At 31.8% G+C, this 72,089-nt stretch overlaps 2 protein-coding genes and 2 long non-coding RNA genes across 5 annotated transcripts in view; 2 read left to right on the plus strand and 2 right to left on the minus strand.

The window, feature by feature from the left end:
• Positions 1-4,254: 4,254 nt before the first annotated feature.
• LOC134248726 (uncharacterized) lies at positions 4,255-9,391 on the minus strand. Its single transcript, XR_009988113.1, has 3 exons — positions 9,280-9,391; positions 7,107-7,166; positions 4,255-4,812 (listed from the first exon to the last, which is right to left on the minus strand). It is a non-coding gene; the product is annotated as an uncharacterized LOC134248726 (long non-coding RNA).
• An 18,147-nt stretch (positions 9,392-27,538) lies between these two features.
• On the plus strand, positions 27,539-32,390 carry LOC134248729 (uncharacterized). The gene is made up of 7 exons (XM_062731127.1): positions 27,539-27,611; positions 30,466-30,671; positions 31,073-31,322; positions 31,556-31,621; positions 31,860-32,027; positions 32,127-32,288; positions 32,374-32,390. Exons 1-7 carry the CDS (start codon positions 27,605-27,607, stop codon positions 32,388-32,390), a joined length of 876 nt encoding a protein of 291 aa, XP_062587111.1. The 5' UTR covers positions 27,539-27,604.
• Positions 32,391-65,820: 33,430 nt separating this feature from the next.
• LOC134248727 (uncharacterized) overlaps positions 65,821-72,089 on the plus strand; it is a 10,229-nt gene continuing 3,960 nt past the window's right edge. Inside the window, exons 1-6 of the mRNA XM_062731126.1 lie at positions 65,821-66,118; positions 66,444-66,539; positions 67,153-67,358; positions 68,805-69,054; positions 69,247-69,312; positions 69,549-69,716. Of these exons, the coding sequence (XP_062587110.1) occupies positions 65,989-66,118; positions 66,444-66,539; positions 67,153-67,358; positions 68,805-69,054; positions 69,247-69,312; positions 69,549-69,716 (916 nt within the window). The 5' untranslated portion in view covers positions 65,821-65,988. The remainder of the gene's footprint in view (positions 66,119-66,443; positions 66,540-67,152; positions 67,359-68,804; positions 69,055-69,246; positions 69,313-69,548; positions 69,717-72,089) is intronic.
• Positions 70,009-72,089, minus strand: part of LOC134248728 (uncharacterized) — a 2,175-nt gene continuing 94 nt past the window's right edge. The window contains exons 1-4 of one of the 2 annotated variants that reach the window (XR_009988115.1): positions 71,933-72,089; positions 71,581-71,831; positions 71,056-71,485; positions 70,009-70,364 (exon numbers count right to left, since the gene is read on the minus strand). The exon at positions 71,933-72,089 is cut by the window's right edge and continues 94 nt beyond it. This is a non-coding gene — a long non-coding RNA (uncharacterized LOC134248728). Of the gene's footprint in view, positions 70,365-70,787; positions 71,486-71,580; positions 71,832-71,932 lie in introns of those variants that run through there. The other variant, XR_009988114.1, reaches the window with a different exon arrangement.

The raw sequence follows: 72,089 nt of genomic DNA on the forward strand, positions 1-72,089 counted from the left end.
TTCGTGACCTAAGAAACATTCTCTACAAATACAAAGCAAAATACTTGGTTCGCAGCGATAAATATTCTCGAGTTTAAGTACGTCGCGAAACTCGCGGATATGTTTCTCACGCGAGTAAAACTTGGTTTACAGTATCTTTGTAAGGGAATTTAGAGGTTGATAAATCAGCTCATGATCAGTAAATGGTATCCCGCCTTCCATATTTTATAATGACAAATTTCATTTTCCTCGGAGAGACCCAAAATAAGTGTCAGATCAAAAAGTAAATATAGAAAGTGCAGAATGGCAATATGTTATAAAGAATCTGTAAAAATATTTAAAGATTTTATTGGAGGAGTGGCAGATAAGAGATGGAATTCTTTCCTATTATAGAATGTATGGCAGTATTCATGTTTTGCCTTTGGAAACCCAAAATGTATGTCCGATCGCAATGTAAAATAGGATGTGCATAATGGCACTATAAAACAAAAATTTTGAGAAAGTCAAAATTAAGATTTCACTCATTTGTATAAAAGTAGTTGCGGATAAGAGATGGGTATCCCAAATAAAGCATAACGGACAGATGGTTATTGCTTTTTGGAATCGTGTATCATGATTACTTTAGGAAACCTGATAGATACTAAACTTGAATTTCCTCTCGTATCGACATTACACAAAAAAGAATAATAATACCTTTTATTATATACCCATCAATTTCGTTGTTTTTGTTACTGTTAATTTTACAGAGTTTGATCCGATTTTCCGGATCACCGCACTGTGGTTTTTTGAATCCATATCACCACTCTCTGAAACTGATGACGTAGTACGCAAAAACATGACGTTATTTTTTTGGGCGTTAAAGATTCCCTTGTTATTATGCTTTGTTTTATGGATAAATATTATACAATTGATCTCCAAAGTTTTATTCTGCTATATTTAGCTAGTTATAAGGGGGTATATAATAAATTTATCATTATAACAGTAACTTGATCCGAAGAGCCCTATCACGTCTCGTTGTCTGGCGCGGATCATCAGATCAAACTCGATGCTTCGCGTCTCGTTAGATCTGATGATCCGCGCCTGTCAACTCGACGTGATACGACCCTTCGGATCAAGTTACTGTTATAATAATATATATAGATCAAATGGTATTTCAACTCATTTATAAATAAAAAAATGTTACATCTGCCTCAAGTACATTAATCAATATTTAACAACTGTCAATGTCTATATGCATTTTATGATAGTTAATCAATACCCAAGAAAAAATAAAAATTTAATCCAGATCACATGACTTAGAATCTTTTTTCCCGCCTCCGATCGTCACGTTTTGTATTCTCGGATATCAGTGGGTTGTTCTTTGAAAAAGAAACAATGTAAAATAAAATAAACATAATGAAAGGATTATTCTTCTTTCTAGCGAGTAAGTTAATTTTTGATTATTTCATCATGTTCTTATGGTTAAAATTTTCAAACTATTAAATGCATATAAAATTAAAACTGTCCAAAATATACTAATTGGTAGGTGACATTAGCTATTCACAGCGATTTTCAGTAGAAGAATGTAAAATTGCATCTCTATATATAAACGGCCAACACTTTACGAGTAACGAAAACGTTTGCTGTAAGACATGTTACCAGCATGTTTATCCAATTTTATATAAAAATATAAAAAAATGTATTTAAAATCTATAACCGAGTTAAACCAAATAGTTACAGTTTATTCAAATAAGAGAAAGCAACTTCTCATTACTTATTTTAATTAAAAAAAAAAACCAATGAAGTGTAAGAAAGCTAGATATCTTTTTTTTTTATTAAATGCCGTTTCATTAACAAAGATAAATGGAAAGAGATTGTGGATTTTGACTGAATACTAATATTTGATATTTGTGAGCATACATTTATCAATGAAATATTTCTGAAACTATGTATATGACAGGTAAGATGTGGAGATGTACATTGAAAATATCAATCTTTCTATGGGGGAAAGATCGAAATTTGATTAGAACATTAGAGGTACTTTTGATGATGAAATGTTTGCGGTTTTTTTTTCGCGAGATGGCTATTTTGTGTTTGCAAATGACAGAAATAATTAAATGTTCAATATATTTCTGATATGAAGTTTATATGTAAAGAATCAAATGCCAAAAAATATCTTATTAGTAGAGACGATTAACACTCTATAGTATTATATACATTTGTTCACTTTCTTTTTACAGTGAATGCGATATTAGAACGCATGCCTACTGTACATTCAATTTGTGGAAAAAAATACGCAAAAGATAAAAAAATAAAATTACGGGCTCAATAATCAATTTGCTAAATATTAAGATGTTTTGTAAGTGTAAACTGAATACAATACTGCATTTTTTCTTTCTGCGATATTTTGGAACTGTACAAGTCATACTTCTTTTAACGTTAAAGAAACTAAATAACGTTGTTTTTTGATATTCTGCATTAATAAAAAATATAACATTTTACTTAATTCTCACTTTTTGTTTGTTGATTATTTGTGTTTCACTTCTTTTTTTTAGCATTAGAATGTTGCGTATATTCTGTATACATCAACGACTGGATTCAAGTTGAGTCACAAAAATCTAGTCCAGTTCACATTCAACATCCATTAGAACAAATGCCTGCAAAAGTTGAGGTGCAGGTAAAAATTCAAGAAAACGGATATGACGTCATTTTCCCTGCATACGGATCAGCACAAAGAGACGATGACAGTGACAACATCTACGGTGGTGTTGTTTATATTTACAATGAAAATCATGTAAAAATATTTGTACCTGTGAGGAATAACCATTCGAACAAGGGAGTACTTATATTCACAGGTAAAAGTTTAATCAAGGATATTTTACTGCTTTGTTTTAAAAACGATAATTTTTTAATTGTTAATTCAAATAATATAAGATATAATGGGGCAAAAATAAAGCCTGAAATTTTAAACCTTAATGACAGCATGGGCTAGATATTTTAACACAAGGAAGATTTTGTAAATGAAAAAAGGAATGATATCCAATTCTATTTTAACAAGATGAATCTATTTTCGTGAATGCATGATTGTAAATTGTTTTTTATGAAGGATATTGACAGTATAAACTTCTAAAATCATAAGCTGTTTATGGGAGCTAGACGTAGAGTTCATTTGAACAAAACAACGATACAGCGAACATATGAATTTAAATTATTATTTCAAAAGAAGTTCAAATTAAAAAGATTTAGTCAAACTTTAAACTCCGTTGTAGGAAATAGAAGTAAATAAGCTGCAAATTCTTATGCTGAAGGTAAAAATAGAAAATTGGGGGTACATACATTAAAACAGAAGAAAATAGACAAAATTGACAAACATTTAGAAATATTTAATCTTTTTACCCATATCAGAAATACATGTATGTAGAATATATATAATTATATACTAGTAATGTTTATAGCATCAATGATGGGTTCTTTTTTTATTTATTACGTTTTAGGTGGATCTGTGTTCGCTGGACCATTTGAAGGAAATTATTCGGTAGCTTTTATTAGGATTAAGGTATGGGGATTGTGTGATCTACCACCTGCGAAATTCACAAGCTATGGTAGTGAAAGTATTTCAAAAGGTAAGATTCGATTCTTTTAATTATAAATTTGGCATCAAGACATTAATAAACGGTGTCTCGTATCTATTCAGGAATTTTAACCAACATTATTTCACTGGATGAAAAATACAGTTTCCGCATGGCTGAAACTCTACTGAAACTCTGCGGAAACTTAAGGTTACTAATAGTTTCTGCAAAGTTTCAGTGCGGAAACTTCAAGTTTCATCAAGTTTCCGCAGTGCGGAAACCAAAGGTGTCCACGAATCCAAATAGTTTCCGCAACTGAAACTTGCTGAAACTTGAGGTATACGCAAGGTTTCAGCATGCGTATACTGTTGAAATACATATGGTGTACCATAGGTTTCCGCAACTGAAACTTGATGTATACGCAAGGTTTCAGTATGCGTATACGGTTGAAATACATATGGTTTACCAATGGTTTCCGCAAAAGAAACTTGCTGAAACTTGAGGTATACGCAAGGTTTCAGTATGCGTTTACAATATTGATATACATAGGGTATACTATAGGTTTCCGCAACGGAAACTGTAGTATTGACTACACAATTTAGCCCTGGTTTTCAAACAAAAGTCATTTTCCCTCTGAATTCTCATATTGGAAAAAACAACAACACACTAACACTAGTTATCAAAGAATATTTTTATGTTATTATCAACATTTACATACATCGGGTTGAACATTTATTTTCTCTTGCATCATAAACATTTTTACAGCTAAGTCCGAGCCCTCAAGTCACGACAGGGGGACAGAGAAAATCTGCAATTAATGATGTCTCATACATCAGAGATATAATCTTGCGAGAGGAACTTAGAACTGCATTACTTCAATAAATCAACTAAACCTGAATTCGGTTTATGCAAGTCTAGTATAATCAAGGAAATGTAAAATTACTTGGTATAATAAATGCACAAGTTCACATCAAAAGTAGCCAATAAGCACCAAGGTGGATTCCTTTGTTTAAAATTCAGTTTGTAGTCCATCATCAACCAACAGAAAAGTCCTTGAGTAGTTCTCATTTTTTGATGACCCACTTACACTTATCATGCTTATGCTAGTGGTGGCTGCATGTTTTCGGAACTGTGCAACACATCACTGTAGTCTGCATGTATGACCTGTTCCAGTTTCAGTCGACTTTAAAAATATCAATGCTTGAGTACAGAGAGACTTGTTTTCATCCTTGGAGAAATGATATCATGTTCAAGTTGGATTGATCTGCTCATCAGTTACTTCAACCTATTGATAATATATATAAATATAGTTTAACAAAATCCCAGTCTAAATAAAACAACATGTTAGATCCTCTCGCATACTCGCTACAGAACATCTAACAACATCCCATAGAAGGTCACGTCAGATGTCAAATACGGAACAACTCTAGACTTATTCATTCCAATATATGAAAAACAATAATTTTGCAGTTGACTATAAGATTGGTTAATAGAATTTGACCTCTGACGTGACTCTACAGGATGTTGTTAGATTTAGGCAGTATCTAACATTTAATATTAATTGTATTGACAAAGTCCCTATTGCTGTTCTAGTACAAGCCTTTGCTTGATTAATTTCACATTTTAAGCATCTTTAGCCGGGCTTATTGCTCAAAGAGCAATTGCCGGCTTATGTGATCCTGTTCAAGGCAGGATGTTAACCCAATAGTCGCTATTTTAAAGTTATGTGCAAAAATTTAGTTCTGACGCTCAACCGCTTTTGAGATACATGTAATACAAACGCTAAATAAAGTAACAAAAATAAAACGAAGTTTTATCTATATAAAATAAACATTAGTAGTAATGACTTTGAAAACTTCATAAGTCAAAGAACATAGTTTATTGGCATAAGGATTTTTGATAATCATTGTTACCATAGTTCTCTACACAAACGAGGTAAAGCAGGAGAGGGAACCAGACTGGCCTGTTTGTTTACATTCAGCTGCGGTATCAGATCAAGATTGAAAAACTCACTGTCAGAGTCTTATCATTTTTATTGATAGTTTTGAAATAATTTTTCATCAGAACATAAACGTGATTCATGTAAAAAATCCATTATACTCTGTAAATGAGCCCGGCTCTCTGTACTTTTGAGTACTTTGATTTTTATCAGAATGATTTAAAATGAAATCTTAAAATTTATCATGTGTAAAATATCATTAAGACGTTCCTCAAAATCTGTTTTGTACATCTTCATAATGTATGAAAAATATTCAAAATTCTAATAACATTCTTATTTCTAAACCAGTTTCTAAACGTTTTTAAAAAATCCAAACCCTTAAACATTTGAAACTGGAAAATTATTTTTCTTCCCCAAAGGATTATATAAGAAAAACTACCCGTGGTATCTTGCAGAAATGCTTGGTAAGGTACCTCAATTTTTTGTGAGTAAACATGTTTAAGTAACAATACTTCAATGACAAACTCCTAGAAAAATTGATCTATTATTAAGGAACGTCTCGTCTGTCCTTAAAGTTGCCTCTTTTAAACACTTGACTAGGGATAATGAAATAAACAAACTTGAATTTATTTAAATGTACCTGAATATGTATGTATAGATTTGTTCCTGATTTTCAGAATAAATTAAGGGATTTTCTTTCATTCTACTTGTTCATCAAAATATTTTTTATTTGAATAACAACTAGAGGTTCATAGACCTAATAGGTATCATGTAACAACTTTCACTCCATTGAATTTGGTTCGTGTTTTAAACAAAAGGCCATGAAATTCCAAATTTTGAAAGATGCACCATTGTTTATCATAATTATACACTTAGCATGCTTACTTTGGTTACTCAATAACTAAAGGTGGATCAGAGTAATAAAGATAAAATGCAATTCCATTTTAAAACCACCAGTTGTGTACCCCACCCCACAGGAACCACTAACCCTTGGGCCACACATTTCAAAATTTTCTAAATGTTATCTTAAGTTTTATTTCATCATAAATAGTTGAATAATTCCAAAGAGCTATATGGATCAACCCTAGTATTAGAACCCCTGACCTTGGGGCCATGAATTTCATAATTATGGTAGATGACTCAGTGCTCATTACAATCATGCCAACAGTTTGACTGCTTGATGTCCAGGAGTAAAAAAAGCCATTTTGAAATTCCAAAATTTTGAAATTGGTTGAGCGGTTGCAAGGAAGAAGCTGAAAATGTTCATATGTTTAGGTCACCTGAATAAGGTGACCTAAAAATAGGCCTATTTATAAATACTTATTTTAAATAAATCACAGAATTTTAGAAGGTAGCTCACAAAATGAGACTTTCTAAGAAAATGTTAACATCCGTTAATTTGATGGAAATGCTGAACATATAAAGATATTATATAAAGCTTAAAAAGTAGAGGAAAGCAGCTTACACCCCCCTCCCCCACAACACACACACACAGTGACAACCACTGACTATGATAAATAGAGAGCTTTAAATTATACAGTGGGATTAAGAAAACAATAGAAAATAAAAACATAAGCTTTGTGCTTTAGTCCTTAATTTCCTAAAATAGAGATACATAAGTTCTTACTACTAAAACATACTTTTTAACAGAAGTATTTTTCATCCTCTCTTATTTTTCAGATGATTTGTTCCATGGATATCTGAAATTAAAATAGATCGAGTTAGTACAATACCGTACAGTAATAACTTTTTTGTTTTTAGCATGAGCTCAGAAAAGTCCCAAAAAACACTTGCATGTCCATTTCCTTGCACCTGACATGCAGTGAAAATTCTAATGGAGTCAAAGGACACATGACAAAGAAAAAAAAATGACTGGAAATTGTCACAGTCACACTTTGGTCTAATTCTAAGTGGCAGTCCTATCAGGCTATCACAACCTCAAATTACAAGATCTTGAAATGCAATTATATCTGATAGTGAGAAAAATGAAATAAGTTATAATTTTCCATAAAAGCAAGACTACATCTAAATTATGTTTGTTTAAGATATGTAGGCCTTCTCCATGTTCTCCGATTCAAAATTATAATTCATTTGATAATTTATTTTATTTAATATTCTATTTTACATCAAGGGAAAATCATTTGTATAATAAGACAAAACTAGGACTCTTCAGTGGCCATTGTTGAAAACTGATTTAATTAGTGATAGAAATATGGCAAATGGTAAACAGCTATAAACAGAGAGATTACAAAAGTCTTATTTGTGTATCAGTAATTTTATCAAGTCAATAAAATTTAGAGATCATAAAAGTATTATGTCAAATTTTCATAATGGGTCACATTGACAGTTGTTAGAGCGACACGCCTAGAGTTGGGGAGTAAGAGCTGATTCCTACATCATGGGTCTGAATCCGTGTAGTACATAGAGACTGGTCCCTCGGATGAGACTGTGTTGGTGACGTGTCCAAATTAATTAATAAAAAGTTCTCTAAAGGGTAACAAATAAATACAAGTATATGACCTTATAATGAATCAATACATATAATACATTCTAGATCATAATACATACTTCAGGTAAGGCCTAAAGAAAAAATATGTTTGTTTCCTGTAACCCGACCGTCCCATTCAAATTATCCCCGGGTGGATTTTTTTTTTCTGACAAATGGCAAAACTCGTTTGATCAACCAGCTTATTCCATTTATTAAATTAAAAAAAAATAGCTTGTAGCTTAATTTGAGACATAAAATATGTCAACTTAGCGTACATTTACCTTGAATATAAAGAGTAATCATTATTGTAACAACAGTTTCCCCCTACAACTTTCTGAAGTTCGTTTTCTGCCGCTTGGCAGCCATTTTGGATGCCATGTTGGGTGTCCACTGTAAATATAACACCTGGTATTTTCGGTCCGGGGATGTTTGACCATTCATAAGCAAAAAAAAAAAAAAAAAAAAAAAAGAATTTCCGACCTACCGACCCTTGATTTTTTGGGAATGTTACAGGAAACAAACTTATTTTTTTTTTAAGCCTAAATACTGTTCTGTTCATATCTGATCAAGAGAATCATTTTTATGGTTGTGATTTCTGATGTATTTAGAAACTGCACCACATTTAATACACAAGGTACGTACAATAAAAACATGGTATTTCTAATGAACAATTACACCATGCACACTACCGGTAAATCAAATTTTAGGTTGCTAAAATAGTGTTAATTGTTTCATATAGATCAAAACATGCACATGTGTAAGCATGAAATTACAATTGATCTCTTAATTTAAAATAAGTATCATTTTAACATTTTACTTTTAATTAATCATAATTATGCCTTGTAAGAAAAGATGTTTATGTATCTTTGTGTATAACTATTTTGTTCACGTACGACAATGTTTCAAAATCATAATGTATGGTATGAAACTTAATAAAATACTTCAACTTGAATAATGTGAGGCATTCTAAAAATTATCAAGTCACTTTCCCATGTTTCCCAAAATCTATCTCACTATCCCAAAATCTGCAAGTTCTCGGGAATTTTACTTTCATGACTATACAACATGTACAAATTGGCATTTCACAGTGAAACAATACTACACAATGGCATTCTCCCAACATGATGCCCTCGAACATGTCTAATATTTACGATTCTAGACTGCATGTATGTTAAAAATATATTCAACCCCTTCCTCGGCTGTGCAGCACAGTCTTCCATCAATAATAAATACAATTCAGCAAAAAATAAATGTAGGATTCAAGAAACTACTCCTGCGAATAACAATGAACACATCCAGCAGTTATAATGAACAACAAAGCTCACCTTTTCTGAAAGAACATAAGCGTGGGGGCAAATCTTTCGATTTTCCGAAAAAGTAAACACCGGATACAAGTTCATAACGATATTATCCTCTAAAACCAACCTACATTTAAAATTCCGGATTACTACAACACGTATTTCTTTTTTAAAACATGATCGGGACGATACAGAAAAACATTTCTAATAATCATACGAAAACAAGCAAGATAAATACAATGGTACAAAATGCATGCGGCCGTTTTAACAGCAATTAATTAATTATACGTATCACAACCTAAGCTGAGAATGATTTACAAGGCGCTTTTTCAAAATAATTATAACTGTACAATGGTCAATTTGAATTTTTGGAACGCGCCGTTTTGACCAAACTTTATTCTTACGATTGCAGTCAATAAAAACAAAAATAAAGGTGCTCTGAAGTGTAAAAAATAACTACCTGTATCTAATATGTCGTTTGAGGTGCCTTTCTTCTGTGTAGAGTCAAAAGATCTTCTCATCTCTGTTGTTTTTCTTGAGCAAGTTCTTGGTGTTTTCTTCGCCATTTTGTCCCTCTTTCTTCTACTAAAAATCTAACCAATGAGAGAGAAGCATTCTATCGCGATACGCCACCTAGTGATTGAATGTCAGTCTCTACCGAAAATTCACCTTAGTTTTTGCATTTCTCTTTTGGCAATATTTTATTTACGTTTTAATTTCAGACGTCCTTGCATTTATGACAACAGAATGAACAGTTTTAAATGCTTAAATAAAATTGATCATGGAATCGATGTGGGGTATAAAACCGTATTTAAAGTCCCTTATTATCATGATTATCATGTAATTGTTGAAACGGACTGTCCAGATTTTTACAAATAGATTGAAAATCATATACCTACATAGATTATTATGTAAAAAAAACGTATACAAGTCAACATAGTTATGTTGATGGCATATTATCCACAAACAAGAGCGATTTTACATGTAACCCCCCCCCCCCTTCTAGTAAGCGATACGAACTAGCTGGTTAAAACTTTATCACAAGTCTGCAAATTCATGTTTATATATTTTTTAAAAGTCTTAATCTATGGGATACATTTTTATTTGTGTCCTAAAATAGAATAGATAAATTAACAAAGTACATGTAAGTTTATAATCATTGTCATATAGTGAATTATATAATGATTAATTCTTGACCTTCGTAACTTAAATAAAACGAAGAAAAAAATTACAAACTACTCGTATATTAGAATGTGTTGTATGAGTCTCTCTCTCTCTCTCTCTTTCTCTCTCTCTCTCTCTCTGGTATTGCTTTTTATACCTTTGTGAAACTCAAAAGCAAAATTGGGGTTATAAGAATTATTAATCAATTGTTAAAGATTTCCATCTCAGAAAATATCTACATGTACAATTAAGTCTATATGTTAACTAAGAATTTCCTGTCACAGGTTAGAAATTGAAGTGGCCAGATTTACCAATATTTCTCGAGAAGATCGATTATGTAGATGTAATTCCAACAGTATAAATGATAATCAAAATTCATTTTTTATAACACGGTCATGTAAAAAAGATGATCATCAAAGAAAAAAAATTCATTCCATTTATAGTAAATAGCGCTACTTCTCAGCATAAGATGATGAACAAAAAATTATTGGTTATTACTCAATACAAAAGAGCAAATTTATAAATGATATATGTAATAGTAGTCATAGTCCTTTACACATGTCATGTATATTGTTGTTTACTAAATGTATTTATCTTTTCTTTTTTTTTTATCTTTTCCTTATTATTGTAATAACCTCACACTTTTCTGTTTTGGACTCTAAATTAGAAATAAAACGTTGTTTTATTGTGTACTTACAAATAACCTACAGAAAAAAGTTATGAAATAAAATTCATAGACTTTGTTTTCATTAGGTTGCGTGTCATCGATCTCTAAATATTTTCAATATTTGAAGTTTACAATGGTGGCAAACAAGGAATACCATTAATTGTCGATTTCTTTGTGATTGCCGATTTCTTTGTGGAGAAATTGTAAAATAATACTGAATTTTTTAAAATAGTCTAATGAACTAGCAAATATTCTCCTTACCTGTAAATTAGTTTTATTATTTATTAGATTGATCTATAGATAAATATCTTAGAGGTTTTCCCTTTTTTTTCTTCTTTTAATCACCAACACATAATAAACATAATAGCTTATATGAAACATTTTATATAAAATATTTTATAAAACAATCTTATTTGTTTGATTTTAGGTGAAGTTTTATTTATATAGAGTGTGTGGTTTTGTTTTGTTTTTTTTTTTTTTTGAATTTTTAAAATTTGAATTCAGACACCTTGGGGTAATTACTAGTGACTATACTGTGTATACCATGTACTGCATGTATATATTACGTCTGGTCACAGCCCATTGTTCCTCTAAGGTAGAAAAACCTCTCAATCCACATAGAATATACAAAAAATACACCAACACGGTAGCAGGTGTCTTCGCGACACGTGTCTCCCCACCTGTGGCACGTGAGGACAGGTGCCCGCGAGTGGGGTTCAAAGAAAAGGATTGAAAATTTGATCAACTTACATACTACTTTTATTAAAAAAAAAGTGTTTTCTAAATCACAAATTTAGCACATTATACATCTCAATACGAATATAATTGAACATATTACTATAAAGTAAAGGTACCGCGTTTTCAGTAATATTGCATTAATTAACATCACGAAAGCAAGATATTTGAAAAAATAAATAAATAAAAAAGCCTACACATAATATGCAATGTAATTAAGTGAGATTTTCCATTCGCTCCCAGGGTATTGTTTCACAAAAACAGACTTTTTACATTAATAAGTCTTCTTCGTGCGAATAAGCATTTGGGTAACAAATGAGACGATTTAATTTTAATTAGATTGACATAATATGCTGCAGATCTTAAGAACCATGGCATCAAATGTTCAGGACATGTTTTCTTGCAATATTTACCCACGGCTTTCGAATAAGGTTAACGCCTGTTAAACGAATAAAATGTATTCATGAGAACGGAGATAAAAATACATATATGTAGATATTAAATAAACATGATCAATGTAATTATAAATAAAACAAGTAACTATTGCACTATGTATCTTATGTCGAACACTGAATAGTAAAAAAAAGGCTTCCTAGTCAGTATTTGTTGGTAACAAATTGAATTATTGAAATGATATCCATTCAGGAATATAGATACATGTAAAGGGAAAAAATGCAAAACTTGCTATCAGATAATGTAAACGTTCGCTCTCGTAATTATCTGTATTTCATGCACCATGAAGACACACTAATTTTCTTTTTTAAACAAATTAACATTGAATGTAATTGTAGACAGAGGAACCTCCATATATAACCTTTTGATTTGTTCTCATACGGAAGTAATATTTTGTGAAAATAATGTATGTTATGAAAAGAATTAATTCCCGAGGGGAAGTCTCGAGTTGGGTAATGTAGAAAATCCTGTTTAGAAATGATATTTTTTTATTCCGGCACAATATGAAATAAATTAATATGAAGCAAGGATCTTGTATAAAGTGCTTATCATTGATATCAATATCGGTATGCGTAAGTTTACACAGAGCACATCTCAAAATCTGAATATGAACTAGTAGATATTTAAAAATGAAACCATTTTTTAAAATGTATAAGTAAATAAAAATAAGATATGAGTTGATTTTTCTACCCTTTTGAAAAAAAAATATATATAATAAAAAGCAGTTTCAGTTCGGTTTCAGCATGCAAAAACCATACAGAATACCAGAACCATACCACATACCAGAATCAAAATCAATAGTAAAGATAATATGAGTTGATTTTTCTACCCTTTTGAAAAAAAAAATAATAGAAAAAGTTTCAGTTCGGTTTCAGCATGCGGAAACCATATGGAATCGAAATCAATAGTAAAAAAATCATTTGAGTTGATTTTTTACCCATTTGAAAAAAAAAGAAAAGAAAAAGTTTCAGTTCGGTTTCAGCATGCGGAAACCATATGGAATCGAAATCAATAGTTTCCGGAAACTGAAACCTACTGAAACTAAAAAGTATCGTTAAATTGACATTCCATTAAACTTTACATTGGTTTCCGTTTTGCGGAAACTATTTGGAAACAAACCTAATAGTTTCAGCATACGGAAACCCTACAGAAACTTGCTGAAACTATTATATAGTTTCCGCATTGCGGAAACCATACAGGAAATTTCAACGCCAAGTTTCAGCAAGGTTTCCATATAGTTTCAGTTTTGTGGAAACTGGACTTTTCACCCAGTGTTTAATATTTAAAATTCATTAAGTTTGGATTGATGAAAAAAAGATTCATTGTGGAGTTTTGTTTTTAAATCATAACATGTCTCTAATTGTACAATGGTTATTTTTGTCTTTCGCGCATGATAATCAATAACCATCTTTTAAATATGGTTTGGGTAAAATCAATAATTTCAATAAGTGGTATCATGAAAACTTCAAACAATACAAATATGTGACGCGCCAAGCAAAAACCTCCCTTATCTCTATTATGACGTAACGTTAAAAGACGCGTCTAAAGTCAATAAGGTAAAAGCGACGTAAAAACGCCTCCTCAAGAAAAAAAAACAAAACAAAAACTCTCCTGTGCAAAACCCGTAAGGCCGTTTTTAAAACGGAGTTTGTTTGCCGTCTTTCTATTCACTTTACGAAATATTGCGCCGGTAGGTAGGTCGAATTTTTTTGTCGGAAATGTTCAATATTGAATAAAGGCGTTTCTTAAAAAAAAAGTTGTTGATTGGATGAGAAAATTCCGGAATGAATAACTTGGAGGTTTTAAAAAGTCATCTTAAAATGTCAAACAAAGAAGATTTAAAGAATTTTAAATTCAAGCTGCTAATTTCCAGCTGTTTTATCGTGATGCACATGCAAGAAAAATTATACAGGAGCATTAAACTAGGTAAAGTATCTTTTTTGAAATAGCGAGGCAATGAAAATTGACCTGAATTACCTCTCGCATCTACCCAATTTATAACGCGGTGGTTTATGTATTAAAAAAAATCGCACAAAAATTGTACAATATTGAAATGTTACGTCAGGCGAATCAATGTGTTTTTTATGCAAGTGATTGTGAAATAGCTAACCCAATTTTTTATGCAATAAAAAGTAATTTCTTAATCCAATGAAATACCATGTTATAAGAAAAATACAGCGTCTTTGTTGCATTTTTCTGTGCAATTAATAAGAACTGTACATAATCTTTGATAGCTTGTCAAGGATATTGATAAATACATGAAGTGAATATTAGTTTAAAAATGTCATTCTCCATAGATACGACGCAGAGTACTGTAGAAGTACTTTTTTTCCGCGTTGTATTAATTTACGCTATGTACGCGGCCACAAATTTTCTGCGGAAATCTGTCCAAGCGTACTCAATATAAATGTAAGGCATATAGTGACAGTATAGAAAATCCGCGTAATTTTCTGCCCGCGGATTAAACGGAAATTGAGATTCCGCGGAATTATGACCCCGTGGAAAAAAGTACGTCTACAGTATTTGACTTGGCCACTTCTTATGGAATTTGTTTTTAGCTGTTGATTTAAAATGAATATTTTGAAGAAAGAGCTTTTGAGGTTCTCAATTTATCATGTTTTTTTTTAACACTTTCTCATGTATTATACGCAAATTTAGGAAAAATTCTCCCCCGTTCTGCTGTGTCTTCTCTATCTCTTTGGAGACTTGTAAATTTTGTCGTGAATATATACAGTACAGATGCTCGCATACATTGTACAGTGATTGTCCCACTTTCTGCGATATTTTATGATTGAGAATAAAACAGATTGACATATGTTTATCGACATTTCTGGGGAAAAATTTAAACATTCCGTTATTTTGCTTCACTGTTATGTATTCATAACCCGTTTGTTGAGGTTACATGATACATCGCTAAAATTTTTATAAGTATAATACAAATAAATACAAAATGTTTGAACACTTTGAAAGCATTCCAACCTATTATTATTTTACATAGGCGTCGGAACTGGGGGGGGGGGGGGGGGGGGGAGCTGGAGGGGGCTTACTCCCTTTTTTTCTAAATATATACTTAGTATAGACATTGAACATCGCTGCGTAGATTTAGCCCCCCCACCCCAACTTTCCACAGACAAGTTGCAGTATAGGTTATACATAGCCCTTTTTTTGCTTGTCAGTTTTTTTTTTGAAGGTTTAATAATTTTTTTTTACACTTAGCCCCCCCTCTTTTCAATTTGCTTCCGACGCCAATGCTTTAAGCATGATTTTTCTACCAAAGAAGAAAAAATAAGGTGAAGAGGTGACTTTTACGTTTTGGATTCCTGAAAACAACATAATGTTACGCAGTCACCGGTGCTTATTAAGCCCTTTGAACTGAGAACAGAATAACAGTTTACATTAAACATTTAAGAATTATAAATTTTCATTTTAATGATTTTATTAAAACCTTCACTATTAAGGATTTATTTAACCTGTTATAATTATTTTCCCGACAAAGATTTTACTACTAACATTTTATAATTTCACATCTACCTTGGAAAATAATAATCTTGTTTCCTTCTGTTGAATTGTTAATGCAGTTCGATGTTTCAAAGTTTGCTACCAGTTACACGTGATTTAATATATACATGTAACAAATTAAAACAATTTCAATAGTTTTCCTAACCCATGGGTTATCTCGTCTTGTGATAAGTAAAGACAAGATCACCCGTGGGTTTCCGACGATGCATACATGCCTACATGTACATACGTATATGTGGCAAACACGTATGGCAAAATTATCAAAACGCTTTACGTTTTAAGAAAATAAATTCATTGTTACAATTTAAGATTGCACATGTATGCCTTGTTCTTGTCAAAGTCAATAAAGAACTTGTCTAATATTAGTTCAAGTAATTTTTCAAGCGTGAATGTCCATAGCCAAGATAGATGAGTGCCCCCCCCCCTTACGATAATGGTAGAATATGAAGAATATTATACCCATTCTCTTACTTTCTGTTGCAATTTTTAACATGCATGTTTTAAACAATACTAAAAAGCAACAAATATTTGATATGATTAAAATAAATCATAATGTGTGCATGTTCTTTCTCAAGAAGGTAACGGTAAAGTTTAGGTCAGACCTTATAGCCCATGTCTAGAAATGAATGTAAATGAAGTTGTCGAGTTTGTTACTTGTGGGATTAATGTATATTCTGGTATTGTGGTTTGTTATTCGGTTAGTATACAATAATCGGTCAGATACAATAATCTATCAGAATTAATTCATTATCATCCTCATTAATGCATATAAATTGCAGAGTTTCTTTTTCAAACCATATTTTTAAAAATATACACATATTTTTTATTGGATGGGGGTGGTGTTACATTCTGATTTACTGAAAAGTATGCAAACTCATTTAGTTACGAAATGATTCTAAGCATATTTCTTTTCAATAATTTAAGCATAAATATAAAATAAGAAACGGAGGGCCATGAAAAATTAATCAAATGTTTAAAGATTTACAAGTACATGTAATAATGGTTTAAACTTTAATTTAACACTTTAAAATTTGATGACCAAATCTTAATTGTTTTTGATTTGAACACGCATTTATTGAGATATGCAAAAGGATTACAAGTTCCTCATGTGAATTATAGACCGATTTCATAACGACATCCAAAGAAGAAAATGATCGAACTCTACTACAAGAGACAAATACAATTTATTCCTGGAAGCGGAATATCTTATCAATTAGCCAAAAAGTCTTCAGATATGATGCATATTTTTTTCCCGTAGTGAAACATTCGAAACTAAAACATGTAAATACATATAGTGAACGTGGTAAAAAAAAAATGTGGTATCCTTTAGATGAAAAAAAAAAAACCTGTCGCACTCTATAAAATTCAGGTATTTAAAACGTAAACTATGACAAAGATAACTACTTTGATAGTGTAAAAGAGACAATTAAGTGCCTCTGCTTAATTGGGGTTGAACCCGAGGCCTCTGGCTTACCAGTCCAGTGCTCTACAAATGAGATGAAATCTAAATTTTGCTTATTTTTTTTTACTGTTGTCTGCCATTTTCTTGCATTAAAAAAGACTTAAATTGTAATAGCTTTTAGAAGAAGAGAAGATTTTTGATTCGAGTAAAGTTTTGTTCGTTTACCCTTATCAATCATATCGGTACCCCCCCCCCCCCCCCCCCCACCCCACTCTTTTCATTTTTCAAAGGTATAGTTTACAATGTTTATATTTATCATTACGATTAAAAATCTTAATTATTGATATTTTTAAGGGAATCAAATCAAATTTTGAAAATATATATCATCAAATTATTATTTAGCTTCACGTTATTTTACGATTTTACGTTATGAAAATTCATGAAGTTACGCACGCGTACAATGTACGTCAAAGTAAATATTCCAAGTTTGTCGTGCGATATTTTATACATTTATACACAGAAATATATATCATGTTATACATCAAATGAAAGAGAAAGAAAAACTCTACAAGAATCAATAAAAAACTGAAAATGTCAAAATTCATCGTTAAGGGAGGTTTTTGCTTGGCGCGTCACATATGTGAACAAGACAGTGACACAGACCCCTGTAAATTCCAGAGATGGGATCGGGCGTCTGATAGGAGGAAGCATCCCCTTTTTATAGGTCGCACCCGCCAGCAGCCCTATGCAGTGATCAAGCACACGGAGCATTAAAAGAAACCCAATAAAAATAAACTTAGCTATTCAGAATTCCAAAGTTTTGTCACACTTAAGCAGGTAGTAACGTTACTTTAATATTATTTAGGTCATATAATTATATGCATCAAAGCCAATTTAGATTTTAAAAAGATATATATATATATATCTATTAAGTCTACAATCAAAACAACTGTGTTGTGATCATCTTTCCATTTCATATTGACGCGCCCTTCACGAGAATGTATAATAATATGAATGCGGTTGAATTGTCCAAGTGTCCAATTTTATTATAATGTTTTAGAGTTATCTCTAATCATTTTCTGTTTTATTTTGCTTATTACACAGGAACTTAATAAATGACATAAAATTTTGATATTATAGTCGCATTGTCTCCAATAGTAAACGGCAGTCAACAAATCAGCAAAGACGTATTAAAATCATTCATAATTCATTTTCCGATCATGACAAGGCGCTAACAGCGGTTGTGACCGGTCAACAGGGGATGCTCAGTCCTCCATGACACCTGATCCCACCTCTGATGTTTTGGAGGTCCACGTTTGCTCTGCTCCTATTTTGTATTGTTTTATGGACTTTTGAGCTTGAATACTGTTCGTTATCTCCATATGTTTCATTGTTAAAGAAATAGTTTCATTATACATGATGTATTAGTTAATTGAAATTGTCAATCGCTACCAGAGTAAACAGCATTTACATTTATGTCCTATATCTATCAACAGGTATTCAAAATATTCATTCAATAATGAAATAATTTACAATGTACCAGTACAATCCAATTTCATTTATTTTTAATCATCTATTTATATCCTCAACCCAACTTAGAAAAAGAAAATCGCTCGCGCGTTTTTAAGCAATATTTTTTCTAGAAAGAGGATACTAATGTAAAGTTGTAGAGAGATGGAATTTCAGCAGGAGCGTGTCAGTATCGTATAAATCCAAACATTCAATACATGCGAAGATTTATCTCTTCTATATTGAACTCTATAGTACGTAAAATGAATAAAGTACCATTATGATAGTGAAATTTAATATCTAAATCATGTATCAAACCTTTTAGATTGTGAAGTATTAATACAAAACAAGGTCTATCTTCAGAACAACAAAAATCTTCATTTATCATGCTCCATGTCATTTCTGATAAAAATCAGAAAATCGACAAATATGAATAGTAACGGTTAAATTAATAGACATATTGCAATGCTGTTTCAAAATTATCTAGCTGATACAGTTGTTTCTTGCCTATCTCTCTTTATCTCACTCCCTTTCTATCTCTCTCTAGTGAAAAATAAAATTATACGGCGACGCCGTTCAACCGAACTGTTTCTCACTATCACCTTTCTAATATGACAGTTCTTTATATTCTAGGAACTTTAATCTCAAACTACCTAAAAGGTATACAAACACTCTGTGTGTTCGTTTATCAAAACTTAAAAGCATTGGAACCGTTGTGAAGCAGAGTTCCATGATTTTGGCTGTGAATGATCTAAACTAAATAGTTATGAAATATTCCTACATGTACGTTTTTCATGATTACATTGATGTAAACAAATAATTTTTTTTATTTGTAAAAGCTTAGAGAAAACAAATAGAAAGTCAAAAAATAAATTTCATGAAACTAAATAAGACTTTAAAATGCTCCAAATAAACTTGTATGATAAAGAATATTTTCTTAAGAACCTACGTCGTATGACATCATGTGGTAAGTCTGTGCTAGATCCATTATGATGTCATAATTAATATAATATGACTTTTCTCGTACTTTACAGCTTCAATAAATATTGTAGACATAAAGCAATTAGAAATTCATGGAATACAATTTAAAATCACGCCAAAATATTCTTAATATGTACCTATATTCAATTTATATATTTTTGTTTCTAAAGCTAAATGACTTAATACAATTCTTAAATTGGAGAAACTTGAAGGCGCCTTTTATTTACTAGACATTGACTTAAATTGAACAAATCCAAAACTATTTCATGTGTCATGTATTGAAATTATACAACTTATAGTGATAATGTGAATAGAATGCAACTATTTTGAGGGAATTCAAAAAACCTAAGAAATCTTTAGTTGACAACTAAATAGAATATTTTCTTGATGAAATGTATTTTAGTCAAAAATGTGTCGAAGAATGTCTGTAAATGTTGTGATGTCTATCATGAAATGATGTGCATTCTTTTTCATAAGTAGATAGGAATTATTCATGTATATTTTTAATGATTGGTGTTTGTTTACAAATTGTCTATCTTTATGATCTTTTAAACAGAAAAACACTATTTTGTGACAATTTTTCGCATCGTAAATCTGAAAGTTTCCCCCAAACAGTCATTTAATGATTAAATCCTGTGTAAGTGCAAAAATGTCAAGAAAAGTAGAATTGGTAAATAACCTATGTCTCGTTAGTTTGTGTTGAAAGGTAAATATTTTAATCACTTTTTATAATCATTTGGATATGTTCATCATCATATTAAAGATTGGAAACTTTCTGACAAATACTTCTGAAAAAAATTACAAATTTAGTGTAGGAAATTGATTAATAAAAATAGACTTCATTTGCCTTTATTTTATTCAACGTGGATTTATCTTTTATGTCAATTGAATAAAAAAGAATTTATTATTGAGAAATATTGCTTAATACTGCTCAGTCAATAAAGTCCGTAAACGACAATGTTTAAAGAAGTTTTTTTTTATTTTTTCGTATTCTGTTTATGACAAGTACCCCTAAAAATGACTGACAATATGCAGTCGCAGTATGTAATTTCCATTCCAAGTTTCACAGGCTGCACTACATTTAATAATAAGGAAACATGTCATGTGTTTTTAAGTGATTGATAAGCAAGTGTTAATTTATCATTTTTGAGAAGTTTAAAATCTTGTGACCAAGACTTTTCCGACATAGGTTCAACCTTAAAGGATAATTATATGATATATAAATCTTGATAATGAGACTCGATTCATTGATTATTCAAACAAAAACAAAACCAAAAAGATCGATCTCATAAAAGAAAAGAATAAACGGAAAGAATAACGATGAATTTATCAAATAACCGTTAAATGCTCCAGAGAAATGCATTAAACCCATCCGCATGACTGTCATTTAAAACATGAAAGATGCAGAAAATACTTTTCATATGCATAATATATGAACAAATCGCGATCAGAAGTACATGCGACAAAACTCACCTAAAGTTTAATGTTCATCCATACTTTCTTTTGAGCATATTGAATGTGTTTTTATCATTCGAAAGGGTGCATTTGCAGACCCATATTGATCTTTGTATTTCGAAGCTAGATAAGATGACATAACAAAACAGAACATTGTGTAAAAATCATGAAAACTATAAATTGTAACAACAATTTCATCGCAATACGGAGTATTTCAACATAAAGAATCTTTTTTTAGTTTTTGTATAAGAAAAGACGAAGGATTGACAATATTTTTTTTATTTTATTAAATCTTAAAATGAAAACATCGACTCTGTCATCATTATTATTGATTATAAGTTACATGAAAAGAAAAATTAAAAGTTAATCTTTTTTTCATTAACTCTCATTGTGTATTTCTGTATTTTAATAGTCTGCCCATAGATAAACAAATACGCTTAAATTTTTTGATATAAAAAACCTTTAACAAAATGACACATTTCTAAGTTATATCTTAATTTATTAAGTAGATTTCAGTATCTAAATATTTCATTTATACAATCTTTCATTGTGTTGCACATTATATTCTGGGGACAGTTGTTTTTGATTTGAAAACATAAGCAGATATATATATTTATTATATACCTAATGTGTATCACCCAATTTTACTGTTGAATTTACGCTATCACGTGACGTCGTGATCTGATTTTCCGGATCACCAACATGTTGTTTTCTGAAACAATATCACCACTCTCTGAAACTGATGACGTAGTGCGCAGAAATATGACGTTATTTTTCTTGCGCGTTAAAAAGTCCCTTGTTATTATGCTTTGTTTTATGGATAAATGTCATGCAGTTGATTTCTGAAGTTTTCTTTTGCTATACTTTGCTAGTTATGAGGGGGTATATAATAAATTTATCATTATAACAGTAACTTGATCCGAAGAGCTGCATCACGTTTCGTTGACAGGCGTGGATCATCAGATCAAACTCGACGCTTCGCGTCTCGTTATATCTGATGATCCGCGCCTGTCAACTCGACGTGATACGACCCTTCGGATCAAGTTACTGTTATAATAATAATAATAATAATATATATATATATATATATATATATATATATATATATATATATATATATATATATATATATATCTTATCAACATATTAGTATTCTACTAAGCATTATATACTCAACAAAAAAAAGCATATCTAGATTAAAAATGATAATCTAAGTTTTCAGTTTAAACCTTAATTTTTAAAAATGATTTTAGAGAGTGTTACAAGTGTTAAAAATCAAATAAGTCCTATGTTCCAAATTCACAAGTTAAGTTGATGTCATTGTCATCGCCTATATATTCTAGAGGTATACGTCTTTACCAATCCATATGTCCTTTGCAACCTCTCAGTGCTAGTGGATTTCCAATTTGCGGACGTCGTGCACGAATACCAGCTACTCCCAGTCTCTAACGAACTATTTGTGTTTAATATGAGTGTTTATTGTGTCTCTAAATCAACAATTTCATTGAAAATAGACGCCTGATTCATAAAAAATCAAGCAAAACACTATTTTGATTAACATTACTAATCAAGGGAAATAATTCGCGGGTTTACTGCATAAAAATTCTTACGAGAAAACATATCCTGAAAATTTGATAAAATGTTCCTTAGAATTTAAAGCGTATCATCTGCATTTTTTATTAAATTTGCCTAAGTAGTTTTAATGTTATAGAACTGTAAACGCGGTATAGTTTTAAATACTTTTTGACGCCTTTACCATTGAAATGTATGGGAAAATGACGTTTTTAAGCCAATTTTGTGAAAATAGTTTCTTTTAAAAAGGTTGGATAACTTTTTAAAGACGTAGACGAATTATTCAGGAATTTCAAAATGTCAAATTGAGGTAAAATCAAAACCATTAATATAAAAAAATCAATATGTCTTCTCGCTAGATTTTTTGCTAAATAATTTCAAAGTTTTCTTTTAAAATGCTAAAATTTGGCGTTTATGGCGTAAGTAATATCTACAACGTCATTTGTTGAACGTAGTCACGTTTACATTAGGAGTATAAATATATTGACCTATAGAATATGCAAGAATTAAAAGGTGATATCGATACACACTTTAATTTTATTCATCAATTAATTTATTACGGAGACATATTAGGATGACCAGCAACTTATTTTCACTAGTTTTGTGAAATTCATATTCTGATCACAAAGTCAGAATGAACGGTATAAATAAGCCTCTCGTGCACCGACATTAACATGCAGCGACAATGTTCACCGCGAGTGAAAAATATTAGTACCTGTATTTTTAGAAAATGCATGGTCAATAGGATTTCGGGCATAAAACAAAAATTCGATCACTTTATTTGAAAACGGTAGGAATAAAATCTCTAGAATGAGTGGGTAGGGGGGAGGGGGGAGGTACCTGCAATGTTCTTTCTATATTAGTCGCAAGCTTTAATATATGGCTCTAAATTTCAAGCATTTTTTTTATTTCGAATTTTCTGATTTCAATACGCAAAATGTGAAACACTTGCATTTAGCTTTTATACATTGAGCTTTTGTCGTAAAAAATATTAGAAAAACATTATACTTGTAAATTGTTTACAGTGTTTTGTAAGTATTAAAATCCAGGTGTTTGAATAAATTTGATTTTTAAATGCAATTCACAATTTATTAGCAAGCAAAACAAGGCGAATGCACGAGATTTAAATACATAACAACCAAGCAATATTGCTAAAGATAATTTAAAAAAAACCAAGAAAATACTTGTAATTAAATATAACTTGTTTTTAGTGATGAGGATTAATTTCCATCCTGAAAAGTATACGAAAAGTATAAGTCAAGTTCCCCTGAGTTTCAAATAACGTGTGCAATACAATCCCACCGCAAAGCAATTTTTTTTATTCATGATCTAACTTTCTATCTGCAAGCCGTAACTTTTACGCTGATTTATTTTGATTGACTCTTAGCAGTTTAGTTACACTTCAAATATGATTTATTGCTTTCATTTGGTATTGTATTTAATAGCAATTCTCTGTAACCACTTAAACTTCGTTGCCACGCATGGTCACCGATTTTGATGAAACTTCACCCATGCTTAGTACTTGACAGCAGAAACAAATATCAAACAAAATTTTGTTGCTAAGTGTCTTGGTTGCTATGGCAACAGCCGGAAAAGTTTGAAAAATCAATATTTTCAGCCGCTTTAAATCTTGACTGTGGCTTAATAAAAACTAAAAAAAGCAAACAAACCATTCTCACAAAAACATGACACCTTGATGTCACTTATACTGTAAAGAAACTGTTTAGAATATATCTCTAAATAAATGGTAACCAAGGGTACATTTGGAATACATTTAAAATGCTGAAATATGCTGAAAAACACTCCGTATTCACTAATGGTAGGTGTTACATGCTTAAACTCAATCAACGACTTAAGAAAGACAATGAAAATGTTTGACCTTAAGTATATAAGTATAAGCAATATTATTCTATAAATAACTTTTATGGTTGCCATGGTAACACAGTGTAACCATGTAAAACCAGTAACTAAGATTGGGTTAATGCTACTGTCTTGAGGAAAAACATGAAAATTCAAGACTGGCAAATATGCATCCTTAGGACCTTGCAACACCAAAACCATAAGAAAATTGGGTATAATTGCTACTTTACAGTGTTACCATGGAAACAAAGTACCAGTGCTTAAAAGTGAATTATTTTTCGCTGCATTAAGAATTAAATTGCCATATAATCAAGAAACAAATTAAAGGACTCAGCTTGAATAGTACTTATTTGTTAGAACTGAAGTTGCATATCATATATTGATAAAATTTGATGAAGAAAACAACACTGTTGCTATGGTTACCAAGAAGGAAAAATGTTCGATTTTGTTAACTTTATATCAATATTAAACCCTGTGTGCCAACATCTTGCATCCACTTAGAGATTGGATGATAGTCAAAATTAAAAGTCAGGTAAGCTGTTAATAGATATCAATCATAAAAGTTTTGGGAATCTACATTTAAGGGTACGTATCCAAGGAAAGAAAATATTTTTCAGGTTTTTAAGCATACATTTTCTGCTTATTTCCATAGCAACGCTCTATTTAAAGAATCTAATCTGAATTTTTTCAAATGGGAAAACTAGGAGCACACCAACATCTTTAAAAATTGATCATAAGTTATGAGGAAATGTGCTTTTTTAAAAGATAGGATCAGATTTAAACATACAGAGTGTTACTTTGAAGGCTCTCTGTGGTATAAAAACCTTGGCAACCATTGGCAACCAAAATGAAATATCATATTTTGTTCTTGTTATATGTTTCAAGGCTCTTTTATTCTATTATTTGGTCGCATTTCATCCTATCATTGCCTTTTATTTTTACGTGTATGACTTTATAAAATTCAATGAATATTTTTTTTACTTTTGAATACTTTGTTACCATAGTAACGTTTGTAATAGTTGATTTACCAAACATGTTTATCAGGCATTTGAGACATCTGACCTTCAACTTTTGGAAACAGTCATTGCCAATTGTTTGCTTTGCCGCAAATGTTAACTATTGGGCTCTAAACATGTTAAAAAATGCCATTTTTCGAACTTAAAGACATGTTGCCATGGTAACTATCAAACATAGCAACCAATTTTCGCCTGATTTCAGTTTGGGGTATCAATGACATTTATCATAGAGAGTTTGGAGAAATTCTGAGACTATGCGTGCCACAGCTCCTATATAAAATTTCAAGTCATTACAGAGAATGGCTCTTAATTAGTCCTAAGACATTACATATAATCACACCAGAATTCAGACTGAAATTTAATTATTAAAAAATATGTACGAGGTTTACGTACAAAAGCATGCACTTTGTTTTAAATCTACTTTTAAATTCGTACAGACGAGAAGTCATTTGCAGAGAATTAAACGGGAAACAACGTGACGTTGCCTTTGTGACGTAACTGACGTCATAATCAAATGTGCACAAAACAACCGCTCGAATCGTCAAAATTGTGTACCAAAATTGATGACAAAAGCAAACCCGCGACCTACCTTAAGTTGATGTCATTGTCATCGCCTATATATTCTAGAGGTATACGTCTTTACCAATCCATATGTCCTTTGCAACCTCTCAGTGCTAGTGGATTTCCAATGTGCGGACGTCGTGCACGAATACCAGCTACTCCCAGTCTCTTACGAACAATTTGTGTTTAATATGAGTGTTTATTGTTTCTCTAAATCAACAATTTCATTGAAAATAGACGCCTGATTCATAAAAAATCAAGCAAAACACTATTTTGATTAACATTACTAATCAAGGGAAATAATTCAACAATTGGGATTTAAAAGCCCATGGTGTACTTGAAATAGGTCACATATATTTAATGATAAAAAAGTTGTTTCATATACTTTTTCAAAATTTCTTTGATGAGTTAAAATTATGCGTTTCTTTTTTTTTTGTTGAGTAGATAAGTTTATGCTAAGACATAAAATTTGTTTATAATTTTTCATGAATTATATATAAGCATTTATACGAAATTTAAACAATACTTCGGAAATAAAGTAAAAAAAAGTTTTATTTATAATTTTTTTTTTAAACACTAAGAATATATTATGTACGTGTATAAAATAAGACATTTTTGAGTATCGCTTGTTGTTCCGCGCTTCTCAGATCCCAAAGCAAAGGACCTAAGCTGGTTGTGCACAATCTACAGGGAAGAAAATATATCCCAAGTTTCTGATAGAATCTCTCATATTTCTCGAGTCGAACCCATTATTACTCTGAATTTGAAATGATTATTACGTTTTGGTAGAGTTTTATATGATTTAATCAAGTATTTTTGGGTCAAAATTTCTTTTACACGTTTCTGATTTCCGTTATAATCATCAGTTGGAATGTTAAAAATCAAGACTTGAACTAACGAAATTCTTTTCTAACCAGGGGACAGTTATAAAACTATAACTCACGGACTTGGTAGAAACCCCGATTTTGTTGTTGTTCAGTTAAAGATGACCGATGGCTATGTGTCCGAGGCAGCAGGTAAGTCTGACCAAATTGTAACTTCATACTTTCTGTAGAATCATCGATGTACGTGGAGGCCAATTATCGTCGATTTCATGGTCCACCTTAAACCACAATTTCACATCCCCATGAACAACTATTTTTACTACATATTTATTAACTTAAAAAACTTCTTTATATACATGAACCTACCCACAAACATTTTTGAGTTTCAAAGAACCAACGAAATTTTGTTCAATCACGATCATTGAACTCACACGAATTAAATAATTCCGCGCCTAATTTTCCTCAGTTCGTAATTTTTTTGTATTTTACATTATAGAACCAAGACGATTCATTTAAGATGGTTATGGTATATTTTATTGTAGGTGTGACATTCAATTCACAAATTATTGGTACTTATGAAACTGTCTGTGGGAATGTTTTTGCATTTAATGACCAAGAAATTCGTCTTTGGTCTATGTCTGGTAAGGTTTTTTGTGAACATTGTTATCACTCTATCACAATAATTATTAGATCTAATAAAAAATAAAAAAAATATTGATCATACATTTTATTATTTTTTTTTAAGTTTGTTACTTGTTTCGAGATATTATTTTTTTTAGCTCACCTGAGGGGAAAGCACAAGTTGGCTTTTCTGATCATTCCTTGTCCGTCCGTCTGTCTAGTTGTCCGTCCGTACAGTTTTCACAGTTTCAACTTCTTTTCAAGAACCAATGGGCCAATTTTTACCAAACTTGGTACAAACATCTTGAGGTAGTGTTAATTCTAAATTATCAAATTCATGACCCCCTGGGGTAGGGCGGAGCCACTATAGGGGATTTAATTTTTATATTGCAATATTTAGGTAAATTTTTTTTAAAAATCTTCATCTCAAGAATTATTTGGCCAAAAAGCTGAAACTTATATTGAAACATCTTTGGGTAGTGTAAATTCTAAATTGTTCAAATCATGGCCCTCGGGAGTAGGTTAGGATCACATTAAGGAGTCAAAGTTTAACATTGAAATATATGAGAAACTTTTAAATCTTCTTCTAGTGAACCACTGGACCCGAAAAGCTGGGTAGTGTACAGTACCGACCGGACCCAAACTGAAACAAAGTAGTTCCAGAGCGGTCCCGGGGACTGCTATAGCTGTCCCACAGCGGTCCCAGGGAGCTCTAAGCTGTCCAAGAGGTCCTAGAGAGCAGTCCCAGTAGCCACGGACATGTATGAATTACACTGAAAAAATAGAGAAAAGGGTAGAATAATGTAGAATTACGTATTCGAATCGGACATTAGGCTGAAATGCTTCTATAAGTCTCCCCCGGGTTTCACAACTATTCATTTTCAGAAAGCTCGAGTGACCTTATTGGTAATTGGAATGTGGTGAAATTTTCCAATATCTTAAAGGGTATATTAATGACGTTGGCTGTGGAAAATGCACTAAGTTACTGGTTGTCCAGTGGCACAAGGAATTTAAGAAAAAGAGAACTTAAAGATGAACAATAAATCATTAACTAATTCACTAAATATCCAGTAAAATCAGTACAATTCTCAAACAAAGATTTATAGAGGCAGTCCACTGAAAAACCAGGCAGTATCGAATGTGAGGAATATTTGATATTTTATTTAAAACAATATCAATGTCGTCCAAAAGGAACAATGTAATTAAAGATTTGTTTGAAGATAGCTTATTTAGTAAAATACCCTTGTGTTGTGTGTTTTTGAATTCCCTTATATAAACCATTGAATGTAGGTTAGAAACAAAGAACTATAATTTCTAATACATTTTTTAACAGGACTTTAATTCACACCAAACTAAATCTAGAAATATTTAATCTTTTTGTTTAAAAAATAAAATCGGTTGGAAAAGCACTTTTGATTGTAGTTTTCAGGCATAATATATGGATGTTTTAATGAAATTTAGCGATGCAAGAGTTATCTCCCGTGGCATCGGTAAATCTGCAAAACACCTTTAAACTCCTAGTGAAATATTTAGAATCGATACAATAAAAAAAATTATTAAACAAAAAATAACTACTTTTTTAAAAAAGAGAACTCATTTTCGCCTTCAAACGTAATATTTATTTAAAAATTGGCTCCATTATTCAGGTTGAATCCATTGATGTATCAGTGACGTTATATACCTGACTAATACTGCTTCACAATGAAATAGTTACAAGTTTTCCAGTCTGAGAAAAGTTTTTAACATTCTTCGTGTAAAAGTATAAAGAAAAGGATTTTTTAATATTAAATATGGTTTCTCGTTTTCTGTTTAATTTACTCCTCAGAGTGCATTATTTTAAATGATAAATAATATGTATCAAAATGTATTTTATACACGGGCGGCGTCTTGGCTAGATGTATTGAAACAAGTCCGTTTTGATAAGTAATTTTATACGTGTCTAAAAAATATTTTTTTATAAACCAATTAACTAGGATAGATCAAGCAATCGTAATTATAACAAAATTTTCGTTCTATATACCACAATAAATCACAATTCCAGGTATTTCAACTGTTTATTTGTAAAATTAGTGTACTTTTTAAATATCTTGTTTATAAAGTTAAAACTAATTCATTAATAAATTCCTCAATGATTGTTCACATTAGTTATGTTACGGGAGAATTGTAGCATATTAATTTTATTTCATAGTCATTCAATAAATTCTTTTAGTTGAGGGTTGAATGGAATACTCTTTTTTAGCGTGGTATTTGTAAAATGTGTAGCTTTTTTAATCAAAAGAAATCTTACTGTAATGATTTTTTAAAATTGTGCCAATGCAGATTTTCAGTACATACATGTAATTTTACATTAAATAATATAATAGGCTACATGAAGATATTATTTTATCATAAACCTGTAGTTTATTTCTACTGACTAATATTTACTTATTAAAACATTTCTTTCTAGAGCAGTCCCATATGGGTCCCACAGCAGTCCCAGAGCGGTCCCAAAGCACTCTAGGGAACTTCTTTCTGGGACTGTTTTGGTGTCAGGTTGGGTTCTAAATTGTTCAAATCATGACCCACGGGGGTAGGGCAGGGCAACAATAAGTATTCTAAGTTTAAGATTGAAATGTAATTGAAATGAAATCAAATGATTGAAAAATCTTTGAAAGATCTACTTGGCCAGAAATGCTGAAACATATGTTTCTTGGGTAGTGTAGATTAAAAATTATTCATATAGTGACTTCCGGGAGAGCAAGGGGTCACAATAGGGAATCTAAGTTTAAATTGAAATATAAAAGAAAAATTTCTTCTCCTTAAGAGTCATTGCCCTTTAAAAGCTAAATCTTACATTGAAGCATTCTGGGGTAGTGTAGATTTTACATTCTCCAGATTATGTGGCCTGTGCAGTAGATGGTTGGGGAACAGAAAGCTTCAGGGGCGATATTGCTAGTATGTACATCCAGGCCTGGATACTGGACTCCTGTAATAAACATTTCTCAACACAATTTACAATGGATAAGAACGACATAAACTCTGTCGAGCGAGTGAGCCTGGATTCGGTGTATAATCTAGATTCCACATTAGTTTCTGTTCATGTAAGTATGAATTGCAAGGCATTAAAAAATAGTCCAATGTTAAACAGGTCTTATTCATTCTTTACGGTGGTTTTAACGTTTAACATAGGTTTTTAGTAGCGTTTTAAAATTCTTTCCCAAATATGTTGAGTTTTTTCTAGGATTGAAAAAAAAATATATTGTATTTTTTCATCAAAATGACAACGATTTTGAGTTTCTTATAGAATACTATAAAATCAATTTATTGTAAAGCAAATAGATAAACAATTCTTTATTAAAAATCGCATTTGGGTATTTATTTTATCTTTAAAAAAACTTTATAAGTTGAAATTGTCAGTACAGGTAAAAAAGAATACAATTAAAATATCTCATATACCTTTTTCCATGTTTTTATACACTTCTTTCCCGCCTAATTCCATCAGATGAAAGTATTATCGCCAAGCAACGAGGGATTCATGTTTCATGCTGGTGGAAGCGCTATGATTGATACCTCTAATGACCCATATGGAGGTATAATATACGGATACAGTGAAACAGAAGTTCTGCTCTGGAGACCATCCCGGACAAATACAAATGGACATTTGGTTTACGTGGGTGGACAGTGGGGTAACGGGCAAAGTTATCAAGAAAGTGACGTTGTAGAAGTCATCGTTAAAGCTATTGACATAACAGGTAAGAATTGAATTATAAAATAAATAATCAAATCCTGACACTTTTTTCATGTGAAATTCTTTACTTTTCACGCCCTGCAGAAAAAAAAATCTTATGCATTAGACATAAAATTTAGTTTCCTGTCAATCAAGATTCAGCTTTCTGTTACTGGATATAGATACTACATACAGATTGTAAGAAGAAAAATTACATCTAGGTAAGTGTCAAATAATACACAAGTTCATTCTTTGTAGGCACGCCTTGTAATATTACGGAATTATGCTCGCCTGATTGGTCAAAGACAAGATGCGTTTCTACAGGTAAAATTCTTCTCCGCAACATTGTAAGGGTTAATTGCTAAATCATTTGCAATGTTTGACTTTTTTAATTCTATTCTTTTATTATTTTACCAAACCTATTAATTGACCATTACAATACAGAGACAAATTATATAGACCATTGTCAACCATATACTTTGTTCATTTCGTTGACATATATACTTTGACGTCATTTCTACCAGTATTTATTTAAAATTTGGTTATTAATGTTACACTTTAGATTGTCCAATCCCTCCCGATATTGACAATGCATTTAAACTATATGATGGAGTAACTAATGGTAGCAAGGCATTGTATGCTTGTAAGACTGGGTACACGGAAAGTTCTGATGACGTAATAATAAACTGTGTAGGGGGCACATGGTCTATGACGTCAATGTTCTGTAAAGGTATATTGTTAATTTTATATACAAAATATGTAATAGTTCAAAAATAATTTTCAATAAATTAAGATGATAAACTCTTTGTGTGTTTTTTTTAATATGAAGTTGTTTGCTCATCACCTCCCGCTGTTGAAAATGCAGCAGTTCTTGTGCAGGACAATAGAGCAAAATATTACTGCTTGACGGGATATTTCGCTATGACAAATACAAGTGACATCATCGAGTGCACAAACAGCACCTGGCCAACTACTGACTTTAAATGTATAAGTAAGGATCAATATCTTTATACATTTTCTACAAGTAGTACATTGTATTTCATAAATGTAATTTTTTTATGTTGTCGTTTGTTTAGAATTTAAAATATTATAGATATTTAACAAAAGTTTGTATTAATGATATGCACCGAATCATATTCGTAAAGTATTGTAAGTCAGAAAGGTATACATAATCTGTACATCATGTTAATAAATTAATATACTGTATTAATCTAAAAAAAATATCAGCTAAGTATAGTAATTTCACTACATGTATATAATTATACCTTTCAGAATCTTGTCTTAATCCACCCGCCATTCCTAACGCTGACGTCATGGTTTCTAAGAATGTTGCTCTGTACTCCTGTGGTCAGGGTTTTCTTCCGAAATCTGGAAACAACTCAATAAACTGCTTACTATCTGAGTGGCAGAAAACAAACTTCACCTGCTATAGTAGGAGAACTTCATTATTTTTTCCTTTTGGGGAGGGGGGATGTGTGTTAAACTCAATGTTTTTGGAAATGACTTTCCTGTGACAGTTGATATGTTTTTGTTTTTTTAACTTTAATAATTACACATTTGTTATTTCATTGACATAAAGTAGCTAAATAGGTTTCAGTGGTTTGATAACGCGAAAATGAACAGTTATTTGTTTTAAAAAAAACCCAAACTGCACATTCATAATAATATACTTCATTATGACGACAATTGTTGCAGTCATGTAAATATTCTGTACAGAAAATCACGATACTCATGTTCTTATAATTGACAATTCTTGTAGATTAACCCTTTACATTTTTGAATAGGATATGAAAACAACAACATAAAATGTGAAACACCGATGCGAAGGTAAACGTACATTTTTTGTCCAATTTTAAACGGGTCACTCGACAAACAGCTGATGTAAGTGAAGTCACTTTGGCCGAACTTGCCAGAGACCCCATACATGCATATACAATATTAGAACTCCCATTAAATAAAAACTCATGCAAATAAAAATAATATTAACTTTATATCATTTTTTAAGTTGTATTTCCTATGGGCGGTCTTAACATAGATGCGGACACAGTAACGATTCAAATTTTCCTCCTACGACACAGTAAACATTTAGCGACACAGAGTTGTGATAATCAGAAAAAAACATGAATTGAATTGTTTATGACTAAGGTGGAACACTTAATTATCTCTCAATTAGGGTTTTCACTTTGCATAATCAATCATCTCCTACAACTTCGCCAGACTTATGCATGTAGGAACAAAGACAAATTATATATTGCCAGTTGCATTTTAAAATACATTTTATTATTCAATATTTCATATATATCTTTTCTTCAAAACCTCGTTTCAAGAAACATGTTGGCACGTCAATTCAACAAACTCACAAAAATAATGACAAACTTTACTTTTAATGATAAAGACAACAGTTAACTATTGATAAAGAGTATGTTTTTTCTCTACCCCATTGTATAATTTTAGCGTTATCATGCGGCCCAGTTCCTAACATAATAAACGCTGATTATCTCGTTGACAATGACGTGGCCATCTTTGCATATTGCTATGGATACAGACCAACAAATGCGGACAATAAAATAGCACATATGTCTGGAAAGTGGACTGATACCAGTTTGCAGTGCCAAGATACTATTATCTCATGAATCTGACTTTAAATAAATATTATCTATCTTATAAATAAAAATATATTTCCCTGGATTTAACTTACGTTTATGTGAGTGTTTTGTTATGGCAGATAAATAGTTACATGGACGTACTAAATGATATTGAACATGGCGTAAATCATCAGTCTTTCGGGGGAGACGAATGTTCGTAAATTTTATGGTCACCCCTCTTCATAAAGTCTCTCGCCCAGGCACGATTGTTGTCAACGTACAAGTTCATGGAATTTTCAATATTTCAAAACCAACAGAACTTTGTTTACAATATGAACATAATTATCCCAACAAATTAAAATAGTTCCTAAATATTCGTATCGGTCTCATAATTATTTGTTGTTCATGAATTCTGTAAATGTAATAAACATACACGGTATAATTTCTTTCAATTTAAGTATCATTTAATTTAAAATCTAAAAAAAGCCGCTTAAATAAGGCTTGTTTTCTTATTTTAGATACTACAAAGGGAAGCTATATGACGTATGATATGCTTGCAGAATGGATAAAAGAGATGAAGAAGAATCTATCCATTCATAAATTAAACACCAGCGCCTATAACAGAAGTTTGATCAGTGTTTACGAATCCCGTCCCAGTGCCGTACAGATTGGAAGTGTTGGGGTCTTTCTGATAAGTTTTACGACCATAGCTTTTATATCACCAGATATAATTGCTGTTGTCAACAACTTGTGTAATAAAATAAGTAAGAAGTTTTAAAAGTCGTCGGAGAGGGAGAGATGAACAATAATGAAAATACTGTGAAATTACGTATTTTCATGGGGGTTAATTTTGGTGGTTTTAATTGTATGAAGGAGCCAGTGAACTTATATTCACCACAAAATGCAGTTTTACACATATATTACTAATGAAGAATTCTTCAACCAAGAATTGAATTCCCCATGAACCATTTTTTTTCTCTAACCACGAAAAGTTGGACCCTCAAAAATATGTGATTTTACAGTATATTATATGTTTTGTTATAAATGTGTTTATAGACAACACCTGATGCGCTTTGCAAATCAGATGACAATCCAGAACAAGTAATTTGTAGAAAACTGACTATGATATATTGATTGTTATGATACATGTACTGTTTTTCCATGTACAATTTTAAAAGCATTTCATTTGAATGACCTCTTTATTGTGAATGAGAGCAATGTTTAACTTCTTGGTCATAACTTTCGAAATAAATGTTTCTAATGAGATTCAAAAGAGGGAGATAAGAACAGCAGAAAGTTCTGTTTATGAAGACAATTTTGAGGATTCATAAAATACCTTCATGTCGTCCTTAGTTTTAAAATTTAGAATTTGATTTACATGTATGGTTTGCTATTGTTTGTTCGCATGTTATCACAACGAAAAGCTCACCCATTGCGATATCAGTTTCGATTGATTTATTGATAGATAGTATGTGTGTTATTTACCGTCCGTATTTTTTAAGCCACCACTTGCCGGTGGATAGCTGCAAATTGTGTTCTATCTTTTTTGTGCCAGCACTTACTGCAACATGGGATATTTGTTTATACGGTTTCATCCGAAGGACCGGTCTCACGTCTCACAGTGGGATTCAAACCCTCGACTATCAGCTTTCTATTTGTCCTGAATATCTTAATAGAGGGGAAGACGGTGAGGAATGCCCTTGAAGGATGAATACAAGATCACTTTCTCCATAGCATTTAAAAACTGAAATATTTAATGAAGCAAAATTAAGGTCAATATAAATATTTCTTAGGGTCGTAACATAAAGGGTACTTAAGTGTAAGTTCATACTAATGTAATACTTAAGTACAGTCTTAAACTTAAGATCGTAACTAGAAGCTTGCTTAGATTCGACAATCTTATCAAAACTTAGGCGGTCGGTAAAGGTGACTTAAGTATGTCTTAACTTTTTTATACACACATTCAACATAATTAAAAGGTTAATTTCGACGTTTAAACATTCTTTTTTGATATTATCCATGAAAAAAAATGAAATGAATATTTCTACTTAAAAGCGACAAAGGAATTTTAGTTTTTCATCGAGGGGATGTTACTATTCACGTATTCCTATCTCACACTCAACATCGGGATGACATACATGTAGATATAAGATTTTATTTTGCGGACGCTTTTAAAAATCTGCGGGACCGAAGTTAAATTCACTAATAATTATTATTAAAATTGAACATAGTAGTCATGGATTTATATGTCAGTAATTCTTTGTTAAAATATGAGATAGAATAGATTTTGAAAAACAGAAAAGTTGTTTCTGAATTAGACAATGTGGACTGCTGGAAGGGAACAAGAGAATGACGATAAGATTAAATGTAGAACGCAACAAGCGCGGATTTGGCCATGGGAATTGGGTGTTCCCTAGAGAGAGAGAGAGAGAGAGAGAGAGAGAGAGAGAGAGAGAGGAGAGAGAGGATGGTAACTTCTGATAATTTGGTGACATGTGAAAACCCTTTTGTTCGTTGATGCCCAGATATACTTTACTAACTGCATGTATACAGACGAGTGATCCTTAAATACGTATTACATTATGTATATTAAGCAGTTTTTAGCCTCGGCCTGTTGACATTCGCTGATACATGAGATGGAAGAGAATTCAAAATGTCCCTATTATTTTGTACTTTTGTTTATTATACTTTCAATTTCAAGAACATGTAAAGAGACGTTCAATTTTTGTGCCATGTCTACAAGAAGAACAAAGGGAGTGAACATTTGTCAAACAAAGGAAAACAACAAAGATAATTGAAAACATCGCCGCCTCGAGTGATAAAACTAAAGTCATGTATATATTGAACACTTGCCATATTGTAAACGTGTACTTATTTGGATTTTATTTTTTTAATGTTAAGAATATTTTAAACAGAACCTTCATACAAAATATAATGACCGTACTAAAATTTAAAAAAGCGTCAATATTATATAATAAAAAAGTATAACCGAATATTTATTATCATGCAAGTATATAAATTGAAAAAAACTAGCAAGGTTCATGAGAAAAATTGCAAACTTAAGTTTGACTTAGCTAAGGCCTCGCTAAGGTCGTTTTATGTTACGGTTTAATATATACTTAAGTAGTACTCAAACAGGTCCTATGAATGTGCTTAAAACATACTTATGAACCTATATAAGTCAACATTTTAGCAAGCTTTATATTATGAGCCCCTGGTAAATAACAAACCACATTCAACATAATATTGAACAAAAAAAATCCAGATTACAGTTTAAAACCTCGATACTTTCCTTTTCCGAGTTTCGATATGTGTCAGATGTCTAAATGTTGAAAATTAATTCTTCGATAGTTTTTTAAAAATATTTTTCTTTCTCAGATACAAAGCTGACTGCGGCCATTACAACCACTGTTTAACGTTGTTTGTTTGAGATATGGATTGTGACGTCTCAATACCACTGAAACTCGTGTTAATATGACCTTAACGTAAAAAAGACCTACTGTCGTATTTATGTGATTTATCAAGAATATAGATTTGTACTACATTGCACGCCTTTTATACTTGTTGACTTTTGCAACTGTTATATATAGGCCTAACATTGCTAACAGTCAATAAGGTATACAATTTACACAAAGAAAATCAATACATCATTAATAACAGTTGTGTTTGATTTATAGAGTTTGTTGATTTAAAATTCTCTGCCGTTTGTTGATAATTTAAAGCAATTTTAGTTGTGAAAAAAATATCTCGATGATTTGCCGATATAAGGGCAAAAGGATAAGATAAAAATCAACAAAGGAAAGCGACTTAAGTCAGGAAAATATTTTAAAGTTTATGTTTAACATTAGTTGTATTTTCTGAATAAAATTTAGAACATTGTTTTAAAAGAACTTGTCGCTATATTTGATTATTGATAAGTATATAGTAAATTGTAAAGCCATTTCTAGTTTTAACAGGAGTTGGTTGTTGACGGGGAAGTGGGTGTGGGGGGGGGGGGCAAATGATTGGAATCAAGAAGAAATTTTTTAAATTATTGATAAAGTTGTTTCAAGTAAAACAAAAACTTGGTTTCCGCAAAATAGTTTTATATTTATATATTCGCCAACGTTTTCTTACCTTTGTCTTCGTGCAGAAAGGTCATATTTATGACACACAGGTACGAAAATTAAAGAAAACTTCATATATCTCGTTTATTTTATCATAAAGGTATACATTTTTCTTTATTATAATAAATCGATAACTCATTTCTTCAAAAATATATAAATTACAACATTTTCACACAAAGACTTTTTGAGATATCACCTATTATGCATGACGGAATTGTTAAAAATACCCCAGGAAAAATGGGGTGACACTTGCATTGGGATACATTATAATTTTTCATGCAAGATGAACTACAATGAATTTGCTTTCATAATAAAGATACAAGTCAAATAATTTAAATGCATGTTGATTTTGAATTTGATTTTTCATTTTTGGCTCTTATCAGCTCGATTTTTATAAAGAAAAAAAATGACTGAAAATAATCTATTTTTAGCAATTTACACTGTTTTTACACGTGCTCCTAAGCACATAAAGGTATTGTTTTTAATGACTAAAAAGTAAAAACAAGTGGCAAGGAAAGAAATGTCAAAGTTTTGAAAATTTCACACAAAGACTTTTCGGACATAGGTCCCCCCTTAACGTAGAACCGACGTCGTATGACATCATGACTAGTGAATATATTTATCCTGTACTAGATCCATTATGACGTCATAATTAATTCAATGCCATTTTCCCCGTGTTTTACAGCTTCAGTAGAAATTGTAGAAAATACTGCATTTTGAAATTCACAGAATTCAATTTAAAATTATGCCGAAATAATCTTAAATCAATTTACATGTATTTATTTTTTTTATCATAATGCTGAATTTTTTTGAATTAGAGACACCTGTAGGCACCTTTCATTTACTAGATCTTGACCTTAATTAAGTTGACAAATCAAAGACTATCTTGTGTAATGAAATTACAATGTATACATCTTACTGTAATAATGTGAATGGTATGAAACCATTTTGAAGGAATGCAAAAATCCTAAGAAATTTTCCGTTGCCATGCAACTAAATAGTGTAATTTCTTGATGAAATGTACCTATATATGTAAGTAAAAGATGTACTTGTTGTAGATCGTGACATTGTGTGTAAACTTGTGTGATATCTATAATGAAATGATGTGAATTCCTTTTCATAATTATTTGTTACTTATTCATATTCTTGGTTACATTTTTTCTATTAAATATGATCTTTCTAAATAAAAAGTACAATATTGATGACCATTTTTAATCTGAAAGTAACCCCAAACAGTCATTTAATAATAAAAATACGTGTAAGTGCACAAAGGTCATGAATATTAACATCGGTAAATAACCTATCTCTCATTAGTTGGAGGCGAAAGGTATACATATTAATCATTTTTTGTCATCATTGGGTAAGTTCTTCACCATATTAAAGATTGAAAACATTATGACAAAGACTTCTGAAAAATATTTACAAATAAAGAGTGGAAAATTGACTAAAAAATATAGTTTATTTGCCTATTATTTTAAAATGTGGACTTGTCTTTTATGTCAATTGAATAAAAAGGAAATTATTCTTGCTAAATAGTGCTTAATATTGTTCAATTTATAAAGTCTATAAACGTAGATGCTTGAAGAAGTATTTTTGTGATTTTTCATATTCCCTTCTTGACAAGTACTCCTCAAAATAACTGAAAAAGTGTAGTCGTAGTACATGTATATAATTACAATGTACCATTCCAAGTTACATATCATAAGCTTTTAACTGATTGATAAGCAAGTACTAATTTATCATTTGGAAAAGTTTGAAAATCATGTGAAAAAGACCTTTCCGACATAGAATCAAAACGGAATGTGTCAAGTTGCTTCAAAACAGCGTTATTTGACGTCACAATAGCGACGTTTCTTTCATATTTTAACTTTCACATTATTTTTTGCAGCTGTGATTAAGGCCTAACATTGTTAATAGTCAATAACGTACAAAGAACTATAGGTGGTATATTGCATAATTCTGCCTGCCACAAAAGTCATATTTTGAAAATTTCTATATTGAACATATTATATGAGATATCTAAAGTAACAAAACATATTATAGGTTCAAAGCAGGGTATCATTTGACGTTCCGTTTTAGTGATTCTAGGATTTTATAACGTTACGGGAAAATTTACGAAACATTTTAATCCTCGTATAACATAGAAGGTAGTTTTCACATCTTTATCTCATTTGTTGATACTTTTGTGTTTCATTTTTTATTTAGCATTAGAATGTTGCGTTCATTCTGTATACATTAGCGACTGGATTCAAGTTAATAACAAAACACAAAGTCTAGTCAAGTTTTCATTCAACATTCATTAGGAGAAATGCCTGCAATAAGTGAGGTGCAGGTTAAAATAAAAAAAAAAGATATGTCGTCAATTTCATTGCATTCGGATCAACACAAAGAGAAGATGACGTTGACAATATGTACAATATTTATATTTAAAATGAAAAACATTTGTACCTATAAGGAATGACCATTGGAACAAGGGAATACTTATATTCACAGGTAAAAGTTTATTGAAGGATATTTAACTGATTTGTTTTTTTTTAAATTTTTTTTAATTATTTATTTAAATGATATAAAATACCATAGAACAAACATAAAACCTGGAATTCTAAAACGTGATGAATGTGTGAGCTAAGTTTTTTTTTTAATACAAAGACGATTTTGTTTAAAAAGTAGCGATCCTCAATCATATTTTAACAAGAAGAATTTCTAGTTTCGTGAATTCAAAGTTATGACAGTACATGTCAAGTGTGTTTTATAAAAATTATGACAGTGCGATGACATTATAAAATCATAACCTTTCTCAATGAAGGTAGTTCATGGGAGCTAGATTTAGAGTTCAATTGGAGAAAAACAAAAATACATGCAAATTTAAATTATGATTCAAAAATGTTTGATTTAAAAAATCGGTCAAGATTTAAAATAAAGGTAGTTGTAGGTAATCATAGTGAGTAAGCTGCCAAATTATGCTGACGTTAAAAAATCGATAATTTGAGATACATACATGTACATTAAAACAGAAAAAAATTATATAAATTTTATAGTTTTACGATGGGTCAAAGTATTAATTACGTTTTAGGTGGATCTGCGTTCGATGGATCATTTGAAGGAATTTTTATAGTAGATTTGATAAGGATTAAGGTATGGGGATTGTGTGATTTACCATCGGCGAAATTCACAAGCTATGATAGTGAAAGCATTTCAGCAGGTAAGCTTTGCTTCGTTCAATTATAAGTTTGATATTAAGACATAAAAACGTTATCTCGTATCCAATTAGGAATAGGAGTAGGAATCCCCTTTTTACAGGTCGCAGCCGCCATGAGTCCTATACATTGATCAACTATGCTGAACATTTAACTAACAATAAAAATAAGCATAGTTATTCAGAATTCATCAGATGCAAAGTTATGTAACTCTTCATCAGTTATGAAAGTTACTTTAATATTATTTAGTTCATATACATGTATCAAGGCCAATTTAGATAAAAGAATACACATCTATTGAGTCTATACTATAACCGAAACCACTTGTTTGTTCTGACATTATCCCTTCCCGAGAATGTATAATAATCTGAATGCAATTGCATTTTCCAAGTTTTCCACCTTATCATAATTTCTAGAGTTATCTCTAATCATTTTCAGCTTTACTGTGCTGATCTAAAAGGAACTGAATGAATAATGTAATTTTACTATTATAATATAAAAGCGTCAAAGGTGTATTAAAATCTTTCAAAATTGATTTCCCGATCATAACACAGAGCTATTAGCGGGTGTGATCTGTCTGTAAGGATGCTCACACCTCCATGGCACCTGATCCAACCTCTGATGTTTTGAATTTTTGTGTTTCCTATGCTACAGTTTGGTATTGTTTATGGAATTTGATTTTGAATACTGTTCGTTATCTCTATATGTTTCATTATACCCCCTGTTTCAAAACCGGGAGAGTATATAGTAATCGGGATGTCCGTCCGTCCGTGCGACGGTCTGTCTGTACATCCACATGTTACGTTTTATGGTACTCATATCTTATCAGCAACGCCTCTCATACCACTGATTGAAATTTGATGATACTTTCACAGATTCTTAATTACATATTGCCATTGTGACCTTCTATTTTACCTTTTGACCCAACACATATTTTGGGTTTCCCATAGCTAAACATGGACATTGCCATAATATTCAGATTTTGTCTTGTTTTTATTTTATAGTTACTTCCCTTTCCCCGTCCTAGTTGTTAACATGTATAAGCAAAACATATGGGAAACGGGGGATAGCATTTTGCTCAGTGCTGACAGCACAGTTTTTTTTATACATGTGTACATGTAAACAAAGTATATTTAAAATGAAATTATCAATTGCTAATAATGTAAACAGCATAAGTGACATAAATCTATCAACATATATTCAAAAATATTTATAATATAAAAAGTTGAATTAATATACAATGTTCAAGTACAATTCCAATTCTATTAATTTAATAAGATATTTATACCCCTCATCCAACTAAGAAAAATAATTTGAAAAATCTCTCACACTATCTTTAACATTTTTTTTTAATAGAAAGATCAATACTTGCGAAGATTAATCAATTCTATATTGAACACTTTAGTATGTTTAATGAATAAAAGGAACATGATGATATTGATACTTAAAATGTAAATCATATCAAATATCAAATAAAATATAAAAAATATCAGACCTTTCAGTTTGTGAAAAATTATTCAAAACGAAGTCTTTATTTTCACAACAACTAAAACCTTTTATCATGCTCCATATTATTTCTGCTAAAAATCAGAAAATTGGCAAGTATGAATATAGTAAGCTTAAATTGATAGGTATATTGCAGTGTTATTTCATCCGTTATCTATCTGATACAGTTGTTTATTGTATCTCTCTTTCTCTCGTGAAAACAATTAATATATGGTCACGCCCTTTAAACTAACTGTTCCTCACTATCACTTTTCTGCTATGACAGTTACATGTATTTACATACAAAAAAAAATTGAAAATTGTTTCAGGAACATTTATCGCAAACTACTGAAAAAGTATGCAAACACATTGTTCCTATATCCTACCTTAAAACCCCTGGAAACGTTTATGTTGTGTGACAGAGTTAAAAGACTTTGGCTATGAATGAAATAAACTATATGTACCCCTCTCTGGCAATACCGAGCTTAATGACATTCGTAAGCGTTGACGTTGGAAAAAACCGTTATTATAATAACGTTTGCACATGTTTCTTTTTCTCCCTGTCAGCTCTCTGTTGTCCGGTTTCATGTTTAGAATTAAAGTATATATGAATACATGTAATGATCATCGTATCGTGTGTAAAATCTGTTTCTTTGTCATTCAAAATTAAATTCTCAATAAAGATACCCCTAAGGGTATTCTGATATGACTTACATTGTAGTTACCGTTTTCTGTGAGATTTTACATCTGAATTCGTAGATAATTTGAAGGTGAATGTACACAATATACAAATACTTTATCTAAAAATGAAGTATTTTTGCTAGATTTAATATCGACGAAGATGGGAGCTCGGACGAAAACGTTCCACGGTGTCTGACGTTGTCAAAAAAGACAGACGTGACATGAGAGTGACATGTGAACTTTTAAGTTTGGCTTTTGCTACTGTTCAAATAAATTTTGAAAAGGGGTTTAATTATGAAAAAAGTGAGTGTGTAATGGAACCAAGCATTCTTAAAGAAAGTGGAATTGGTGAAAGTGTTTCCGAATCACAAATATTTTTTAATGAAACGAAGGGGAAACGCTTAAAAGTATGACGGTAAGTATCTGTCATATGATGTTATATTTAGGTGCGGTGACTACCATAAACGAACATTGTTTAAAATCCGATATTTTGGAAAGTATACATCATATTCCTTTGAATGTTTCAGGTCTGATTTGAAATAAATAAAGCTTCATTTACGTTTAATTTTGTTGCTATACGTCGATTTATAGCAATTTTATCACAGTTGTGACATTACTTCTGGATCAACCCTCGTTGGAAGATGAATAATTAACCCAACGCTGAAAGAAATTATGTGTCAAAAGCATCATCACATACTTAGTATAGAGACATTGAACATATCTTCGTACTTTTAGCCCCCCCCCCCACTTTCCACTGATACGACTTAGTAATAAGTTAAAAATGGGGAAAGTGGTGGTGTTTGGAAGAAATTTTTTGGTACTGAAGTTTGAACCTTACCCCCCCCCCCCAACCCCCCACCCCCCAACGAAATAGGATTTTCGTGTTTGGGAAATAGACGTTTCCTTTTTTTGTTTTTTTTTTGGGAGGTACAAATTTTTTTTTTTTTTACACTTAGCCCCCCCCCCCCCCCCCCCCCCACTTTCAATTTGCTTCCGACGCCAATGTATAAGATTGGAAGAGGAATACTACTTTTGAAGCTTAAGAAGTGAAAGAAAACAGTTATACTTCCAAATCACCACACCGATCCACCCCTTTACAAAATTACTCAAGTTTATCACCTTTGAAAGGATTGTACATTTTTTTATTTGGATGTTTTTTCTTTTTGCTTATCAACAAAATTATAGTTTGGATGTTAATTTTTTTTTTTTTTTGTTAATTTGTATTATAGGGAGTCCATGCACCCACTCCTTGTACCCAGAAAAAAGATCTGGTGCCTCAATGCTGGACTGTTTCCGAGATTCATAATGGTATTAAACCATAACGCTTACGTCACCATTTTCGAATTTTGTAAGCAGAGGGGTGTCGCTAAAGAATGACTCATGACTCGCTTGTATGTTCAAGACGTCCATGAATATTATGCTAAAAACTGATGACATAGCATCTAAAGAAACATTTAGCAATTTAAACTTTTCAATTTTTTTTACTGAAAAAATCGTATGTGCTGATAATTCATCTGCACTGTTACAGTGTATGTAGTTTTACCATTATATGGCAATTTTAGAGAGATTGGCTTGAAAAAATAAATCTATTAATTAATTCCTAGACCAAAATAGATGGTGAATTTATTTGAAATTTTACATTTTGGTGACATTTTACAATAACTTTCATCTAATTGAATAAAAAGAATTCTCTAGGGAAGAAATACAAAAAAAAAAAAAAAAAAAAAAAAAAAAGATAAATTTTTCTTACAAATTCTCATAGGGTCCAAAAGTTTTTGAAAAATTTTTGAGATGGTCTCCTAAGATATCGGGGTGGTAAACATTCGATTTTATTTTCTTAAAACAATAATTATAACAGTAAAAATTAATTATCAAGACATTATCAAAATCCCCAGGGCAGAAATAATTAGACTCGGCCTCGTTAATATGGTCTGCGTGTTGGTGTCAATGGCAGTTTAATAATTCTGTAAGTTGTACATGTATACATTTATCTTTGTACAGGAATCCAGAAGTTGCGTAAAGAGCTCAGTAAATGATACCCTGTCTTTCAAGTTATTATAATGACGAACTTTTTGAATGCTAAACTTAACTGACCTCTTGCATTGACATAAAACAAAATCAAAGTACTGGTAGTACTGGAAAGCGCTGAGCATGGTTCAATTTGAAATTCGGAAAACGCTAAGCATGGTTCAATTTGAAATTCATAAGAATTTAAATTCGATTCCTTATTGCATTGGAATAAGTGCATATAATATTTTGACGGTGCAAACGTTGGGGGTTGGGTGGTGGGGGGTGGTGGTGGTGAGTTGTTTAATTGAAATAAACCACGCTCTTAAATGCCTTAACCGTGAAGTTAAACAACATCGAATGTAATACAATAATAAAGTCTTAAAAATGCCAAAAAAAAAACTTAACAAGAAGAATCTAATTTACTATCTCTTTGCAATTTTTATTAAAACAAGTGAGTTACTTTTTAACCTGTCTTTGTTTGTCGCACCATAGAGCAGTAAATAGTACCAGATTACTTGTGTTGCATTGTGGGTGCAGGTTTTTGCGATAAAATAAAATTCATATCAATGTTACAGTCCGATTTTTTTTTCTTCCGACTCGTATCATTTCAGATTATGTGTATAGCTTTACAATAGCTGGAAAGTTTTTTTTTATTTTGACAATTTTATATTTTAGTTAGAGAAAATCTATTTATATATGACAATTTTGAATACAAAAAAAAATGTTGATGATATATTCTTCTCTTGAAAGTTCATTGGAGAACACAAAACATTCGTTTGATAATTTTTAACAATAAATCATCCACATGTTACGTTTTGGGGTACTCATATCTTATCAGCAACGCCTCTCATACCACTGATTGAAATTTGATGATACTTTCACAGATTCGTTATTACATATTGCCATTGTGACCTTCTATTTTACCTTTTGATCCGACACATATTTTGGGTTTCCCATAGCTAAACATGGAAATTGCCATAATAGTCAGATTTTGTCTTGTTTTTATTTTATAGTTACTTCCCTTTCCCCGTCCTAGTTGTTAACATGTATAAGCAAAACATATGGGAAGCGGGGGATATCATTTAGTGAGCTCAGTGCTGACAGCACCTTTATTTATACATGTGTACATGTAAACAAAGTATATTCAAAATGAAATTATCAATTGCTAATAATGTAAACAGCATAAGTGACATAAATCTATCAACATATATTCAAAAATATTTATAATATAAAAAGTTGAATTGATATACAATGTTCAAGTACAATTCCAATTCTATTAATTTAATAAGATATTTATACCCCTCATCCAACTAAGAAAAATAATTATAAAAAATCTCTCACACTATCTTTAACATTTTTTTAATAGAAAGATCAATACTTGCGAAGATTAATCAACTCTATATGTATGTTTAATGAATAAAAGGAGCATGATGATATTGATATTTAAAATGTAAATCATATCAAATATCAAATCAAATATAAAAAATATCAGACCTTTCAGTTTGTAGAAAATTATTCAAAACGAAGTCTTTATTTTCACAACAACTAAAACCTTTTATCATGCTCCATATTATTTCTGTTAAAATCAGAAAATTGGCAAGTATGAATATAGTAAGCTTAAATTGATAGGCATATTGCAGTGTTATTTCATCCGTTATCTATCTGATACAGTTGTTTATTGTATCTCTCTTTCTCTCGTGAAAACAATTAATATATGGTCACGCCCTTTAAACTAACTGTTCCTCACTATCACTTTTCTGCTATGACAGTTATTTACATACAAAAAAAAAATTGAAATTGTTTCAGGAACATTTATCGCAAACTACTGAAAAAGTATGCAAAGGCATTGTTCCTATATCCTAAGTTAAAACCCTTGGAAACGTTTACGTTGTGTGACAGAGTTAAAAGACTTTGGCTATGAATGAAATACAATATATGTACCCCTCTCTGACAATACCGAGCTTAATGACATTCGTAAGCGTTGACGTTGGAAAAAAAACCCGTTATTATTGTAACGTTTGCACATGTTTCTTTTTCTCCCTTAAAGCTCTCTGTTATCCGGTTTCATGTTTAGAATGAAGTTATATATGAATACATGTAATGATCGTCGTATCGTGTGTAAAATCTGTTTCTTTGTCATTCAAAATTAAATTCTCAATTAAGATACCCCTAAGGGATATTCTGATATGACTTACATTGTAGTTACCGTTTTCTGTGAGATTTTACATCTGAATTCGTGGATTATTTGAAGGCGAATGTACACAATATACAAATACTTTATTTAAAAAATCAATTATTTTTGCTAGATTTAATATCCTAGGAAAATGAATAATTAACCCAACGCTGAAACAAATTATGTGTCAAAAGCATCATCACATAAGCAATCTTTATTTACATTACATCACTCGATCCTGACCTCAAAGCATAGCGATTGAAGGGATAAACACAGAAAGAAGAATAGACGATGATTTATTAGTAAGTATAATGTTTATACTTTAAACGTTTGCCTACATGAAAAATTGACAATATTAATTGAGTTGATAATTTTATAATATTTGTGCGTTCACGCAACATACATGTACATCAACCTGTGAAACAGCATTTGTTAGTTGATGGATTGTAATTCATTTGTTTTCTCATATTTTCTCATGTATAAAACTGCAGTGCGTGTTACTTAAGATTATTCCATTGTATTGCTTGCAGTTCATACACATATTTTATTTAGGACAAGTATACTTTAAAAGCAAGTTGCAGCTTTAAACCGTTGTGCCTTTTTAAACAAAGACGTTGCTTTTGAATTTAAGGATGTATATATAATACCCGATAATACTCTAAAAGAATAGTAGTTTCATTAAATCAATATCAAAACACTTTATACACGATGTGCTATTCTCAAGCTCGGATCTAAAAGGGGACTAGACATCCCTCCCCCAACACACAAAAATATACATTAAGTAATCAAATGTATAAGATTGGAAGAGGAATACTACTTTGAAAGCGCAAGAAGTGAAAGAAAACAGTTATACTTGCAAATCACCACACCGATCCACCCCTTTACAAAATTATTCAAGTTTATCACCTTTGAAAGGATTGTACATTTTTTTTTATTTGGATGTTTTTTTCTTTTTGCTTATCAACAAAGTTATAGTTTGGATGTAAATTTTAAATATGCGGAGTCCATGCACTCCCTTCTTCTACCCAGAAAAAAAGATCTGGTGCCTCAATGCTGGACTGTTTCCGAGATTCATAATGGTACTAAACCATAACGCTTACGTCACCATTATCGAATTTTGTAAGCAACGCATGTCGCTAAAGAATGACTCGTGACTCGCTTGTATGTTCAAGACGTCCATGAATATTATACTAAAAACTGATGACAGAGCATCTAAAGAAACATTTAGCAATTTAAACTTTTCTATTTTTTTTTTAACGAAAAAATCGTATGTGCCGATAATTCATCTGCACTGTTACAGTGTATGTACTTTTACCGTTATGTGGCAATTTTAGAGAGATTGGCTTGAAAAAATAAACTTAGTAATTAATTCCTAGACCAAAGTAGATGGTGAATTTATTTTAAATTTTACAATTTGGTGATATTTTACAATAACTTTCATCTAATTGAATAAAAAGAAATCTCTAGGGCAGAAATACGAAAAACAAAAAAAAATGATAAATTTTTCTTACAAATTCTCATAGGGTCCAGTAGTTAAATTTGAAAACTTTTGAGATGGTCCCCTAAGATATCGGGGTGGTAAACATTCGATTTTTTTAATCTTAAAACAATAATTATAACAGTGAAAATTAATTGTCAAGACATTATCAAAATCCCTAGGGCAGAAATAATTAGACTCGGCCTCGTTAATATGGTCTGCGTGTTGGTGTCAATGGCAGTTTAATAATTTTGTAAGTTGTACATGTATACTTTTATCTTTGTACAGGAATCTAGAAGTTGCGTAAAGAGCTCAGTAAATGATTTCCTGTCTTCCAAGTTATTATAATGACAAACTTTTTGAATGCTAAACTGAACTGACCTCTCGCATTGACATAAAACAAAATCAAAGTACTGGTAGTACTGGGAAGCGCTAAGCATGGTTCAATTTGAAATTCGGAAAACGCTAAGCATGGGTTCAATTTGAAATTCATTAGAATTTAAATTCGATTCCTTATTGCATTGGAAGAAGTACATATATCATATTTTGACGGTGCAACCGTTGGGGAGTAGGGGGTAGGTGGTGAGTTGTTTAATTGAAATAAACCCGGCTCTTGAATGCCTTCACCGTGACGTTAAATAACATCGAATGTAATACAATAACAAAGTCTTTAAAATGCCCCAAAAAAAATTAACAAGAAGAATCTAATTTACTATCTCTGTGCAATTTTTATTAAAGCAAGTGAGTTACTTATTAACCTGTCTTTGTTTGTCGCACCATAGAGCAGTAAATAGTACCAGATTACTTGTGTTGCATTGTGGGTCCAGGTTTCTGCGATAAAATTAAATTCATATCAATGTTACAGTCCGATTTTTTTTTTCTGAATCGTCTCATTTCAGATTATGTGTATAGCTCTACATTAGCTGGAAAGTTTTTTTTTATTTTGACAATTTAATATTTTAGTTAGAGAAAATTTTTTTACATATGAAAATTTTGAGTACCCCCCAAAACATGTTGATGATATATCCTTCTCTTGAATGTTAATTGGAGAACACAAAACCTTCTAATGATTATTTTTAACAATAAATCATTCCGCTCTCAAGAATATGAAAAAAACATTTATTTAATTATTCGTACAGAAATTCAAAATTGGCTGTCGGCGACCGTGACTTTGTTTATTTATTGTTAGGATTTATCGATCTATTGGCGGTTGTGTTTGAAAGTGCACAGGGAGAAATGAGATATTTTTTTTTGTTCCATTTAAAACATCCGTAATGCTAACTAATATTAGGAATATGAATAAAAGATATTTAAAATGGCTTAATATTTTGATTCAACTGGTTTTTAAGTATATTTTAATTTTCTCTCCTCTTCATAAATATTTATAAAATTTTATGTAAGGTTTTACAAGAAAAATCGTTTCCTAGCATGAAAGCTTGTAAGATATATACGCAATGATTACAAGTTTCTGTGTATATGAATAATGCAAAAATATTAGTCTTTGAAATTTTGTTTTGAATATGCTACCGTTGAACATAATTTTTAAAAAATATTTCACATTATTGTGATGTCATTCCCCCACCGTGCAGCATGTCACTCTCATCATGTAGTAAAAATCCCTGAAGACTTTACTTAATTTTTTCTTGATAACATTGCTATATATCAATTTTGGGTATAAGAATAATGCATTTTTCTTTTTGTCATTTTGATGAAAAATCGAAAAATCATTCTTTTCCTTCATCTCTGATTCTCACGCACATGAATTATAATTTATTTGTACTAAAAATTAAAAAGTTTGGCCATTCTGTTTCTCGTGTAATATTTGAAGCTGATTTGTCGACATTTCTTTTTAAAATAAAAATGGTAAATCAAATACTCTTCTACTTTGGTATAAAAACATATTATATTAAAATTTTTGAGTATTTACTTGAACTCTTTATTATGCTTCGAATTTTTTCACTATCACGCAAAACATGCTGACAAGAATGAAATAGCCACAGCACGCAAGCGTTCAGTGAAAAGGAATGTTTTGCATCAGAATATTTTGTTACAGATATAAAGACTACAAAAAAGGTATAGACTATCTCTATAAATGCATTCAAGTTTTTGCTTCTAATGGACAATGAGATGCTGTGAAATCATTATCATGGATAGCCATCTGCATGATGCAAGTGTGATAATAAAAAGGCTGATTTGTATTTAAATTGTTTTGAAATAAAGGTCCAGAAGAGGGAGTAAAAAATTAAGCAATGAAGATACAAAATGAAGATACAAACTATATATAGAACCTAGTTAAATAATTTTTTATATGGAATTGTACTACTAAAATATTTTATTCCCATCTGAATTTTTAATACTTATTGAACCTTAAGTAAGAATTTTAAATACACATGCGCATTTAATCACAACGTAGCATTACATCTTATGAAATGTTTACGGTACTTGTACATGTATCAATTTATTAACATGTATGGTCAGATTTGTGATATAATTGGTGTTTGCCAGTACTTATTAATATGCACCATATTGTTCGGAGATAAGAACAAAATGTAGAAAAAGTCGGTAGAGGTCGTTGATTAAAAGATCATGGAAATCCATATGGAATCAGAAAACACCTTAGTAAGCGCTTGCACATGCGCGCTTAGCGCTTAAAAAAGGCTTGATATAATTTCTTAGATTTAAACTTATATCAACCCATTTATTATTAGAAAATATTACATCTAGTTCAAGTATGATAATTAATATTTAACACCTGTCAATGTCTATTTACCTTTAATGATAGTTAATCAATATCCAATATAAATTAAAATTTAATCCGGATCACATATACTATATATATATATATATATATATATTTTATATTTTCATATATATATATATATATATATATATATATATATATATTGTAGGACTTCAATGGATTATTTTTTGAAGAAGTAACTATATAACACTGAATTAACGTAATGACAGGAGGATTATACTTTTTGCTAATCAGTAAATTAATCTTTAATTGTAAAGCTGTATTTGTGTTAATAAACTGTCAAGACATGTTTCCATTTTTATATAAGAATATAACAAATTCAATTAAAAAAAACTATAACCGAGTTTTACCAACAGGTATTTTTCAAAAGGAGAAAGAACTTCGTTTTATTAATTTTAAATTTAAATTAAATTATTGTAATAGAAAGTGAGGCATTTTTTTTTAATTAAATGCTGTTTCTTCCACAAAGAGAAATGGGAAGAGATGATGGGTTTTGATTGCATTTCTTTGTTTGCAATAAATATTTAATATTTATGAACATACATGTATATTCGCCAATGAAATATTTGTGAAACTATGTAAATTACAAGAATGTGCAGATATAGATTGAAAATATCCGTTGCAATAGAGAGATAAATTCGATTAGATCAATGGAAGATCAGGAAATATTTGCGTCATTTTATTTACGCGTTTTGCGAGATGGCTAATTTGTGTTGACAAATGACAGAAAATATTTAAATGTTCAATATACTTCTAATATGAAATTTATATGTTAAGTAATCGAATGCCAAGAAACATCTTATAAGAAAAGATAATTAAGACTCTAGACATGATTTCACTTTCTTTTTACACTGAATACAATTTTAGAATTTATGCCAACCGTATATTTAATTTGTTTGAAAAAAAATATGCACAATTTGAAAAATGGGCTCAATAATCAATTTTTGAATATAGATATTTAATCATTAAGCTGTTTTGTAATTGTAAACTGGATACCATGCTGTTTTCTCTCACTGATGTTTTTGGACTGAACAAGTCATACCGACACTTCTTCAAAAGTCCCTGAAACTAAATAAAGTACTTTTTAGATATTCCTCATGTATAAAATACATACATGAAACATTTTTGAGTTGTCACTCTTTTTGTTAATACAATCGTGTTTTATCTTTTATTTAGCATTAGAGAGTTGTGTATATTCTGTATACATCAGCGACTGGATTCAAGTTAAATCACAAAAATCTAGTCCAGTTCTCATTGAACATCCATTGGGACAGATATCTGCAAAAGTTGATGTGCAGGTAAAAATTCAAGAAAATGGATATGACGTCATTTTTCCTGCGTTCGGGTCAGCACAAAGAGACGACGACAGTGACAATATCTACGGTGGTGTTGTTTATATTTACAATGAAAACCATGTAAAAATATTTGTCCCTATGAGGGATGATGATTCGAACAAGGGAGTACTTATATTCGCAGGTAAAAGTTTATTGAAGAATATTTTCCTGCTTTGTTTTTTAAAACGATTACTTTTTTAAAATTATTGATTCAAATGCAAAATATAATGGGGTAAACATATTTTTTTTTTACTTAATGGAAGTGTGAACTAAAATATTTTTACACAAGGAAGATTTTAAAAAAAAAAAAAAAAAAAAAAAAAAAAAAAAAAAAAAGTAATAATCCCTGGATCTTAATTTCATAAGAAAAATAACTAGTTTTGCGAGGTATGTCCAGTGCACGATGTTATTTCGATATTGTCGACATCGCTGTAAAAATACCAGTCCTCCTAATATCATAACATATTTAACTTGACAATAATACTTTTGTTTATCTCTCTATATATTACATTGTTTAACAATATAACGTCAAATTCTTGTTAACATTGCCTTCCCTTTTCTGTTGTTTACATCGTTCACTACTTCGACATCGCAATGTAGGCTGACATCGAGTCGACATTGTGTCAACATTACCTTCTTATGTCCTTGCTTACATCATTCACATCGTCGACATCGCAATATCGGTCGATATTGAGTCAACATTGTGTCAACATTGCCCTTCTTATTTTTCTTGTTTACATTGTTCACATCGTCGACATTGCAATGTTGGTCGATATCGAGTCGACATCGTATCAACATTGCCTTCTTATTTTTCTTCTTTACATCGTCGACATTGCAATGTTGGTCAATATCGAGTCGACGTCGTGTCAACATTGCCCTTCTTTTTTCTTGTGTGCATTGTTCACATTGTCAACATCGCAATGTTGGTCGATATCGAGTCGACCTCGTGTCAAAATTGCCTTCTTATTTTTCTTTTTTACATCGTTTACATCGTCGACATTGCAATGTTGATCAATATCGAGTCGACGTTGCGTCAACATTGCCTTCCTTTTATCCTGTTTACATCGTTCACATCGTCGACATCGCAATGTTGGTCATATCGAATCGACGTCGTATCAACATTGCGCTTCTTTTTTTCTTGTTTACATTGTTCACATCGTTGACATCGCAATGTTGGTTAATATTGAGTCGACGTCGTGTCAACATTGCCTTTTTCAAAATCTTGGTTACATCATTCACATCGTCGACATCGCAATGCTAGCGCTTCATGAAAAATATGCCTACGTGCAAGTCTTTGTGATTCACACAACAATAACTCCACTAAACTTAAAACATTCTTATATTTACATTTTACGTTTATGTTTAGAAGCATCAAATCTACTCAATATTTGCATTCCTTGCTGCCCTATATCATTGCATTTTAACTTACATCGCCGAAGTTTTACTGTGACGTCACGTTAACACACGTTTCTCCGTGTATATTTCTACGCATGAATATATACGAAAATGGTTTTCAAATTAATTTCAAAGTTGGCTTAGCAGAAAAATACAGGGAATGTAAATAATTATGTAGAAAAAATAACAATGTTGACGATGTAAACGCGATATCGTATCAGCATTGTTCACATTGCCATGGCCACGTTGTCGTCATGTAGATACAATAACAATGTAGACGATGTAAACGACATATTGTATAAACATTGTTTACATTGCCATGGTCACGTTGTCATCATGTAGATACAATAACAATGTAGACGATGTAAACGACATGTATCAACATTGTTTACATTGCTATGGTCAAGTTGTCGTCATGTAGATACAATAACAATGTAGACGATGTAAACGACATATTGTATCAACATTGTTTACATTGCTATGGTCACGTTGTCGTCATGTAGATACAATAACAATGTAGACGATGTAAACGACATATTGTATCAACATTGTTTACAATGCTATGGTCACGTTGTCGTCATGTAGATACAATAACAATGTAGACGATGTAAACGCGATATCGTATCAGCATTGTTTACATTGCTATGGTCACGTTGTCACCATGTAGATACAATAACAATGTAGACGATGTAAACACGATATCGGATCAACATTGTTAACATTGCGATGTCGACGTTGACAATGTTGTTATGTAGAAATAATAACAATGTAGATAATGCATACACGATATCGTATCAACATTGTTTACATTGCGATGTCGACAATATCGAATTGATTAAGGGAACTGGACATGGGTTTCTCAATGAAGGTGGTTCATGGAAGCTAGACGGAAACAAAAATGCATGTAAATTCAAATTATTATTTTTAAAAAAATGTTTATATTCAAAATTATTCCATGGGTTATTTTTTCGTAAACAGCGATACTTAGGCTCAAAATAAAGTAATTCCAAAAAATCCGCTCCCATAGATCCTTAATCTCATTGGCTGTCCCCAAATAAAATCTGCCAAGTTCAGTAAACATGGCGGGTAAATTTAAGTTGTGATGTTGACATACACGAAAAATACGGATGTATGGATTGTTCTGTATATTTTGGATCGCTTTATGTCTGGGATAACTACATTTTGGAAGTCCAGGTAAAACTTATTAATAAAATAGCCGTTTATTGAGAATTTGAGCCGAAATCCGGGTGGGATTGAATCGCTCCCGCTTTGCACCGTTATGGAGATCCTAAGGAGTTGTAGCCCCCCCCCCCCCCACCCCCCAAAAAAAGGGAGAGGGCTTCATTATTGTAGCTAAAATATTATGTAAAAAAAAATAGCTTCATCGATGTGTTCTACCATTCATTACGTTTTAGGTGGATCTGCCCTCTCTGGATCATTTGAAGGAAATTATTCAGTAGGTTTTATTAGGATTAAGGTATGGGGATTGTGTGATCTACCACCGGCGAAATTCACAAACTTTGGAAGCGAGAGCATTTCCACAGGTAAGCTTTTCCTCTCTCGATTATAAATTTGGTATCAAGACATTTAAAAACGATATCTCGTACCTATTCAGGAATGTTTCAGGAATGGATTGATTGGAAAAAAAACAATATTCATAGAAGAGGTTTGTTTTTAAATCATACACTGTAACATGCCTGGCCTCTTGTATAAAAGATGTAGAGGGATTATTTTCATCTTTGTACATGATTAACAATAATCGTCTTTTAAAAAGGGATTGGTTAAAAATAATGATATCGAGAAGTGATATCATAAAAACCAATATGTACTCCAATGATAAGCAACACACAAAAGAATCATCAAAGGTGTATTCAAATCTTTTAAAATTCATTTCCCGATCATGACTAGGAGCTAACAGCGGTCATGACCCGTCACAAGGGAATGTTCCCTGCTTCGTGGTAACTGATCCCATCTCTGATGTTTTAGAGTTCCATGTTTGCTCTGTTTCTTCATATGTATCATTCTAGAGGAAATGCTTCATTATACACGTAAATAGAGTATATTTAAATTGAAATTATCAATTTCTAATGTTAACAGCATTTATAAGCTATATCTATCAACAGGTATTTGAATTATTTATTTAAAAATGAATTAATTTACAATGTACCAGTACAATTCCAATTTTATAAATTTTTTATCATTAATTTATAACCCTATCCAACTTGAAATAAATATACAAAAAAAAATTACCCGTAGTCTACGTTTTTAACAATTTTTTAAACTAAAGTCCAGGCTTTTTGATATCATTGACAGCTGCTTTTTCAATAAAAATGGAACTCTTAGATTTATTTACCTGGTCATTGGTCATTTGCAAAGTTATTTTCGTTAAAACACATTCTGATTGCACACACGAGTACTCTGAAGTTGACATGATAGAATGCTTGAGATTCTGGTTGGCAATATATGTTTTTTTTGTTTTTTTTGTTTTTTGGAAACCAGGTATTCCAACAATCTATTGGAATTCCCATGGGTACCAATTGCGCTGCGTTAGTAGCAGACCTAGTTTTATATTTCTATATTTACATTTGCTAATGTCTTTCCTTATATGACAACATAAATTAAATTGACATTCAATTTTTAATTACATGCAGTTGGGCAAACCGCACGGGACTATTAGAAAGTCTTGACAGTGACGACATATGACGCCATAGTTACGTTATGATGCATTATTATAACGATGTCCAAATAGCGCCTATTTTTCCTTGTAACACCAAGAAAAGTAAAATTTAAATATAAGAAATAAAATATCATGTTTTAGAGTTTCATTGGGATGTGACATGAAGTCGGTACGTGATCAAATCTACTATAACCCCTTTCGGGCGTTATAGAAATTGATCACGTGACCGACTTCATATCACATCCCAATGAAACTCTAAAAATGATATCTTATTTCTTAATGACGCAGAGTTTGTGCAAAATCGTATGCGTGAAAAGAAGAAAACACTTTTTGTGGCCTTCAACTCGACATTTAGATACATCGACGACGTATTGTCAATGAACAATTGTTATTTGAATTTCTACGTCAATACGATACATCCTTGTGAGCTTGAGCTGCTAAAAGATACCACAGAGTCTGACACATCTGTTTTATACTTTGATATCTTACTTGAAAAAGAAGTAAATGATAATCTAACAGCCAAGCTACGTGATTTTAACTTTTCTATTGTCAAATTCCCTCTCTTATGTAGCAGTATACCTTCATCAACTGCATACGGATTATATATATCTCAACTGAATCGATACGCAAGAGCATGCTCTACGTATGAACAATTTCCAAAACGCGGTAAATTATTGACAAGCAAGTTGATGAAACAAGAATATCGGCATTCTCGTTTGAAGTCATCATTGCATAAGTTTTATGGTCGTTACAATGGCCTTATCAGCAAAAACAATATAAATTATTGAGTCAAATGCTGACTGACGTTTTCATGCTAATTGTTAGTCAATTATTTATACACTGATTTGACGCTGAATTTTTCCGTTATTCCCCGATCATGACATGGAACACACGGCGGGTGTGACCGGTCAGCAGGGGATGCTCACTCCTCCATGGCACAGTGCAGCTGGGTTAAGGACTTCCAGGACTTGGCGAATAAATAATACTTTCCTTTTGATAAAAATAAAATACATAATTGAAATGTTCCAATATGTGCGTTTTTACTGGTAGCGTTTATGTTAACAATAAAAATTTTATCTGCAAAACCTTAGAGAAAACATTTATGAGACCAAAAATGCTTAGATAATAAAAAGCTCCAAACAAACATGTATGATAAAGCAAATTTTATAATGAATTAATATCCATTTTAAGAATCTTTTCATAAACACTCAATTCATTATATAATTAGAATTGATAATAATTCCAAAAATTGAACCTATTAAGAATTGACAATGAATTTATCAAATAACCATTACATTCTCCAGAAAAATGCGTCAACTTCCGTACGATGGAGTATATTACTTTTCATTTAAATAATATATGAAAACATTTATTTGAAGTAATCGTCATCAGACGTCCATACGACAAAACGCACATAAAGTTTAATATGCATCCATACTTACTTTGAGAATTTTGTATGTGTTTTTATCATTTGTGGCATAAGTAAAGGCCCCTATTTGCTGATTTTACGTAAAACCGGTTTCTTGACTTGATAAAGAAGGAATTAAATATCTTTGAATGTCTTAGAACTCTTGCAAACGTAGGTTCAACGTTTCCTTAAACACTAAAAAATATTAATTTCTTTTTCTCAGAAATAGACTTCGCGAGGGGTAATACACATTGTACCAATGTGCAGGTACGGTCTTCCCCGGGATGGGGAATGGACCTTTAGAAAACCTTCCCTGGTTCAATAGAGACGACATATTAGCAAATAAAATGTTGAAAATATATATCATGTGTGTGCATCTTTTTATCCCCCCCCCCCCCGCCATTTTTTGTAAACTGTAAAAAACCTACCCCAACCTTTCTCACTTATTGAAATAAATGCTAATTCCGCTTTAATGTTTTACATTCTACAAAAAATGACATTGACATTTATATAACAAGGCATCTTTCTTGAAGTTAAGAAAATGATAAGGCTTAATTCTTTCTACAAAATAATGGTATTTTAAAAGTATATTTTCAAGACAGCCCCCCCCCCCCCCCCGGAAGCGCGCAGCCAGGTAGAATTCGCAGATATAACATCTGCAACTTACAAGTAACGTTTTAAAAGTTTCATTCATAAAAAATAGTTCCCCTAATGTCATCTGATAATTTGCTATCTTTCATTCTTCCTATGTTTTGTCTGTAGAATTTATAATTATTTCATAAAAAAAAAATTTTATCTTGAGAAAATAAAGATTGTCAGCTGCATTTATTAGCATCTCGCGTTTTCTGGAATATCTTTTACTTGCATATGAATAATGTCATTAAATAAAATAAAAGAAATCGAACTCTATTTCCATCTTTTCTAATTCATTCATAAATCCTTGGATCCGCTCGCAGCTGCGCGGTGGCCTCATCGCTACTGTAAACAATTCATTCATCACGCCGAAAATGTTCATGATTCCGCTTAACTAGGAAAGTTTACACATGGTCATCTCATAACAAACATCAGCCCTGTCCAATGCAGGAATTCTCGAGTTAAAGAGGAAAATTCAGGAATTATTTTGCGTCGGCCATATTTTGCCGTGAACCTATGCGACATTTTGTAATCAAACCGGAAGTAATAAAAAATTGCATATTTTTGCCGTTTTTGACAGGTTTTTGAGTTACATATGTCACTGGAAGCATAAAATTCAATTTTCTGTCCGTCGTCGTCATTTCCGGTCAAACCGGAAGTTGCAAAAATGGCTTAATATTGTAATAATTAATATAGATTTGGAGGATTAAACCATTTTTAGACTTCATTACTCATTTTTTTTTTTTAAAATGAAAGTTGCAGATGTACTTCCGGTCAAACAGGACGGAAGACCTACTCGTTGCTTTGCAACGAGCTCGTCTCTAGTTGTTTTCGTTCTGTTTCTTTTTCCCTATTATTATTAAGGTCTTCCGTCTTCAGCGGAAGACCTTCTTGTTATTCTTCGGTTTCTTTTTCACTTTACCTATTATTATTCTTTTTTTCTTACCGATTTTGTGCACGCGATTTCTCGAAAACGGCTCGATGGATTTTAATGAAACTTTCAGGATTCATGTAACATTACTTGAACTTGATTCATTTTATTCCGTTTTGATGACGTCACTTCCGGTCCGGAAATTCAAATTTATGATTTTTGAAGGGTCAGGTTGTCCGCGAACGTTCTAAAAAATGGCTTTAGATAGAAACGTGAAAATTTCAGGGACGATAGTCCTAAGTCTGTAGATGTGCAAAATGTATTTCATTTTTATCGGAAGTGCCGCCCGTCGGCGCTCGCTATGGCCCGAAAATTGTCCTATCGCGAATTTCACAATTTTTACCACTTTTTCTACGATATCTTTTAACCTGGAAATATTTTGTTAAAACATATAGAACAAAAGGAGTGTAGAATTCCAAGACCTTTCAAATGAAATCTCGAAAAAAGGCTTGTCCCTTAAATTAAGGGCCTAGAGGGGCCAAAAGCTTTTTCTTTATAACTCAAAAAGTATTGAGAATTTTTAATACGTCAAAGAAGCAAAGTTGTTCAAAATGTCAAGCATAATCTTATGGCGTCAACAAAAAACATACGGCGACGTCACTTCCGGCCAAACTGGAAGTAGTCAGAAAATGCATATTTTTGCCGTTCTTGACAGGTTTTGGGGTAACATCTGTCACTGGGAGCATAAAAACAAATTTTCTGTCCGTTGTCGTCACTTCCGGTCAAACTGGAAATAGCAAAAAAGGCTTATTTTTGAACTAATAAACATATATTTAGAGTATTAAAACCATTTTTTTTTGTCTTATTACACATTTTTGTAATACATAAAAGTTACTTCCGGTCAAACAGGGCGGAAGACCTACTCGTTGCTTTGCAACGAGCTTTGCTCTAGTTATTAAGGTCTTTTGTCTTCAGCGGAAGACCTTTCTGTTATTCTTCGGTTTCTTTTTCACTTTTATTATTTTTTTCTTACCGATTTTGTGCACGCGATTTCTCGAAAACGGCTAGATGAATTTTCATGAAACTTTCAGGACTTATGTATCATCACTTGATCCTTATGCGTTTTTTTTTCTTTGTTGATGACGTCACTTCCATTCTGAGATATTGCCGATTTTATGAATTTTAAAGGGTCAAGTTGTCCAGGGTTTTTCTGGAAAATGGGTTAAGTTAGAAACATGAAACTTTCAGGTATGATAGACCTATGTCTATAGATGTGCATTTGGCATTTCGATTTTTCCGGAAACGCCGCACGTCGGCGCTCGCTATGGTCCGAAAATAGTCCTGTCGTGAATTTCAAAATTTCTAACACCATTTCTTCGATATCTTTTAACCTAAAAATATTTTGTTAAAACATATACAACAAAAAATGTGTGGAATTCCAAGATCTTTCAAATGATATCTCAAAAAGGGGCTGACCCCTAAGAAAAAGGGCCTAGAGGGACCGAAAGTTTTTTCTTTATATCTCAAAACATATTGAGAATTTGTAATACGTCAAAGAAGCAAAGTTGTTCAAAATGTCAAGCTTCATCTATTGGAGTCGTCGTCATTTCACCAAACAGGAAGTGGTCGGAAAACGCGTTTTTGCCGTTCTTGACAAGTTTTTGGGTTACATATGTCTCTGGGAGCATAAAAATGAGTTTTTCCGTGCGTCATCGTCACTTCCGGTCAAACCGGAAGTAGCAAAAAATGACTTATTTTGAAGGTTTTGATGCAAAATTGAAATTATAAAGTCACTGGAGACTACTTAGCTCATTGCTTTCTTTTGTTCCATCACTTCCGGCACTTCCGGTTAAAACCTGACGGAAGACCTACTCGTTGCATTGCATCGAGCTTTGCTCTAGTTTTTATTAGTATTCTTACCGATTTTGTGCACGCGAGTTCTAGCAAACGCCTCAGTGGATTTTCACGAAACTTTCAGATCTAATAGATATCGATCAGAACCTTATTGGAAATTTTTTGTATTGAGAACGTCACTTCCGGTCATGAGATATGTACGATTTTCTGATTCTCAGTGGGTCTGCTTGTCCTGGTAACTCCTCCTAAATGACTTGAGATATGGCCTAGGGGCCATAAACTTAGACGAGCTCAGTTTTGATCTAAGTCTCACTTTTTCCAAAGGAATAAATAGTGGAAAAGTGAGACTGAGATCAAAAGTGAGATCGTCTAAGTTTTATGGCCCCAAGGCATGGAGTTGAGATTTTCAGTGTAGATAAAGAAAGGACTGTAAAAGTGCCATTTTGAGCCTAGAGCTTTGCAGCGCCAGAGGCACCAAAGCTCGCCTGAGTTTAAAAAATGGTTCAGAAATATCTCACGCAATTTGACAACTTTTCGGTTATATCTTCTAATCTATAAACATTTTGCTAAAACATACAGAATAAAAGTTGTTAAGAAATTTACGATCTTTCATTTGATATGAAGAAAAAAGGGCTGACCCCTCAAAAAAGGGGTCTAGAGCGGCCAAAAGACTTTCATCTATTACTCTTTCACTATCAATTTTTTGTTATAAATTACTGAAGCAAAAGTGTTAATCTTAACAATCTGCAACAATATATTGTAAAAAAATTATCATATGTTACGTAATTAGGGGCCATAAGGGGCCGCAATACTAAAACTTTGACGCTTCATATCATGAAAAGAGGGAACATTTTGATAAGCAATATTGAACAAAAGATGGTCAGAATAATATCCTTAACAATATGCATACTTTAAATTCTTGCAAAACGACCCCATTAAGGACTTGTAGGGGTAGCCCCTAAATATTTCCATTCAGCATATATCCACAACGAAAAGAAATCTCTGAATAGGTGTTGAACAAAAAGTCTTTGAAATTAAAAGACCTTTCATTTGATATCAAGAACAAGCGGCTTACTCCTAAAATTAGGGGCTCAGAGGGCCCAAAAGTCTAATATTTTTAACTCTTTAATGATCAATATTTTGTAATACAATACAGAATCAAAGGTATTCATTCATCTTAACGATTTGCAACAATATATGATAAAATTTGGACCATGTCGTACGTAATTAGGGGTCACAAGGGGCCAGAATATCACATATTTGACGTTTTATATCTCAAAAAGGGGGAATATTTTGATAAGCAATATTGAACAAAAGTTGGTCAGAATAATGTTCTAAACAATATGCATACTTTGAATTTTTGTAAAACAGCCCCATTAAGGACCTTGAGCGATGGCCCCTTTATATTTCCATTCAACATTTCTCCAAAACGAAAAGAAATCTCTCAATAAGTGTTGAACAAAAAATCTTCAAAATCACAAGACCTTTCATTTAATGTCAAGAAAAAGTAGCTGACCCCTCAAATTAGGGGTTCAGAGGGGCCAAAAGTCTTTCATCTATAACTCTATAATGATCAATTTTCCTTCATACATTTCTGAAGCAAAGGTATTCATCTTAACGATTTGCAACAATATATGATAAAATTTGGATCATATCTTACGTAATAAGAGGTCACAAGGGGCCAGAATGTCAAATCTTTGACACTTTATATCTCAAAAAGGGGGAATATTTTGATAAGCAATATTGAACAAAAGATGGTCAGAATAATGTTCTAAACAATATGCATACATTGAATTTTTGAAAAACGGACCTATTAAGGGCATTTAGGGGTGGCCCCTAAATATTTTCATTGAGTATATCTCAACAACGAATAGAAATCTCTGAATAAGTGTTGAACAAAAAATTTTCAAAATCACAAGACCTTTAATTTGATATCAAGAAAAAGGGCTGACCCTCAAATTAGGGGCTCAGAGGGGCCAGATTTTTTTTATCTATAACTCTGTAATGATCAATATTTTGTGATACAACAAATCTTCAAAATCACAACACCTTTCATTTGATATCAAGAAAAAGGGCATGACTCCTTAAATGAGGGGCTTAAAGGGGACAAATATCTTGCATCTGTACCTCTTTAATGATCACTATTTTGTAACACATTACAGAAGCAAAGGTATTCATCTTCACGATTTGCAACAATATATTATAAAATTTGGTCATATCTTACGTACGAGGGCTGTTCGGAAATTATTGAGACAATTACATTTACTCCTTAAAGGACGGAGATAATTTCATGAAAATTCATCGACATGTTATAAAGAATGAATAAAACACTTATGCAAAATTTCTAATTCCTATGATAATTAGCTTTCAGTGAAATAATAAACATGCACATGTCTAGCGACCCGGAGCAGCATCGCTACGTCATTTAACGTCACGTCTGTCCTAGATGGTTTCGCATGTGAAACGATCGAAAAGCATTTAATACTCGTCTTTCTTTGTTATTACATATAACATTACAAAAATCAAATAGTCTCTTTTCTTATACTATTCTTTAAAGATGTGTGCTGTTTCTGCCTCAGTGAAAATTTTTCATTTGATGTAAAGGATTACTTAGAATCATGCAGTGCCAATTTATGCAACGCGGGTTTAATACCGTAAGGATATTAATACCGTACGTTAAATCTCAAGGTCGTCCGGGGCTTTTAATTTTATTCTGGTTAAATTAATTGTAAAGAAAAATGTATATCAATGAAATAAGAAACTATAAGACATCTTTTTTTCTCTTTGTGATTGTTTTAGCAGGTCGTTCAGTCTGGAAAAGAGTTTTACAGTGCGCTACACCAAATTTAAGGTATGCTGGCTGTTCCGCCCTTGACGTCAAAATCAATTTTGTCGTTGCTAGCAGATTTCTCTACCACGCTTATTTTTTTTACGATCTCCGTATTTCTGATCAAAATTCTATCAAAGCTGCATTACATGAATTTGAAATAAAGTTGAAAAATTATACACTTAAACTGAATTATTTTCGCTCTTATTATTCATCCACGAAGAGTTAGAACATTGTTGTTGCATATTTCCAGTATCTGATTTCGTGACTGTTCCGGATACACCTAGTATCGACGCATTTATATACCATTGTAGAGAAAATATTTGACATTTGTAGAATATTTCATGCTTTTATTAGTTCTTAGTGTATGTCAAACATACATGCAAAATTTCATCGAAAGATATTAATTAGAAAGCAACATATACACAATGTCTCAATAATTATCGAACAACCCTCGTAATAAGGGGTCGCAAGGGGCCAAAATACAATATTTTTTATGCTTTACGTCTCGAAAAGGGGGAGTATTTTTATAAGCCATATTGAACAAAAGATATTCGGATAATCGTGATAAAAATCAGAAACTTAAAATTTAATGAAAGAAAACTTAATATCATTCTCTTTTAACGAATATCTCAGTCAAAATCACATCTCATCTTATCGAGAAATTCAACGGAAGACCTACTCGTTGCTCGCAACGAGTTCTCATCTAGTTTATTATATTTTTTGATAATTTCATGTACCTATAAATCTATCCATGAAATGTTTTACCATATGCTCAACTTGAAAAAATAAGTTGTAAGGCGTAAACACATGCCTCTTAAAAGCCACGTGACGGAATTTAGTATTCACAAAAATAACTTATGTAAGATATCACGAAGTGAATTATAATATTCCATGTGTCACAGTCCCTTGTAACAAGAGAGAGAGAGAGAGAGAGAGAGAGCGAGCTAGTGTACGAAGAAGCAGTTTTTCCCACTTAAACCTAAGTGCACGTCTTTTAACACTCCATTACTAATGCAAATATACAACTACTGTTAAAAGGTGTACAATAAACAAATATGCGCTGGCTATGTTTTAAGTCAGTAAAAAAAAAACCGCGGGCGTCATCATTATCGTGCGGGAATTGAAGAAATTGTGTTGACCACCGCTTTAGAAAACAGATTCTTACATCTTAATTACATACTTTTTTATTGTAATTCATTCAAGTTGTAGATAAGATGTTGATTATTCCTGCTTTTTTTAAACCAGGAGACAGTTATAAGACTATTACACATGGACTTGTGAAAACCCCAGATTTTGTTGTTGTTCAGTTAAAAATGGACAATGGCTATATGTCCGAGGCAGCAGGTGAGTCTGGCCAAATTGTACCTTCACACTTTCTGTAGAATCATTGATGTACGATTTCGGGCTCCACGTTTAACGATAATTTTACATCCCCATGAACAACTATTTTGTCTACATATTTATTAAGTTAAAAAATATATATACACATGTAAAAGTTACTGTTTTACAGTTTCAAAGAACCAATGAAATTTTGTTTATCCAGGATCATTGTTCTTGCATGAATGATATAATTCCACGCCCAATTTTTCTCAGTTTGTAAACTTTTGTACTCTACATTATAGACCTAAGACGATCCATTTAAATATTTGTTTATGGCATTCTATTGTAGGTGTGACATTTAATTCACAAGTCTTTAATCATCAAACTATCTGCGGGACTGTTTTTGCATTTAATGACAAAAAAATCCGTCTTTGGTCTATGTCCGGTAAGGTTTCTTTGTAAACGTAGTTATCGCTCTATCATAACAATAACTATTAGATTTAAGAAAAAAAATAAAAATCTTTCATCATATATTTTGATTTTTTAAAAGATGGTTACTTGTTTCGAGTTTTTTTTTTAGCTCACCTGAGCTGAAAGCTCAAGTGAGCATATCTGATCACTTTTCTGTCGAGCTATCCATCCGTAAAGTTTTAACAGTTCAATTTCTTTTCAAGAAAGGAGAATTTTTATTAAACCTTGTACGAAACATTGTGAGGTAGTGTAAATTCTTAATTATTAAAATCATAGCCCCGGGGGAAGGGCGGGCAAAATAGAGAATCAATTTTTATATTGCAATATTTAGAAAAAAATCTGTATAGATCATCCTCTCAAGAACCACTTGGTCAGAAAAGTTGAAACGTATGTGGAAGCTTCCTTCAGTAGTGCAAATTCTAAATTGTTCAAATCATGACCCCGGGATAGCAAGGGGTCACAATAGGGAATCTAAATTTGAAATATATAGAGAACATCTTTTCTTATCAAGAACCACTGGACTAGAAAAGCTGATACTTACTGTATATGGAAGCATTCTGGGGTTGTGTAGATTTTACATTCTCCAGATTATTTGGCTTGTGCATTCGATGGATGGGGAGCAGAGAGCTTTAAAGACGTCACTGCTAGCTTGTATATCCAGGCCTGGACACTGGACTCCTGTAATAAGCATTTCTCAACACAATTTACACTGGATAAGAGCGACACAAACACTGTCGAGCGAGTAAGCCTGGATTCGGTGTATAGTTTAGATTCAGCGTTCGTTTCTGTTCTGGTAAGTCTTAAGGCATGTAAAAATAGTCCAACATTAAACAGGTCATATCAGATTCTATCGTTTACGCTAGTTTTAACATTTTACTTTGATTTTGAGTGAGTTGTTAAACTCTTTCCTTAATATGTTGATTTTTTTCTATGATTAAAATAGGTCTATATTGTATTTTTTATATCAAAATGAAAGAAATTTGGAGTTTTTAAGGGGACGAAGGATGTATGGTCACCTGACTCAATTTAATTACGTCATAATCTCTGATTAAATATGTACAAAACAAGATTTAAACCACAGTACGTGTGTAATTTTAGACTGTTTCTTGGAGTTCACCATCTTGTATTAAAATATATAAAAACATTAAAACTTTCTTGCAAATATTATCAAATTACGGAATAGATTGATCCACTCTTCCGTTTCCCTACACGCGCGTCCAATGAGTCAATGACGTCGTAGTAGATCTCATAGTACACTACGGTTACATGTAGACACGGTAAAACAGGTTAGTATAATATCATAAAAACGGCTCATGATCGATACATGGTGGGGTATTTTGTGAATAAGAGAACACAAAAGATATTTTTACATGGTTGTTGACGGAAATATATTCTAGGTATGTCTTATTTCACTTATTTTGCATATGTGTGACGTCATCGTTGGGTTTTCCCGTACTCGAGAAATGTAAACATGACACGTTTTATTCATGCTCATGTCTTGTTTAACTGTGCCCTGTGCAAAATTGAGCTCAGCTTCACTAATCGATATTTTTACAGTTAATCAATAACATGACGAACTTGCATTTCAGCGTAAATATTTAAATATTGAATGATAGGTTTTTTTGCAAGTTAATTTTTTGTTGTTTTGAATTGTCTTAAATAGTACGTACTTTTCCATCTCCGGATGCGGCATGACAAAAGAATCTTGGTTCTACGAATTTTTAACCCTACTTAAACTCTGAAATATTTTAAAAGACACATATTTTCTGACATATTTCTTTTATCTATGCTGAAAAAATTCCGTTATGGAACGAATAATGGGCCTAGAAACATGGAGAATCAAAACTTCACTTAGACACTATTGGGCATAGTATTTGTCGCTTAATATCTCAAAAATAAGCTTAGAAACCTATTGATATATCTGCTTTAAGGTATGTGGCTCATACTAAATTAGAGATATACAAAATATGAAAAAAATTGAACGACAGGTATTTTTTTTAGGTAAAGGTCCTTCTTCCCCTTAATGGAATACTAATACAAGTAATTCATTAACTGTGAAGCAAATGATCAAATAATTGTGATTCTAAAATCGTAACTGAGAATGTATCTGATGTAAAAAAAAAAGAATTAATGGGTTGATATATGGTCAGTGTAAGTAAATATGAAAACAATCGAAATTACATCTCATATACCTTGTTCCATGTTTTCTATACACTTTTTTCTTGCTTAATTCTATCAGATAAAAGTATTATCTCCAAACAACGAGGGATTCATGTTTCACGCTGGCAGTAGCGCCATGATTGATACCTCTAATGACTCATATGGAGCTATAATATACGGATACAATGAGACAGAGGTTATGTTCTGGAGACCATCCCCGACAAATACAAATGGACATTTGGTTTACGTGGGTGAAAAATGGGGTGACGGGCAAAGTAATCAAGAAAGTGACGTTGTTGAAGTCATCGTTAAAGTTATTGACATTACAGGTATTATGTATTTGATTAAATGAAGAATTTAGAGATGAAATGCTATGCAAAAACATCAAATTCATTTTCCTATCAATCTAGTGAAAACTCCCAGATAATGGATAATGAGACTACATGTAGATGTAAAAGAACATCCTAAGAATAAAAAGAATTACCTCTGTTTGTCAAGTAATATAAGTTCTTTCTACGTAGGCACGCCTTGTAATGTTACAGAATTGTGCTCCCCTGATTGTTCAAAGACTAGATGCATTTCTACAGGTATAACATTTTCATCTAGGCAATATTGCAAGGTTTCTTTGCAAAATTTGCTAAAAACTGTAACTTTTTTTCATTTTATAAAATCCATTCGAAAACCTAAATTAGATTATGAACTAATAATACAGAAAATGTTAGCTTAATTCATATTCTTTGTTCCAATTTCGTTGTCATTTATCCCAACCACTGTATTTCTCCAAGGATTGAATTCGAAATTATGAAAACATATTTCAATGCAGATTGTCCTATCCCTCCTGACATTGACAATGCTTATAAATTATCTGAAGGAGTGACTAATGGTAGTAAGACGTTGTACTCTTGTAAACCTGGATACACTGAAAGTTCAGATGACGTCATGATTAACTGTGTAGAGGGTGCATGGTCTTTTACTTCAATGTTCTGTAGAGGTATTTAACACGTTTGTGGATATATGAGAATATATTTACATTTGCAAATGTTTTTCTTTATATAACACTATTAAAAGCAATGCGTATCTATAACTATATAAATACCAGTAGGGGGTCAGGAGTTCATAGATGTGCGTATCAATATTTGTGAAAACTAGGATTTGGCACTATTTTTACTAAGGCAATGCTCAATATTGATCGATCTCATCCGCTTGTTGCAGAAGTCTAAAATAGATTAACCAAAATCTCAGATTGCTTTTATGATTTTATTTGTAATCACAGCAGTGGACTTCGAACAATTATAAAACATTTCTACAAAACAATTTCTTACTTATGTTTTTCTAAATTCCCGTCTGCTACACTGACCCCAGGTCACTCTAGTCTCTATAATGGCTGAATTTGGCGATTTTGATATGGGTGACGCAGAATTATACCTTCTGCTAGATGATGACATATTTGCATCACTAGACCTTTCCTTTATGGCACCTCTGAGTGTTGAGGAAACTGAAGAAATGGAACAGGAACTGAAAGTCTCAGATATGGAGGGTCTGCCATGTCCCGGGGTGCCTGTTCCTACACCCCCACCAGCAAAGAGATTCAAATCTGTTTCTGGGGATGAATTGCAGAATTTCCAGGATTCAAGGCAATCTGCATCAACAAAAAGAAACACAAAATGGGGGATCAAGTTATTTCAAGGTACATTTCACAAAGTCAAATCAAATTATTGTCAATATTTTACCCTATGACCACAAAATCATGCTTAAAAGTAAAAACATAAAAGTAAAAACAATAATTATTTAGGAAAAGTTAAAAACTAAGTAGAATTAATCTATGATGACTAAAATATGTCCTTGTAAGAGAGACAAGTGCATGTTCTGTTGTATATTATATATGTGTACAACAGACAGACACACTCACTACTAACAATGACAAACATGACATTTAAACTACTATACCCAACAAATGCAACACAAATGAATCTGTATCTGAGACTCTGTGTAACAATAAACAAATTAAAAATGCTTTTTTAAAAAGAGTTAAATTATAATAAAACTTAAAATCAAAAGGCATGCAAAAATTTGAGGAAAATTGTTTTAAAAAACCCAAATAAATGAACGCATATAGAAATATTTATATAATAAAAAAATCAAACACTGCAAGAAATATTTCCAATTAATTTTTAGATTGGCACTTGGAAGTCTTTGGCGAACATCTCGACTTCTTGACAGTCACTGCAGACTTTCTAGCAAACAGATTAAGGAAGTTTTATTGCGAGGCAAAGCCCAAAGAATCAAAAAAAAGATCCGTAGAACTTACTCACATACAAGCGGAAACTTACCACAAAAATTCTTTGAAAAGTCTCCGATCTGCCATAAATAGACACCTGCAGGATTTGGGTAGGTCAATTGATGTCGTCAGAGACAAAGAATTTAAATCTGCCAATCATACCCTTGATGGGATGTTGAAATGCATGACAAAAACTGGGGCATCAAGGGCCACAAATCACAAAGAAGTAATCCACACTGAGGATTTACAGAGAATCTCTACCTATTTCAAATGTGCTTCATCCTCCCCTGTTGTTCTCCGACAATGTGTGTGGTACAACTTGTCCATTCATTTCATTTCCCGTGGCTTAGAATTCCACCATCAGATCCGCAAGGACTCGTTCAATTTCTCAAAAGATGAAAATGGCCTGGAATATGCCACCCTCAGACACGAAACACAACAAAAAAATTTCCAGGGAGGCATTGGATGTCATGAGGCTCCTTCTGACAAAAGAATGTATGAAATTCCAGAGAATGAATTATGTCCAATTAAAATGCTTCAGCTGCTGATAAGCAAAACAGATGAAAATGCTACATACCTTTTCAATACCTGTTTCAAGGAAGCTCTCTCTCTTCCTGGTCTGCAAGATGTGTGGTACAGTGCTAAACCTTTAGCAAAAAGGTCTTTCACTGGATTCATGGCCGATATATGTAAATCGTCAAAATGCTTGAGGACCTACACACCACACTGCCTCCGTGCCACAGCCATCACAGCCATGAGTGATGCAGGTTTCCAAGCACGGCAAATAATGTTTATGTCGGGGCATCGGAGCGAGGCGTCCTTGAAAACCTAAAACAGGAATTTATCAAATCAACAGAAGCGTCAAGTGAGCTCATGTTTGTCAACAATTACAAATCCCGATCAAAATACCAGTCAAAATTGTCCCTTACCCTCCTGTAATTCTACCGCTACTTCCTCTGCGATGTCCGTACTTCCAGGAGATTTATCTGCTTCTTGTGATGTGTCAATGAATGACTTGTCTAATTCTGTCGTCTCCAGCTCTGTTCTTCAAGTCCCTCCACCTCAGGCTTCCCTTAACTCAGTAAT

The sequence above is a fragment of the Saccostrea cucullata genome, unplaced genomic scaffold (genome assembly GCF_032062105.1).
Source record: "Saccostrea cucullata isolate Sc308-1 unplaced genomic scaffold, CSIRO_AGI_Scuc_v1 ctg6262, whole genome shotgun sequence".
NCBI lineage: Eukaryota > Metazoa > Mollusca > Bivalvia > Ostreida > Ostreidae > Saccostrea > Saccostrea cuccullata.

Bases quoted from the DNA above. Each gene is read 5' to 3' on its own strand.
- LOC134248729 (XM_062731127.1), top strand. The intron at 31,323-31,555 runs GTAAGAATTGAA...CATTCTTTGTAG, and splicing joins TAAAGCTATTGACATAACAG to GCACGCCTTGTAATATTACG. The intron at 32,028-32,126 runs GTATATTGTTAA...TTTAATATGAAG, and splicing joins GACGTCAATGTTCTGTAAAG to TTGTTTGCTCATCACCTCCC.